This window comes from Tenrec ecaudatus, chromosome 10 (genome assembly GCF_050624435.1).
Source record: "Tenrec ecaudatus isolate mTenEca1 chromosome 10, mTenEca1.hap1, whole genome shotgun sequence".
Lineage (NCBI taxonomy): Eukaryota > Metazoa > Chordata > Mammalia > Afrosoricida > Tenrecidae > Tenrec > Tenrec ecaudatus.
The window spans coordinates 89,500,717-89,572,471 of record NC_134539.1 but is presented as its reverse complement, the minus strand read 5'-3'; the positions used below and the strand labels follow the sequence as shown (position 1 = coordinate 89,572,471).

The 71,755-nt window shown below is 46.6% G+C and overlaps 2 protein-coding genes across 3 annotated transcripts; both read right to left on the bottom strand.

Moving 5' to 3' along the window:
- Window positions 1-12,202: 12,202 nt before the first annotated feature.
- PRXL2A (peroxiredoxin like 2A) lies at window positions 12,203-38,458 on the bottom strand. Of its 2 annotated transcripts, none has more exons than XM_075560985.1 (6): window positions 38,308-38,458; window positions 25,259-25,438; window positions 23,413-23,504; window positions 18,243-18,383; window positions 17,448-17,612; window positions 12,203-15,224 (listed from the first exon to the last, which is right to left on the bottom strand). In XM_075560985.1, the coding sequence occupies exons 2-6, from the start codon at window positions 25,434-25,436 to the stop codon at window positions 15,111-15,113; spliced, it is 690 nt and encodes a 229-aa protein (XP_075417100.1). In that variant the 5' UTR covers window positions 25,437-25,438; window positions 38,308-38,458; the 3' UTR covers window positions 12,203-15,110. The 2 variants fall into 2 exon arrangements, with proteins under 2 accessions (XP_075417100.1, XP_075417101.1); XM_075560986.1 differs by having other exon boundaries at window positions 25,259-25,421.
- A 19,093-nt stretch (window positions 38,459-57,551) lies between these two features.
- On the bottom strand, window positions 57,552-58,523 carry LOC142458101 (glyceraldehyde-3-phosphate dehydrogenase-like). Its single transcript, XM_075559152.1, has one exon. The coding sequence runs from the start codon at window positions 58,521-58,523 to the stop codon at window positions 57,555-57,557; it is 969 nt and encodes a 322-aa protein (XP_075415267.1). The 3' UTR covers window positions 57,552-57,554.
- Window positions 58,524-71,755: the final 13,232 nt, after the last annotated feature.

The following is a 71,755-nucleotide window of genomic DNA, read 5'->3' as shown; positions in this document are numbered from 1 at the left end:
TCTTCAAGATGGACTCTCTCCCAGGTCGTTTTGGGGGTTTAGTTGGGTTATTGACCCTGGGGATGTGGTTGGTGGGGTGGTAGCCTTGAGCATGTGCAGGTTGTTGATTCAACTCAATTGCATGAAACTGTCCCATCAGGAGACTCAGCGTGCCACAGTGTAGATCACAAATGCCACCATTAGCATAGGTGGTGGCTGAATTCTTATTTGATGGGGCAAGGTCTTTGGCAGGGGGCCGGATCTTTCAAAAGCAGGTTCCAGCCCTGCTAACCTGTCTCACTTTAACCTGAAACCTACTATAACGAATTTTGAATGTCAGAAAATTTGTTCCCATCTGAGTCTTTTCTTTCCCCTGGAAAAGCTCGTTTGGTGTGGGGGGGGGGGGGGAGAGGGGGGTTGGCGAATTTTATTTCTCTCTGTTCTCTTTGTATATGCTTGGTCAGCTCTCTGCACATTTGCCCAGGTGTCCTGGTCTATTGCCAGGCTTATGGGAATGGTGGTGAGGTGTTTCAAGGAATCCCAGTCTTTACCAACTTTCTGAAGAAACTAAAATCACTTCATTGTTACTAAATCTAGTCACGTGTGTGTGTGTGTGTGTGTGTGTGTGTGTGTGTGTGTGTGAGGTGCTTCAAGGACTCTCAGTCTTTGGACCAAATTTTTGAAGAAACTAAAACCGCTGTTGCTAAGTCTTGTCATCTGACGTGCGTGCGTTTGTTTAATGGAATTGCCAAATCTTGAGAGAAACTCCAGGAATCAGCAGCGATTCCTAGCCTGTTTTGTAGAAACATTAAAACACATGTTGATTGGTAAAAGGGGGAATTCCACCTCTAAAGATCACACTGGGCCTCTATTTGTACAGATGCTGGCATGTAGTTGCCAAGAATTCTTTAGAAAGTCAGGGGGCACCTTTGAAGTACATGTTCTCAGGCTGGCTCTGAGGGAGAGCTCCAATAATTTTGAGAGAGGCTGAACCTGAAAGCAACAGTTGCAGTTATGTAGCTACTTATGTTAGTGAGTGTTGATTTGTTTCCTACTGTTTTAAGAATATGGGCTACAATTTAACATCATCAAATGGAAAACTGTAAGGGAAAACACAGGTAGTGACCTCATAAACCTGTTACTTAAAGGGCCCGGATAGTATATGAGCCTGCTGGGGTACTGGTTGAGCTGCTAATTGGAAGGTCGGCAGTTCAAAACCACCAGCCATCCCTTGGGAGAACTATGAGACATTTGAGTCCTCCGAATCTGACAGGGGCGGTTCTACTCTGTCCTAAAGGCTTGCTTTGAGTTTGGAGTGGCTTTCCAGAAATCCAGTGACTGTGATCCTCATCAAAGATGGTATCCACTTTGCCAGACAAACTCTCTGGCAGGTGACCAAGCAAAGTCAATGAAATTTTGGTCTCGAGGATTCTTCTTGAAAGAGCGTTCAATCTCAGTCCCTCCTCCATCCCCATCTTGTCCACACTCAGCAGCAAATAAACTATATCTTGTTGACTGCCTTTTTAAAGAGTTCTTTATTTTGTAGATAAAGTTGTTCATTTTGATTGGTGTCACAAGGCTGTCAAAAGGAAAAAGTCATAAAAATACAGTTTTTACCTCCAGATGGTATTATTGATACAAAATGTAATAACATTTCATCTAGGAACTCAGTCTGATTTGGTTTAATAACATGGAGGTGCTCATTAACTGAATAGGTTTTTTATTGTTTTATTAGGGCTCATTCAACTCTTATCACAATCCATACATACATCGATTGTGTAAAGCACATCTGTACATTCGTTGCCATCATCATTCTGAAAACATTTGCTCTCCACCTAAGCCCCTGGCATCAGATCTTCATTTTTCCCCTCCCTCCCCTAACTGAATAGTTTTGATGTTATAAAGAATTCATGAAATGATTTCATTACGACAGAAGCCTTTTGTTTTTATATCTGAATCTTTCAAAAAAAAATTTAAGAGGTTTTACAGAATATGTTTCACTTAAGGAAAAAAGTGGCATCCATTGTCTGTCACAATAATTTAGGCCATTTAATGGAGATCCCCTTGTAGAGGAGTCTAGAGGAAGAGATGAGTCAGTCAAGGTGTGATGTAGAACCGATGAAGAATACAGCTTTCCTCTAATTCCTAAATGCTTCCTCCCCTCCCCCCACTATCATGATCTGAATTCTACCTTGCAAATCTGGCGAGACCAGAGGATGTACAATGGTGCAGATAGGAACTGGAAACACAGGGAATCCAGGGAGGATGATACCTTTAGGACCAGGGGTGTGAGGGGCGATACTGGGAGGGTAGAGGGAGAGTGGGTTGGAAAGAGGGAACAGATTACAAGGATCTACATGTGGCCTCCTCCCTGGGGGATGGACAACAGAAAAGGGGGTGAAGGGAGACGTCGGACAGGGCAAGATATGACAAAATAATAACTTATAAATTATCAAGGGCTCATGAAGGAGGGGGCAGCAGGGAAGGAGTGGAAAAATTAGGACCTAAAAAAATTTTTTAAAGAAGAAAAGAAAAATGAAGACCTGATGCCAAGGGCTTAAATGGAGAGCAAATGCTTTGAAAATGATGAGGGCAATGAATGTACAGATGTGCTTTACACAATTGATGTATGTATGGATTGTGATAAGAGTTGTATGAGTCCCTCCTAATAAAATTAAACTTAATAATAATTTAGGCTATTTAAATCATATGCAAATGACAGAGTGACTAGTTCTTACCTTTGAATGTGAGAGAAAAATAAGGAGAGGAGGACTAACAATCCTGGCTTCTTGTGCCCTAGTTCATGCAGCCCAGGAAAACTTTTGAGGAACCCCCCCCTCCCCAATTAAAGATAAATAGTTTATGAAACCTTAAAAAGCCAAATGTAAATTTAGGAAAATAGATGAAAGTTTGAAAGAAAACAAATTATTAAAACAAACTATTTCAGTAGTAATTATATTTTGTGATAATTTCAAGGACCTTAGGTAATTTATGAGTCTTAAACTGGGCTAATTCATACTTATTATAATTTGAAGTTCATATGATTTTACTTTTTAGAAAAAAAGATATAGTTAGACCTGCTAATAAATGTGTTCAACTTGCCAGGTACAAAGTTATGAGATATACAACAGGAACAATGTTGAAAAGATTTATTTAAAAGAAATATATTTGATATGGCCAAAGTTTTTTCCATCTGTTTGTTAGTCATTTGAGTGTAATCTCTAGTAAATTGCTCATGTGCTCTGCCCATCTTGCATTGTATATTTTTGCTTATTGAGGTGTTACCAAATTGTATAAATTCTAGCAATTAGTCCCTTGTCCACTGTGTCATTGCTAAGATTTTTTCCCCAGTCTGTGGGCTCTCAATCTACTCTTCAGATGATGTCTTTTGATGTGTATACATGTTTTAGTAGGTCTCAGTAATCCATTTTCTTCCACGGTGTGTGCTTCCTTTGTTACACTAGGTGGCATAACCTTCGATATGGCCCTTAACTTTGTACCAATGTTCTCGTTGGTGATCCTTATAGCTCTGGGGTTTACATTGAGCTATCTTGTGTTAGCTTTTGGTGGGGGGGGGGGCGGGCAAGGTATGAGTTCTGTTTCATTTTTCTGCATATGGAGATCCAATTTTTCTACCACTATTTGTTGGAAAGGTTTTTGCATTTATTATTAATATTGCTATTTTGGCCCTTTGTCCAAAATCAGTTGTCTGTAGGTGGATGGTTTTATTTATTTATTTATAAACGTTTTATTAGGGGCTCATACAACTCTTACCACAGTCCATGCATATACATACATCAATTGTATAAAGCACATCTGTACATTCTTTGCCCTAATCACTCTCAAAGCATTTGCTCTCCACTTAAGCCCTCTGCATCAGGCCCTCTTTTTTTTTTCCCCTCCCTCCCCGCGCTCCCCTCCCTCATGAGCTCTTGATACTCCACAGATTGTTATTTTGTCATATCTTGCCCTATCCGGAGTCTCCCTTCCCCCCCTTCTCTGCTGTCCATCTCCCAGGGAGGAGGTCACATGTGGATCCTTGTAATCGGTTCCCCCTTTCCAACACACTCACCCTCCACACTCCCAGTCTCGCCCCTCACACCCCTGGTCCTGAAGGTATCGTCCACCCTGGATTCCCTGTGCCTCCAGCTCCCATATGCACCAGTGTACAATCTCTGCCCTATCCAGTCCTGCAAGGTAGAATTCGGATCATGGTAGTTGGGGGGAGGAAGCATCCAGGATCTGGGGGAAAGCTGTGTTTTTCGTCAGTACTACATCGCACCCTGACTGACCTGTTTCCTCTCCTAAACCCCTCTGTAAGGGGAGCTCCAGTGGTCAACACTTAGGCCTCGGGTCTCCACTCTGCACTTCCCCCTACATTCACTATGGTATATATATATATATATATATATATATATATATATATATATATATATATATATACACACACACACACAAACACACACACATATATTTCTTTCTTTTTTTGCTTTTAAACATTAATTTAATTTAATTTATTTATAAAACTAAATTATTCTTTTATACCCAAAACTTGCCAGCGCTTTTCTCCTACTAGTTTTTTTTTTTAATTTATTAGGGGCTCATACAACTCTTATCACAGTCCATACATATACATACATCAATTGTATAAAGCACATCTGTACAGTCTTTGCCCTAATCATTTTTTTTTCCTCTTTTCTTTTTTTACATTTTATTAGGGACTCATACAACTCTTATCACAATCCATACATATTCATACATCAATTGTATAAAGCACATCCATACATTCCCTGCCCCAATCATTCTCAAAGCATTTGCTCTCCACTTAAGCCCTTTGCATCAGGTCCTCTTTTTTTCTCCCCACTCCCTCCCCTCTTACCCCTCCCTCATGTGCCCTTGGTAATTTATACATTGTTATTTTGTCATATCTTGCCCTATCTGGAGTCTCCCCTCCCCCCCTTCTCTGCTGTCCCTCTCCCAGGGAAGAGGTCACATGTGGGTCCTTGTAATCAGTTCCCCCTTTCCAACCCACTCACCCTCCACTCTCCCAGCATCGTCCCTCACACCCTTGGTCCTGAAGGTATCATCCACCCTGGATTCCGTGTCTCCAGCCCTCATATGTACCAGTATACAGCCTCTGTCTGCCCTATCCAGCCCTGCAAGGTAGAATTTGGATCATGGTAGTTGGGGGGAGGAAGCATCCAGGATCTGGGGGAAAGCTGTGTTCTTCATCGGTACTACCTCGCACCCTAATTAACCCATCTCCTCTACTAAACCCCTCTATGAGGGGATCTCCATTGGCCGACACTTGGGCCTTGGGTCTCCACTCTGCATTTCCCCCTTCATTTAATATGGTATATATATATACATGTATATATACATATATAGATATACATATACACATACATACACACACACATATCTTTTTTTTTTGCATGATGCCTTATACCTGGTCCCTTGGCACCTCGTGATCGCACTGGCCAGTGTGCTTCTTCCATGTGGGCTTCTTTGCTTCTGAGCTAGATGGCCGCTTGTTCACCTTCAAGCCTTTAAGACCCCAGACACTATCTCTTTTGATAGCCGGGCACCATCAGCTTTCTTCACCACATTTGCTTATGCACCCATTTGTCTTCAGCGATCCTAGCATGGAGGTGTGCAGTCAATGATATGATTTTTTGTTCTTTGATGCCTGGTAACTGATCCCTTTGGGACCACTCGATCACACAGGCTGGTGTGTTCTTCCATGTGGACTTTGTTGCTTCTGAGCTAGATGGCCGCTTGTTTATCTTCAAGCCTTTAAGACCCCAGTCACTATCTCTTCTGATAGCCGGGCACCATCAGCTTTCTTCACCACATTTACTTGTTCTCCCACTTTGGCTCCAGCCGTTGTGTCGGGAGAGTGAGCATCATAGAGTTCCAATTTAATAAAAGAAAGTATTCATGCATTGAGGGAGTGTTTGAGTAGAGGCCCAAGGTCCTTCCGCCACCTTAATACTTGACCTATAAATATAGACACATAGATCTATTTCCCCATCCTCCTATATATATATTTGCATGTACATGTCTTTATCTAGACCTTCATAAATGCCCTTTGACTCCTAGCTCTTTCCTCCATCTCCCTTGACTTTCCTTCTGCCCTACTACCATGCTTCATCGCCATCTGGGCTAGAGTATACCTCTTCTCTACGCATCCTTACCCTTGATCATTCCCCACCAGGCCTGCCACTCCCCCCTCTCTACCATTTTGGGTCCCATGTTTTTCCCTTGTTCCTGTGTTTGTTAACACCACTTCCTTACCCCCCCTACCCCCCCACCCCAAGTCCCCCCGGAACTGTCGGTCCCGTTGTTTTTCCTCCAGATAGTTCATCCAGCCTGTCCTATTCAGACAGACCTGTGGAGACACTAACATGCACGAAAACAAGACAGAGGTAAACAAAGCAACAGTATACAACCAGACAATAAAACAACAAAAACAAACCACTGACAAAGAACAGAACAAAACAGTTCACAAGAGAAAAGCTTGTAGTTAGTTCAGGGATTGTTTGCTAGCCCTTAGGAGCGTTTTCCAGTCCAGTCTGTTGAGGCATCACGCCCTGGCCCCGAAGTCCACTTTCAGCATTCCCTGGGGACCTTGCCACTCCATTCCCTTGCTGTTCCGCTGCACTCCCCCAGTGATTTGCCTCGGTGTGGTGGGATCAGGTCAGGTGCAATTCCCACACTGTGTTTCCGGTGCAGTCCCCTGTATCGCCCTTAGTCACTGATTGGCATCATTTCTCATAGTGGGGCCAGCCATGTTGTTCTCTCTGTGGACTGGCTGCTCTACTCAGGAACATCATCCTCACGGCCTGGTGGGCCAGGCTGTGCTCCACTCTCTCCTCCTGCCCCTTCATCTGCTCCCGTGTGCTCTGATCAGATATGTTCATCTCCCAGAGCTGCAGAGTCAATGTCCTCCCTTTTTTTTCATGATGCCTTAATACCTGGTCCCTTTGGTACCTCATGATCGCACTGGCTGGTGTGCTCCTTCCATGTGGGCTTTATTGCTTCTGAGCTAGATGGCCGCTTGTTCACCTTCAAGCCTCTAAGACCCCAGACACTCTTTCGATAGCTGGGCACCATCAGCTTTCTTCGTCACATTTGCTTATGCACCCGTTTGTCTTCAGCGATCGTATCATGGAGGTGTGCAGCCAATGATATGATTTTTTGTTCTTTGATGCCTGATAACTGATCCTTTTGGGGTAATTTTGCCGCTTATAGGATTTTTGGTTGGCAGTTTTTTTTCTCTCTCCAAATTCTTGCCTGCATAGTTTCTGTTAAGAAATTCAAATTTATCCTTACTGGTTTTCCTCTATATATCACTGTTCTTTATAACCCTAGCTGCCCTTAGGATTCTTTTTCTTTGTAATTGGAGAGTTTGATGATGATATGACTGGGTGTTCCTCTTCTTGGATCTGTCTTGGTGTTCTTTCACCAAGTAATTATTTTCTCCATTGTAAGGTTAAAGAATGTTTCTCCCATGAATGCTCATATTATTTACTCTGCAGATAAGTTTTTTCTTGCTCTAGAATACTGATAGATGTAGGTTGTTTCTCTTAATAGTGTTCCACGTCATTCACATGCTTTCTTCAGATTCATTTGCTTTTCTTGTTTTGTTGATTGTTTCTCTTGTCAGTTGTAGTCAGTGGTTGCCTTTGAACTTATTGATACAACTTTCTTGTTCTCCCATTCTGCTCCTCAGGTCTTTTTCTGTGTTGCCTAATTCTATTATCTCATTATCTTCTGAAATTCCTTTTGTTGTACTTGTTTGCATTTTTCTTTAGTTTTAAAATTTCTTCCATTGTTCTCAAAAGTGTTCCCCATATCTCCTGAAGGGACCTAAACACCATTCTTCTGAATCCCATTTCTGGTATTTCCAAGGCTTCTTTTTCAGAGTACTCCATTGGGTTTGAGTGAAGATGTTTTTGTTTTCCTTCACTTTTTTGTTTGTACTGTGGTTGACTCCCATTTCCATAACTATTAGTAGTGTGCGTTCTGCTGGGTTGTGTAGGGGTAGTTGACTAGTTTGAGTTAAGGATATCTATCAGGAGCTGGAAAGCATATGATGGGAAATAAAGATAATGGGAAAGAGATGGACGGGTAAATGGGGAAGATGAGAGAATAAGAGAGATTAAAATAAAAGTAATAATACTATTTTGAATAAAGAAAAAGGTTTGTAAAAATAATGGAGAAATGTGTTTTAAGCGGAGTAATAAGACTTAATCGGCAGTATGGAGGTATATTTCACTAGGAGAGATACAGAGAACAGAAAGATATAGTGGGTGGGATAAGAGAAAAGTATAAACAAATAATCATACCAGAAGAAGAGGGTTTAATGTAAGCAAATAATCAGAAGAAAGGGAGAAAGACCAAAGACTAGGAGGAAGAAAAAATATCCAGGGGCTTGACTTGGGTGTGGATATGGAGTTCTGTTACTATGGGAGTGAGACTATGGGCAGATCTGTGCCCTCAGAGACCACGGAGAAAAGTTCTAGATTAAAAAACTGTCTGCCAGGAAGACGTGCATAATTTCAGGGGAGAGGGGCACTCTTACAGGACCTGAGAGTCAAATAAAAGATAGATTAAATAAAAATTTAAAAAATGAAAAATAACCAAAATCCAAACTCACTGCCATTGAGTTGATAGTGAATCTATAGGACAAGTTTGAATTGTTCCTGAAACTAACCCTTTAAAGGAATAAAAACCCATCTTTCTCCCTTGGAGGGACTGGTGGTTTCTTTCTTCTTTTTCCCCCTCAAATCATTTTATTAGGGCTCATTCAACTCTTATCACAATCCACACATACATCAATTGTATAAAGCACATCTGTACATTCATTGCCCTTGTCATTCTCAAAACATTTGCTCTCCACTAAAGCCCTTGACATCAGCTCCTTTTTCTCCTCCCTCCCTGCTCCCCCTCTCTCATGAGCCCTTAATAATGTATAAATTATCATTTTGTCTTATCTTGCCCTGTCTGATGTCTCCCTTCACCCACTTTTCTGTTGTCCATCCCCCAGGGAGAGGGTCACATGTGGATTTTTGTAATCGGTTCCCTCTGGGGACTGGTGGTTTCAATCGGCTAACCTTGGGGATCGCAGCTCGATTCGTAAACACTATGCCACCTGAGATCCTCTGAACGCATATAAAAGCCAAAGTTAAAAATGCAGGCGAGGAAGGTGCTCACGGGGAAGAGGAGCAGAGGGAAAGAAGAAAAACACAGAAAATTAAAAATTGGTGCAAAGCATTGCTTAGGTAGCAAGGATGTCTGCACTAAGTGGCCCACACGGTCTGTTCTCCACACAGAGCTCCCAGAGGCCAGTGAGGTGAGAGGTTGGGCTGAGTATATTGAAACAGGAGCTGGGAGTATTGGCTTTTGCGGGGGAACAGGGAATCAACGGAAGCAGCTGGTCAATGTTGAAGGGACATCAGAATCAGCAGGTGTTGCTGAGCTCCGACTTAAAAAAACTTGATTTTACTTAGCTTTTATGTTGATTTTCTGGCTTCCCGGGGACATGGGATTCACTCTTGGAGGGGGCTCTCTACTGAGTTCTTCACATGCTTGTTATCTGGTGGCTATCCTCCACCCTTCCTGCCCATGTGTTTTAAAGAATAGATTTCCTAGAGTCTTATGGATCTATTATGTTGGCTAGGTTAATGATACGATCATTATTGGAATTAGAAAATGTTGGGGGTTACTTATTGCTAATAGTTTTATGTCAACTAGGGTGTGCTAGGATTCTCCCATGATATGATGTAATATAGCGTGGTCAACTCCACGAAGAGTTGGCTATGAAGCAGCCAAGCAGTTGTGGGAAGAATAGACCTCGTGTGTTAGTTACATAATTTCATGTCAACTTGAAGATAAAAAGTATAGGGGTGGAATCTAGCCTGTCAATCAGGTCACAGCCTGATGGTGCCTCCTTGTAGACATGGGTTTCTTATAAGGAGGGTTCAGAACCTCCCCCTCTCCACCTTCATTGTCCTGCTGGGTGACCCTGATGATGGCCAAAATCCTGGAAATGTGTCCACCACCACTGGATCTACAAGACTTTGCACCCACCGGCCCACAGTCTGCATCATTGCTTGTGACTGCATGAGCCTGAAGAGGGACTTGTGGACTAGGATCAGACTTATGGACTTGAGTTGGACTGGGCTGTTTTCCTGATACACAAAAGCTTCTTGATATAAAGCTCTTACACAGAGGAGTATCACTGAATCTGTTTCTGTAGTCAACCTGGCGTAACACACCTCCTCAATCTGGTCACAGCCTGCACGTAATTGAAGTCTTCATTCAGGGGTAGTCTACTTTCAGAATCAATTGACAGCATGTGGAAGCTAGGTCAGTTGTTTTTTTAATTTTTAATCATTTTGTTGGGGGCTCGTACAACTCTTTATCACAATCCATACATACATAGTGTCAAGCACATTTGTACATTTGTTGCCATCACCATTCTCAAAACATTTGCTTTCTACTTGAGCCCTTGGTATCAGCGCCTCACTTTCCCCCTCCCCCATCCCGCATGAACCCTTGATAATTTATATATATATTTTTCAATATCTTACCCACTCTCTTCACCCACTTTCCTGTTGTCCATCCCCCAGGGAGGAGGTTATATGTAGATCCTTGTAATCGGTTCCCCCTCTCTACCCCCACCTTCTCTCCACCCTCCTGGTATCACTCACCACTGGTCCTGAAGTGATCATCTGCCCTGGATTTCCTGTTTCTAGTTCCTATCTGTAGCAGTGTAAATCCTCTGACCTAGCCAGATTTGTAAATTAGAAATGGGATCATGATAGTTGGGGGGCGGGGGGGAGGGAGTATGCATTTAGGAACTAGAGGAAAGTTGTATATTTCATCGTTGCTAGCTGGACTTGACTCACCCACTTCTACAACTGTGTGAACTATTTCTTGATATAAATCTCTAATTACACACACATACAAAGTGTCACTAGTTTTGATTTTTTAAGAGTCTAGCCTAACACATGTATAATGTAATTCCTCAGGAAGCTACTTGGCTGCCCATGAAATTCAACTATAAATGGAAGCGCTCCCTCATAAACAGCCGGCACGAATGGACTTGAGCTTCCAACTTAATGTATGTATGTAATGTATGGCCTAATCCAAGACCAAGTAGTTCTCATAACGTGGCCCTGCTAGAAACTTGCCCTCAGAAGGTACTCAGTGAAGATTGGATGCTGCAGTACATCATGTGAAGGACATAGACGTTGTCCTAAAACAGTCGTCGAAAGGAGCCAGCAACCAGTCGATGCAGAAGGCAGTGTACCAACCCAAGTTGGTCAAAGGACTTTTAATAAAATCCATGCTCGGAGAGGAAGCATACCAGTACTTAAAACTCCACAGCACTTGCTATGTGGAAGGTTATGGTTAGAGCAGGAGCCCTGGTGGTACAGTGGCTACTTGTTGGGCTGCAATCTGTATGGTAGGCCGTAGGAAACCAACAGCTCCACGGGGGACAGACAGGCTTTCTACTCTAGTAAAGTTACAGAATCGGAAACCCACAGGGGGCGCTAGGAGTCAGCATGGATTCAATGGCAGTGAGTGAGTTCTGGCTACATTTTGAGTCTTGGCATCAATTCCACCTCTATTGGCATTCTTTCTGACCATTAGCCAGCAATGTGGCAGCTGCTTTGCCCATAGGCAAAGTGTGTTTACTAGTGTTTAAAAGGGAACTTTGTCAGGGTATGGCCTTAGTAAGTCTTCCTCCTCTTCGCACTCTTCTCATTTGCAGTATTTGTTTAACAAATAAGAAGGGAGCCTTGTCAAAGGTCATTGAAACTTCGAAGTCCACAGATTACTTTTATTTTTGTTTGGGTTTAAAAAAATTTCTTTATAGTCTTTGTTATGGATAGAATTGTAACTCTCTAAAATACAAGGGGGCTTCAAAATACTCATGAGGAAATTTCTTCCTTGTTTCATTCCATTTTCCCATGAGCTTTAAGAAGCTTCCCACATGTTGGAATCCTGGCCCTTAAAGACATGCAAAAGGAGCCCCTGTATTGAAACAATTAAGCACAGGGTTGGTGATTCAGACACACCCACTGGCTCCACAAGAGGAATCCCTAGCAATCGAATTCTATAAAGACTATAGTAAATAGTAATAATAACCCCTGGGGGCCATCCACTCTGTTGCCATGAGCTGGAATTCACTTAACCGCACATGACAACATATCTACTCCGAAATATGGTCGGTCCTTGTACTTTTAATTCTCCCACTGCCATCTCATAGAGCCCCCTGTGGGTTTCTGACATTGTAACTGTTTACAGGAGTAGAAAGCCCAGTCTTTCGCCAATGAAGCTCTTGGTAGTTTTGAACTGCAGACATTGGGATCACAGGCCAACTCGTAACCGCTACACAACTAGAGCTCCTCTGCAAGGTTAACTAGGTCATATCCAAACAGAGTGAGCGCTTAGTGTAATCACTTCTTAGTTACTCATGAGAAACACATCAGGCACACACAGATGCCATAAGAGGCTTGCTACATGGTGAGGAATGCCAAGAAACCAAGGAATGCCTGGGGCACGGCCTTCAGGTGTTTGTTAGTGCTTGATAAAATTGACATATTGATCGTTGTAAGAGCTGTAAGAGCCCCCAGTACAATGTTTTATATGAAGGAGTACAAGTGGGTGACTTTAGCCATTTATTTTCTCAGTTTAGGTGACTAGAGGTTTGAATTCAGGCACCAGCTCTAGGAGGAGGCAGGCTCTGCTAGCTTGGGGAGTCCCCTTCTCAGTTTCCCTAGCATTCTGCTTGGCAATCTGGCATTTGCCTTCCCTCGTGGCTGTACCTACACTGTTTTCTCGATCCCTCAGAATCTACTGGATTTAGGGCGTGTCCTATAGTAATAAGCCTTCATTAATAAAGAAAACTCTAATTCCAAAAGGCATTATATTCACAGGGACAGGGGTCAGGACACATATTTTGGAGGGACTTAATTCAACCCATTACAGCTCCAGACAAAATAGCTGAGATCCCAGTTTGGACTGCGAGAAGATAAGGTGCTGTTCCTTAGCGCTACATCCGCCTATCTGTTACACACAGATGCCGAGGTAGCTAAGGATTTAGCGGGCACAGGCGTTCTGCTGAAACAAGCATCTAAAGTTGTGGAAGGATGTTGGAACTAGTTTTATTAGGGTGCCTTCAAACAAAAGCAATCAAAACAAGGGCGTCTAAGATCCACACACCAGTTAGATTCTAAGCAGAGGTCAGTTCAGAGGTTCTGATGACTGCTCTTTTGGTTTGGGATTCCCAAGAGGGAATCTTGGTAGGATTCCTCAGCGGGCACAGGAGGATCATGGGTGCTTACTATGAAGTTTTAAGGTAACTGAAGACTGGATTTGTGGGGAAAAGGGCAGGAACGTTGCATGAGGATTTTTTCCCATCAAGACAACGTCCCTGCTCATTCTTCAAGGGTGGCAAAGGCTGTCCTTGAGGATTTCCATGGGAAACCTTACCCACCCCACAGTCCTGGCCTGGCTCTTTTACACTTCTTGTTTCCCAACTCAACATTTTAAAGGAAAACTATCTGAGTGCCCCAAGAGTGGTACATGTTGATATGGTAAAAAAAAAAAAAAGAGCGGGAATTCTTTGGGGAGGTTAGAGAGGCGGGAGTGTAAAGACTCACTTGAGTGTACAGACCCAGATGGAAGCTACATTGCGAAGCGAAAGTTTCACATTTTGATTAATAAAGGTTTCTATGATTTTTGTAGCTATATTTGTTATTGACAATTACATTGCAAGAGATCAGTTTTAGAATCATCACATGTTTTCTCATTAAACTCTCCTGCCATTCTGACTCCCAGTTCCATTGGGTTTCCAAGACTTAATCTTTCCTGGGGGACCCATCTTTCTCCTGCAGAGCCGCTGGTGGGTTCAAATTGCTACCCAATACTTGATGCCACCAGGGTTCCTTCCGGAATCTTCTAGGCACCCAGGAAATCTTGTTCAAGTTATCCCTCAGCCTCTTAACGAGAGTGCCAGGAATCAGGACACTACTGATCCTCTTTGAATTTGTGAAAGCCTAGCAATTTCCAGACTAATCCCTCCCCCGCACAGTCAGAATCACTTATGGCCTTGGGCCTGGACCATTCAACCAACTCTACACACTTCTAACCTTCTCCCACTAGGAAAGGAAAACTGGTCTCTTGGACAGCTCCCTAGGTCAGAGTGCCCCTTACACTGTTTCTGATCTCAGTATGATTCATGTGACATTTCAAACATAACAAAGAAGTTACATTTTGTCCTCTAACGCATCTCCTTCTTTCCAATTTACCAAATATAGGCTAAAAGACCACCAGAGGAAAAGAGCCTCCAACTGTACCAGTCAATCCTCCTCCAGGAACGGCAGCAGCATCACTAGTTTGGAAGATGCAATGACTTATTCTGATCGTTTTCAAAGCTCTCAGATGCACGTAGAGGCACTTCTGACCCCTAAGCCAGCCCTTGCTCTCATACAAGCCCAGCTTTCACGCCGCGTGTGGAAGAGAGTGACTTCACTTTCAGTGGCGTTGACACCACTGTTTAATTCCAGCCAACATAATGGTAAACAGTTTTATTGTTTTATCAGAAAAACCCGTGATCTTAAAAGGCATGATTCTGGGGTGTCATTTCTTCTAGAACGATAACCTCTGAAGTTAAGAATGGAAACAGTGAAAAAATAAATTTTACTTTATAATCTGTCTTTATCAAATGATACTGAAGCACATTAATTTCATCATGCGCAATGATGTAATAAGTCAGTAATATAAAACACAAGCCCAAAACCATATTCTGATTTCGAATGGACAGCACTCAGACACAATGTGCATCTGTAAGGCTGTGCTGTAGTCAACTTTTTAAGCCTCCTATTTTTCAGGGTGTAGCTGAAGTAACCCTCACCAGTTTCTTAGATTTTTGTCAGTCTTATCTTGGGAACTATTTTGCCTTTTGGGGCCTAAAGAGATTACACCTGTAAATTACATTAAGAGGCCATGCTGGGAATAAGGTACGGATACTTTTCTAGCTCCCCAGGAACACGAGTTCCTACGAACACAAGCGAGTGCCCCAGTGATCCCTGAGCTGGGCTGTTTCAACAAGATCAGTTTTCCTGCGGGGCGAAGGTCTGTGGCTTGATTTTCCGAGCAGCTTCCAGAACAGACAGTGGGTTTACTTTGTCTCCAAACTCCTTCTCTCGGTGCTCAAGAAGAATGCCCTAAAAAGGAAACCAGATGGGATATCAGTCTTCATTCTGGGTCACTTATTCATTCATAAAGACGGATGGGGACACCTGGCCAGACCCTGCCCATGAGCAGTTCCGACTGAAGGGGACAGTAGACAGGACAACAGGCTGCACAGTACCTGCACCGTCCTAGCTGCACCTGAGAGGTGGGGAATCGCAAAGCCAATCAAGCAAGGCTGTGTACATAACAGCTCTCTGCCAGGTTGGTCCGTGGAAGGTAAGAGGGCAGAACAAGCTAACACAGACGAGGAGCCGGAGGCTGTGCAAGTGGAGCTCGGGTGATGCTTTGCGGGACCATCTGGGCCGTGAGGGCTGCTCTTTCCTTTAGGTTTGCTAAGAAGTTAGAGTCCACTCACTTCTGATGAAGCCCCATGCGCAGACAGAAGAGCAGAACTCAAACTTACCAGGAAGGGGGGAAAGGGGGGGAAGAATGTGCTTGAGAGCAGCACCAAACTGCAAAGGCGGGCCTATCAGGAAATGTTATGTCCTTGCTCAATCAAGCTTTATTTAACCACCGAAATGCTAAACGAGACCACTAATGGCGTGGGAAGATGTTCATGACAGACCGTTAAACAAAGACAGAAGAGCTAGTTTAAGAAGAGACCATTCTGTAAAATGACCAAACCAAAAGCCCGGCTGGGTTCTGGTCAGGTGGCTGGGTTTACTGCGCAGCTCCCACCTCCCACTCCCTGCTCTCGTTTGCAGTCCCCACCACACCCACACAGGACCTCCCCTCTGGGGCACCCAGGACACCCAGCAAGCTCTCTGCTGGGCAGCAGGACACATGCGGGCATCTCGCTGGGCCCTGCCCATGGGAAGTTCAGCCTTAAGGGGACAAAAGCCAGCCAGTTTACACCAAGGCAATCCCCTCTGAGCGACGTGACTGCAATTACTGATCTCAGGGAAACCTGCAGTGAGGCCTGGAAGAGAGCCAGCCGAGTCACCCTTCCACTGGGGCGGGCAAGGCCCGGGAGGGAGCTCCAGGGAGCACCAACACAGGCAAACAGCACACCTAGCAACGCCAGGAGTATGCCAGCCAGCTCAGGGTGCCCGGGAGCTCCCGCTGAGTCAGCACCGGGCAAGAGGGGGCTGGCCGGTCGGCTAAGCCCTGCCCTGAGGGCTTTCGGGAAGCAGAGACTCCGAGAGGGGCGGGCGCTGGAAAGCCCACACCTGCAGGTGGCAGAGCGGGAGTTGCTACATGGGCCTCAGGAAGAGGTCCTGGGCTGGGCTCCCCCCACCCCTCCCGCAGAGAGAGGAGACAAGTGGGAAAGGGCAATCAGCTCCTGCACAAGAGTACTGCTGGGCTGGGGGGGTCTATGAGTTATTTCCTGTCACTTGCTTACATGCAGAGGGGGATAAACTACTTCACATTCCAGATCGGATCAGTTGTGAGAAGCACAATCGTGTGTGTAAGGACCCGGAAGAGGGCAGGCCCTCGCGGCAGCCGTGATTAGAATGACATTGTGATATGGTGACGAAGTACCCAGATCCGGGATCCGGAGAAGGGCAGATGCACACCTGCGTTTACATGCTAATCAGATGCCACAGCAGGGCAAGATTGTGGTACAGACAAGCCGCAGAGTTGGCAAGGTTTAAAGAGATTTGAAATCCCCCCACTGTAAGCTCTATTTTATATACGCTCACTAAATTGGGAAAAGCCTATCATTATCAACCTCAGTAATGAGAGCCAACAACTCTGCCTCTTCCGAGATGAGGCCGAATGTCAAAGCCACGCCCCAGGTTGGCAGGGCCAGGCCTCGCGGTCAGACGAGGCTGCGTTCACTCGAGCCCATCCCTGCTCTGACTCCATGATGGAGACCCAACCAGAACTGCCAACCCCAACCTTGCTATGGTTTCAGCACAGCAAACAGAACCTCTGGGGACTCAGCACCCCACAGTGCCGCTGCGACCTGGACCCTTCCTTGTGCCGTTACTCACCACTCCCCCACCCCTCCCCCCCACCCCTCAGTCTCAAGGTCAATGTCTGGGAAATGCCAAAGCTATTAGCACCTCTCTAGGCAATGATGCCAATGCATGCGTGAGGCTGAATGTTTGAAAGGAAACAAGTCCCTCCTGCCCACAGTCAGATTCCTCGGGAAGAACAGCTGGGAGGCGTGAAGTCTGGGAAGCGAGTCCTGTCTGTATATCCCACTCACAGACACCCACAGACCCATCTGTGAACTCCTAGAAATTTACCTGCTTTCCCGATCCCACCACAAAAACTCCTCCGAGGATAAAGCCTTCGCCTTCCAGGTTTCCAGAGAAGCCTCCGTTCCGGGCCCGGAAGAAGTTGTACCAGACACCCAGACGGACAAATCCCATAAACATCATCTTCCGCCTTTCGGGACCGTAAAATTTCTTCTGCAGGAAGAGACAGAAAGGCTGTGTGAGGAGGCGCACACCTGTCTTTCCCAGGAGGAACGGTTCCCAGAGGAGATTCCTCCTCAGGCCAAGGCCCAGACTCCTGGTTCATGTACTCCTTCCACCCAAGACACACGGCCAACACTCAGGATCACCTTCAGCTTCCTCCAAACCCAGAAAACTCTGCTGGGTGCACCTTCCAACCACAGAGCAAGCCCAGCCTGGGGCAACAGATCCATAGCTTTGAACCCGACTTTAACCTCTCATCAGCCACGCACAGGGTTCTGTGCCGTTGACCTGCATTGTGGAAGGGTGCGGTAGAGGGGAAGAATGGGCTGCTCCGAGTTAGGGTTTGTACGAGATCCTTATAACACAGCGGCAGACCCAATGGAGCTTCCGCTAGTGCCTAGCTTAGGGGTCAAACCTTAGGAATGGTTTCAGCGGCCACTGTGGGGAAAGCCTTTAAGTGTCTAGTCATGCTTTCTCCACACAGAGGGTCAGGAAATCCCCCAAGGTCAGAGCAGCTAAAAGGGAAGCAGTCTCTAGCTCCAGGCCAGAGAAATCCTCTCTCTCCCAGCTAGCGCAGGCCCCTTCCCATCAGTCCTGGTCTGATGGGTTCAGCGCACACACCTTTTCATCCAGGAAGACTTCTCCTCTGAAATACGGCTGGAAGTCCTCCACTTCAGTCCTGACATGCTCCTTTACCACTGCGTAGAGGGGGACACCCAGCTCATCCAACTTGGGCTTCAGAGAGGACAGGTCTGCAGCCTCCTGTCAGAGGCAGAGGAGAGGAGCTCAGATCTGTGAGTGCCCGTGGCCCTGCAGGCCTCAAGCAGAGCTAGCCCTCAATATAGAGGAACAGCGGCAGCTCAACCACCAGGCACTCAGGGCCTGTACAGCCTAGCATGTGTCTGTCCGGGCTGGGCACCGGGCCTCAGTCCAGGGTTCAAGTTCCCTCCCTAGCCCAGGCGTCTTAACCTGACATGCGGGAAAAGACAGGGCAGGCCCTGGTTATGGGGGTCCTGGCAGTAGAGACTGCATGTAAAAGTGGTCCTACACGCTTTTCTCCATGATGCCTCTGCCTTCTGCCAGCCCCTCCCCTGCCCTTGAACTCACCCCAGGGGGGTCTATCAGAAACTCACATTGTACAAATGGCTGTCTCCATGCCCGTGTTCAGTGGGCCCCTCCCCTCCAGTATCCCTCCTCACTTTTCTAGTACAAACCCCACCTTTGGGAAGGTGCTTCTGTGTAAGAAAGTGCTCCCTGGCTAGCCTAGAGTAAACCCCCCATTCTCTGAGTAAACCCCATCTACCCTGCCTGGTGACTTGTTTCTGTCTTAAGCCTCCATGTGACCCCTCGTTTCATCACTGTCACCCACGTGGTCAAAGGTGTGTCATCGTTAGAAAGTGTGTCTTTCATTTCTTGCGCTGGTGCTGGGCACATGGCTGGGCACACAGAAACCATCAGACATTCCAGGGGAAATCAGAAGGAGGGCAACTGGGAGAATGCAGCCGAGCTGAACAGGGCAGGCCTCCCTGACTCTTCGGAAATGTGCGTTGGATGAATAAATTACAAGTGTCACAGTAAAACTTCAACCTTAACAAATTATTTTTTCATATATGGTATTAGGAACAAATGCTTGCCTCCAATACAAAATGCATGGCCTCCAATACAAAATATGTTGTGGCAACTACACTTGTCATTTATAATTTTTAGAACAAAAGCACAGCAAACAGTAAATGACGATGTACAAAGCACTTAAGAGCCTCAGTGCATGGCAACCCGTACCCCCCCCCCCCCCCCCCCCGGACGACAGAGGACAATGTGGAGGTCACGCGAGATTCGTGACTGCCTGTTTGTTCTCGGAAAGATGTTAATCACTTTTCCTGGGCTGTTTCCTCTGGGTGTGTTTCTTTAGAGTGCCAATAAGTAGAAACTGAGTCACACACCTCCTGCCCGGGCTACTCGAAATGACTCATCCCACCAAACCCAAACACATTCCAGAAATCTGCATTTTCACAAAATGCTCTGCCAGGCACAAACCAGAGGAGAAGAAAACAAATGACCATCAGGGACAGCAGGCTTTCCGACTGGCTTATCTGGAGCCAGGAGCCTGGGACTTGTTACACTCCCCAGAGAGGTGGAATCAGGTTGCAGACGGAATTAGGTGGTTATAAACGCACCTGTGCAGAGACATTTTACTGTGTGGATCATAGCGCATGATGGAGAGCAGGCGGTTGTTCTAACGGAACAAGGGGACATGGCATGGTGGAAGATCAGGACAGGTGCGCATCACCACGCTTATCCAACCCGTGTGCCGAGCAAATCATTCAAGAAGCTGGACTGCATCAACAAGACTTCAGCAACAGACTGGGAGAAGACTCATTAGCAACCTGTGATGTGAAGATGACACGACTCGGCTTGAAGAAAGCAGAGAACCTGAAGCCCGTACTGATGGAGATCAACGATTACCGCTTCCAGCATGGATTACATCTCAACAAACCACACCCCCAATCCCACGACTGGAGAGATATCAGGATGAACGAAGGTAGGACTGAAGCTATCAAGGGTGTTACCTTACTTGGATCCACACTCAGTGCCCACAAAAGTGACAGCAAAGAAAGCACATGGCATAGTGCAGTGGGCAAATCTGCTACAAAAGGGCGCCTCAAAGTGTCCAAAGCAGCAGCCATCGAAGGTGCAATCAGTGGTCTCTCCTTGTCCAGAGAAAAATGTTGAAAATCAAGACATGGAGAATTTAATCTAATGGACTAATGGACCATACAACCACCAGCCTCCATGACTCCGAGATGAACTAGATGGTGCCTGGCTACTGCTACCAATGGTCTGCAAAGGATCACATTAGAAGATCCTGGTTAGAGTAGGAAAAAAAACATGGAACAAAACTCAAAAAAATTTTAGAAGAGACCAGGCTTCCTGAATGGATGGGGCTCATTTAGGATGGGGACTCCCCAAGTCACTGGAGACTCCCAAGACCATAACCCTTAGCCACCCTTCAGGTCTGGAACTGATCACCTGTGCTGTAACAGTCAGCCATTCAAGATCAAAAGGACAGCAATACCCTCGGGCAATGTCCAGAAAGTATGGAGAAAGGCGGACTGGAAAGAGGAAGCATAGGGAGGAAGTGGGATAAGCAATGGGACCTGAGCTGAAGTAAAATGCATATGAACTGTTGAATGTAAAGCTAGTGATCTGTTCTGTAAACAATCATCTGAGCCACAAAAAGTCTTAACAAGTATTGAGACATTGTCCACATGAAAATATTCTACATCCTACGTGAGTCGGGTACTGACCAAGGTGAAAATAGTGAAAGCAGCCATCTAAGGTCTCACGGTCCAAGCAGAGAGAAGAAAATCAAAGACACAGAAATACTTCATCCAAGGACTCCTGGGCCACAGGAACTTCAGCCTCCATTCCCGAGACGAGACCTGGACAGTACCTGGCTTTCATCGCTAACCTCTGCACGGATCACATTTCCCCTCACTGTCCTCAAGTCCATCCCGGCTCACAGCGGCCCGACAGGACAGAGTAGAACTGTGTTTGTGGGATTCCCAGACAGGGAATCTTTGCGGAGGGACAACCGACAACCTCATCTTTCTCCCACGGAGTGGAACTGAGTGGCTGGTGGCTTCAAACTATTGACCGTGTGGCTTAGCAGTCCCACTTGTTTAACTCACTAGGCCACCAGGGCTCCAGGGATCACACCAGAACGTCCTAGAGTGGGAGCATCATGTGGAATGAACTCTAAATTCCCCCAAAAAGCAGGGCTTACCCCTGGAGCTCAATTTTCAGCCAAACAATAGGTCTATACAATTAATAGCACTAAGTAGGTACACACTACTTAGGAAAATCAACCCTTTGAGAGCAAAAGGGAAGCATGCGTCCGAGAACAAAGTTCAGAAAGCAGGAAGGACTAGGAAGGAAGGAAGATGGAAACAGGAAGCACAAGAAATTCAGATGCGTGGTAACACACGATGTGAAATGCAATCGACGACATCAAACAAAACGTGGGCACAGATTATTGAATGAAAAACTCGTTTGGTTCTTTAAACCTTCACTCAGTTCACAATAAAAAACTTTTAAAAGTAAAACATAAAAAGGTTAAGAAGCAACGATGCTACTTTGAAGACAAAACTGCAACTGACCCAAATGATGTATTTTTAATCCCCTCATTGCATGTGAGAGTTGGACAGTGAATAAGAATGGTCACAGAATAGATGTCTGTTGATCATGGTGCTGGTCAAGCATCGTAAATACATCATGGGCTGAGTTTTGTCTTGGAAGAGGTATAACCAGAATGCTCCTTAGAACTGAGGATGGCAAGCCTTCGTCTTTCATAGTTGGATATATTGTTAGGACGGATCAGTCCCTGGAAGAGGCCACGATGCTTGGTAAGGTAGAGGGACATGGGAAAAGAGGAAAACTCTTAACAAGGTAGACTGACACAGTGGCAGCAACAAAGGGCTCAAACACAGCAATGACTGTACTGATGGGACAGGACGGGTGGTGTTTCATTCTGTTAGATGTAAGTCCCAAGAGGGGGACAACTTGAGGGCACCCAACCAAAGCTGACTGCAAAGTGAGGCCATCAACCTGGAGTATCTCACTGGAGTGGGCCCAGGAGAATCACAAAGGTCCTACAATGTGGAAGAGGGAAGAAAAGGTCAATGTAAGAGCGATTCTATGTAAGAAACATTTGACTGGCCATTACTACCTTTGACGATGGAGGAAGGGGTCACAAGTCAAAGTATGCAGGAAGCCTCTTAACAGCAAGAAAGACACACACAGAAAAAAAGAGGTTCTTTCCCTAAAGCCCCCAGGAGGAATCGGCCCCGCACACCTTGAATTTGAGTGAGACCTACTGTAGACTTCTGACCTCCAAAGTCGGAAGATGATGTGTTTTTGTAAGCTACTGTATTTGTGGTAATTTTGGCAAAATGCCCACATCTCCCAACACTAGGGTAACTTGATTATAGAGTCTCTCTGCCTGTTTCTTGTTCTGTAAGATGTGGACAGCAAGCTCTTATTTCCAGGACCAATGAGACGACAGGCACTGACAGAGATCTGGAAGATACTGTTGTGCATCGTAAGGATCGAGCGGTGTCAGCCCCCTCTCCAGCATTCTGTGCGCCAAGACCAGCTCCTTCCCTTTCTCCAACATGCTGGATGGGCAGTTTGCAGGGCCGGGTCAGAGACCACCCAGTGGAGGAGCTCCGACAACCACCTGTTAAGGTCTCATGCACCCACACTACTGGCACAACTGACATCCCACTGAGCTTCAGATCCAATGCCAAGGGCACAGAGTGAGGTGGCAGAGCTGCAGGTCCGAGTGTGCAGTTCTTAGCTGTCCAGGAGAGACCCCAAGCAGGTCCCTAAAATGGGCAGACTGGCAGGGCATCCCCCAGGTGTGCTTTTCAGAGTTTCTCTGTGTGTTATAGCTGACCCCAGGTAAGGGTGGGCCATCCCATAAAAACCAAACCTTCTCAACTCAATAATCCTACCCCTGTGCTGAGCATCAGGAATGCGGCATTGTCCCTGGCTGAAGGGGAAAGGCAGTCCAGGACACAGGCAGGAGGGTCCAAGGGCGGGGAGTCCTGCCAAACGGTCAGCCAGCAGGAAGGGGTGAGTTGTTCAGTGAGTCGAAACAGGAGTGTAAGTTCAAGGAAAGACCTTGGGCGGACAACAGAGAGCAGCCAGTGCTGACGGAAGGCTAAGGTGGACTTTGGTCCTGGTGGGAAATGCGCCACCCAATTTGCTAGAGACCCTCAGACGCACTCACCTCTCGACAGAGGAAACAGCCCGGCCGGCGCACAGCCATGATCACAGCGCCATTCTTCGCCCAGAGCTCCTTTGCTTTGAAAGTCCTAGGTTCTGAGAGAAAGGCAAGGGGGTTCAGCGTCTCCGCCAGCCCACCGGATCCCCACGGCCACGGCCTCAACCCGACGGGCCCCTCGTGGGTCAGGAACCGGAACCAGAACCAGCAGAGAGCAAGGACGATTATTATTTCATGGGTGGGAGACGGTGAGTAGGAAATGCAGAGGTTGGCCTCCTGAGGAAACTACCGGCGTGTGAGGACACTACGGTACGCCCCAAAGCATCCTCCCGCCGTCTAGTGTTCAGCTTGGAAATCCTGAACTGGCCTGGAAAACAGCGACTTCTTTCTTTCACTCGTATCGTTGGATGCTTTAAAAAGGATCCTTCACGGAGGAGCAAGGCCCAGGTCTGGATGGAATACACACTCTTAGGGTGCATTCTAAAGCAGTTTAGTTCAAGGGGAATGAACTAAACTCCGTATGTTACTGCAACACCATCGAAAGGGGAGGGCGAGCAGGTGCCCAAACATGAGGACAACTGTGAGGATGGCACGGGACCGAGCCCTGTTTCCACCGACTCGGTGGTACCACCACCAACAGAAAATGCCCAGGAAGGACATTGTTCTTGGCAGGACAGGAGTTCCCGTGAGCCCAGCTCCCTGGGCAGGCTGCCTTGAGCTTGAATCTTCTCTCTCGAGCTCAGGTTCCTGATCTGTCTTACAATGGTAGCAATGGGAGCTACCACTATGGGCTGCCCTGTGCTGACAGTTGACCAGAAAAGTGCTCACCCAGAGTCTGGTGGTAGAGAGGGCCCATCTTGTCTATCCCACACAGATCCTCGTCTACTCACACTAGGTCAGCAAAAAGTTTGGCTGGGCGGTGGGGAATCTACTAATCCAGCAAGACTGGGAGTATTGAGTTAAACGAAGTTACACAGGCGTCTTTCTGTAAGGCTCTTTAGTCCCATACTGAGGTAGTCCACACTATGAATGTGTAGTCAGTGCTCCTGCTGGCCCTCAACACTGTGGACAGACAATGGTGGCTTCTGTTTGCAGGGCCAAGCTGACAACTGCCTAGTTGAAGAACGCTGACCACCTGCCAGGTGCCCACAACAACTGCCCCCGCACTACTGGCACACCTAAAAATCCCACTGAGCTCACGGCCAATGCCAAGGGCACCCAGTGAGGTGGCAGAGCTACCGGTTCAAATGTGCAGTCCGGAGCTGTCCGGGAGGGACTCCGGGCACATCCCGAGAACAGGCTGACTGGAGGGTCATCCAGGGAGGACTTGGCCGAGCTTCTCCAGAGATTGACCCATTGGTGACGGCTCACGGCAATCATCCTACCCCCGTGCTGAGAACCAGGATCACAGGAGGGGACAAGCAGCGTTTCTCAAACTGATGTGACTCGGGAACCCCCCTTTCAGGAGGATCTCTTGGGCCTGAAATTCCTCAGAACACATGGCAAGGCTTGGCTGACACGCCCTGGTTGATAATTCAATACTGCTAACTGAAGTATCTGGGAGACATTTGGGATGATGGTCACGGAGACGACAATAACAGAGAGTGAAACATTCTTTGTAAGGAAAAGCACTGACCCACCGAGATCGCCAGGACCTAACAACACGTGTACGGGGGAAGGGATGCGCCAAAATCAAAGTGGTTATCATGCCAGCCGACTCGAGCTACTGGTCATTTAAAAAGTGTTCTTAAATTTCACCTAACAATAAAAGAGTTGAAGACAGAAGAAAGCGAAAGGATCCCCGAGCCCCAGTGCCTTGGAAAAGTACTGAGCCGCGTGGGTCATCTCTTACCCTTCCCCAGCGTTTTCAGATCTATGCCTTCGAGGTACTCCAGCGAAGCCTCTTGCGACTTGGACAGAAAGAGGTCTGTGTTGGCCAGGAGCAGGGCCACGGCTGCAGCCCCCAGAGCCCCTGCACCGATGGACCACACTCCCATGGCGAAGAAACCCGGATCCTGGAGGAAAGACATTTCTGGAAGTGAGAGGAAGGAAGACGGCGTTACTGCGTCCACGGGACAGCTGGGATCTGGTCTCCCCTGCGAGGCTCCAGCTGGGCGGCCAGCCAGGAGGCAGTGACGGGAGAAGGCAGGGAGAGCTGCCAGCAGCGTCAGAGACGAGACTGGACAAGGCTGCTGAACACCTGCCGCTACACGAGCCCACGAGCTCACGGGCATGTGGCCGCCCCTGCCCAGAGCACCCAGAAGGTCGTCAAGGTGGTAAGAGAGGCATGACAACCTTGACCCCTCTCCCCACGCTCCCCAGGCTGAGCCGCTCCCTCCGTCTGTGGGCCTTCTTTCCAGTGTCCGGTCGTTCCCCTCCCCCCATCAGTGCCGACATCCCTTTCCCCACCCACCAGCCCAGCGATTGCCTCGCTGTCACCAGAGTCAGGACACCAATTCCACAGTGCTGCTACCCTACCTTTCTCCCCCAACAGCCTCAGAAACAAGGACCATGGCCTATCACCCAGCCTCAGTCGGCATCAACAGAACCCCCAGGCATGCGAGGTATACAACCTCAGTAAATTTCCACTGATGGGAAATCGCTTTATTGTTTACTCATTATAGAAATGGAAGCAGCTCATGGAAAAAAACAAAGCAAGAGAGACAATGCATAAAGCCAGATAGCTATCCAGACGAGACACCAAATATACCCAGGAAACCTCCCGCCCGAAGACAGTCACCGGTATACTCTGGGGGCACAGCTGCTGCAAAGGAGGTATAGGCAAGTCCTGCCTGAGTCCAGCCTCATCCCCAGCTCAAGCCTACCCGGTTCTCCCCAGCTGGGAGGCCTTGAGTGTCTGGGTGGGAGCTCCAAGGCAGGGCCCCCATCCAGCCTTCTCTCTCCTGATAACCACGACTGCAGTGTCTCCCGCTCCACATGCCCGTGTCATCTGAGGCTTGCTTGTATGGGGGCCTTCCTCCCCAAGGGCGGTCAATCAGACCGGCATTAGCCCGGGCATGTGAATGGGTGGCCTCACTCACACTCACCGCCGCCCCTGCAGAAGCTGGCTAAAAGAGAGGGTTTTCTAAAGGATTAAGCAGAGGCCTGGGAATCCACCTGGCAGGTGTCGTGGCTATGAAGCAGGGCTGGGAGAAGCTCAATGTGACGGTCGCTATGGGGCAGCAAAGGCAAGACAGCCGAATGTGTGCTGGCCTAAGCAGGCAAACAAAGGAGAGCAACCACAGGGAGGTCAAATGATGAAAATAGTTTCAAAGATCTGGCATCTCAGGGAGAGGACAAGGAGAGGAGAGGAGAGAGAGAAAGGGCTAGTATCTCTAGTATCTCAGTATGGAGATGGAGGGACCACACCCCTTTAGTCCTGGGCTGGCATCACTGGGGGGCTCCTTGGAAACCGCTCCATGGCCCCACCTCAGAACTGGGGAACCCCAAGGCAGTCCATATGCATGTTAAAGTTTGAGAATTCTTATCTCAGAGCAAAGTATGCTGTATTTCGGGCCATAAATCACAGAATAAAGTATAGCCTTTGGCCTTGGAAAGCTGGGCCCCAGGTCTTTGTGGGAGGGCCCTGGGGTCCTACTAACACAGAAGACATGGACCGATCTCCGGAGGTGCTTTTGCCAGAGGGCCCCACCTACTCCTATTCTCAGGACCAAAGCTAGGACACTGGTACAGCTCTGTCCACCCTCAAACGGTCACGCCAAGAGGTGTTTACTCACTGCCTCTTCTGTCTGTCTGGGCTCAGCCTCACCCACAACCCTTCCAACACGCCCAAAAATCTGCTGTGAACCTGTGTTTGTCCTTTTCCGCTCCTGAATCTCCAGGCCTATTTGGTACAGGGGCTCCATCAGTCTAGTACGTCTGTCATGAATTTACGAAATGACTGTAGGAAAGACCAAAGTTCTCCATCAAGCAGGAACGAACCTTCAGTAGCTGCCGATCCCAAACCTATAGATTGTCCAAGTTACACATAACTTGCTGGACGAGAGTGCAGAGAATGATTGGGAGGAAGCCACCGTTCTCATCTGTCTGTGGTCAACGGGGATCCCCCAGAGCCTAGCACAAGCTACACCTTTGCACACTTCCGAAGTCTCCCTGAGATCCGAAAATGTGCAGGATGCAAAACACACCGGCCACAGATCTGACAAACTCTGAGCCACTACACAAAGGTCAACGTACATCTAAGGAACAAAAGGCTCATGTCCATTCCTGGGACGCAACAGTGTGTTTGCAGAAGTCCAAGGACTCTCACCATCTTAGCACACCACCTAGTACTCAGAGGCAAACAGGCTCCACTGGCCCGCCCCGCCCCAGGAGGAGCCCGTGGACAGTCACCTTGCCCGTCTGTTCTGAGCACAATGGGGTGAGGGGATGTACACAACTCAACAGTTGTCCTGAAGATGCCTTTAGACCTCTTTTATAAACACACATTGATCGCTAAGCCCACGCCCACCGAGGAGGGCCTCTGAAACGGTCCAACTTTATGGGAGCACACAGCCTCCTCTTTCTCCCTTGGAGCGACTGGTGGGTGTGAACAGCTGACTTTGCCGTTAATAGGCCACCACCTAGCCCACCGCGTCACCAGGGCTCCTTACGTGGCAGAATGGAGGACATGATACTTCAAAGAGTTGCCCACCTGGTATATACATATCAGAAAGGAAGGTGGGAAGGTGAGGCGTCGGGTCAAGCACGAACACGGGCTATGGGAAGGTGGCCATGAAACAATACAGTAGCTGAAGGACCCAGAGCAGGTGTAGCACTCCGGGGCAGGAAGAAAGGGCTGGGGCAGGCCCAGGCAGAGCCTGGCACGGCAGCAGCTGGCTGACTTGGGAGTAGATGTCTGTATTGAAGGTGCCTTAAGAACCCAATTGTCCACGCCCCAGCTGTCCCCTCCCACCCTCACATTCTACGGCAAGTGATGAAGAGGCAGGCTTCCAAACCTCCTGCAGGCTGTTCTCCGCCCTGGTGGTGCTGCACAAAGGGTGAGTGGAGGGCTCTTTCTCCGGGAGCCCTCACCTCGCGGCCCGAGGCCGAGGATGGGAGAGTGCTCCTGGAAATAAGGGATGACGGTTGAGCCACCACATGGGGCCTCAGGGCTGGCCCTCATGCTGGTCAGGAGCAGTGAAGACTGATTCTGGAACCACACCCCCACAAACTACAAAATATCCCTCTCTCCCAACATGCCCTGGAGTATGTCCCCCCGTACGGCCTTTGTCCTTTTACATGGGTCCCAGTGCATCGCACAGTGGAGCCAGTCACAGCCTGGTCCTGGCTGGTTGCAGCCACTGTGCCAATGCTTCAAGCCAAGGGGCTTCTTCTTCTGTGCGGAGCCTCTGCATCACCAAGCATGATGCCCTTCTCCGGGGACTGGTCCCTCCTGATGACCCGTCCAGAGCATGTGAGACACGTCGTGCCATGCTCGCCTCCAAAGACATTCGGGCTGTCCTGTGGAGACAGCTTTCTTCCCGTGGTAGACTTATGTTCTCTGGCACCGCCATCGCGCAGATGCCTTAGCTAACTCACTGTGCCGCTCTCGGCGGGGGGGGGGGGGGGGGGGGAGCAGCTGGAAGCACGTCCGTGGACTTGAGTCCGGCTCACTCAGTCTTCAGAGTACCCGCTCTGCTTTCCAACACTTTCAGGGACACACTTGTGAACCCAAGGAAAATGAAATCCTTGGCGCTTCTCGGTTCCGTTGTGAGAATTTCCCTTTCCTCCACGACAAGAAAGGGGGTACAGAGCTTCAATGTGTCAATGAAACAAAGTCCTTTCCCATTGGCTCCAGGGCGCCGACTGGAGGAAGGAAGGTCAGAAGGCTAGCACTTGCTCTTAATGTAGAGGCCCCATCGGACCCCCACAGCAAACCTGGGAAGCAGCTAGCTAATCTGCTTTACGGCGGGGGTAACGCTGAGGCTCAGAGCAGTCCAATAGCTCCCCAACGAGGCCCAGATCGCCGCCTTTCCATCGCCACACCTTGATCCCTTCACATCCGGGAGAGGGCTCCTGGAGGCCATAGGACAGGGTTTTCCTGGTTTAAACGAAAATTAAAACACCAATTTCTTTTTTGAGTCATCAGCAGCGAAACCACTGGTCCACGAAAGCTCACCACCAGTGCACCGGAGCTTACTCCTATCAACCGTGCAGCACAGAGGAAAGCGGCTCCTTCAAGCGACAGCCCCCTCTCCCAGCCACCGCGCCCACACGGCCACGTGCGTTCCGGCTAGAGGAAAGTTACCGCGTAACACATGGCCCTGCTCGCCCCCCTTTCTGTCCTGTGGGAAGGGTCAGGGTCTCTGAAAGATCATAGTGGGGGGCCCCCACCTGATGGAACAGTGTTTGGTTCCCCGCTGTGACTTATCTGATGGCAGAAGGTGACGCAATACTGCCACAGACAACAGCTGGGACAGCTCAGCGTCCAGCTTGGCTCTGGGATGAGGATGGGGGTGTAGGAGAGCTCGGTTCCCGGGGAGGGGGGGAAAGAGGCTCCATCCTACTCGGGTCCCCAAATCCCCAGTGGGGTGGGCGAGGTGAGTGCTAAGGCTCCCATGGGCAACTCAGGATCCCTTCAACAGCAGCTGTCTCTGGGGTCTGTCTGCTCATTCCTGGTTCCTCTGCGCATCTGCCCCCCCTCATTCCCATACCCAGCTTAGAGCCCCTGCTGTACCGATTCAAGACACACATCCTCCCCTTGCACCCATCCCCGCCCTCAGGCCGTTCAAATCCAAGCACTCACCAAGAGCACCTACATTTCTGCTTCTGCTGACGACGAGGCTGGTGGTCAGCAAGGGTGAGTGAGTGGGCTGGAAGCAGGCACCAGGGAGGGCTAGAGGCCAGAGATGGGGAGGGCGTCCATCTTTGCCCTGCCCTCAGTGCTCAGGCGCTCTACAGATGGGATCAGGCCACTCGGAACCCAGGGGCGCCTCCAGCTGCCAACAGGCAATCTCCAGGAAGCATCGCAATGGAACGTTGCCAAGGCCCCGGAACCCTTCAGACCCTTGAGCGGTCTAAGTCATTGGCAGTCATGCAGATTATAACATTTACCACGCGCCAGCGGACTCCCGCTGACAGCCGGTGTGGACGAACGGTGACAGCGCGCCGCGCGCACACGGAACCGGAGCTAACCTTCAAACCAGCTGCAGCTGAGGCGGTCGGTCGGTCGTTGACCGTGGGGACCCTGACTCCAGTATAGTCTTGGCATGTATCTGATTCCACTGGAGTCCTTCCTGACCGTCAGCCGGCGACAGGCGATTTTGACATAGTGCGGAGTCTGTCTGCAAATGAAGGCACTCCTGACTGGCCTGCGGAGGGGCAGCTGTGCCCACGGGCTTGCGTGGAGAAGCAGGGAATTGGTCTGGGAGTGTCCTTACGGATACACTACATCAAAGGGCACAGGTTAGGAAAAGCTGGGGTCTTGGTGGCTGCCTCAGGGCCCCGTGGTCATGCCCGACCACCACACAGCCAACGGATCAAAGCAACAGGATCAATCCGCTAAGCCCGCAGTAGCTGCAACCGTGTGGGCAGCCCCATCACGACCCTCGGCCTGCCTGTCAGTGCCGGGTGGAACTGATCTGCCACGACGCTTCATCTGTAATTCGCCTCGTGGCTCGCATTCGGGGAGCTCCATTTGGGCCTCCTAAGGATGCTGTCCCTAAGCCGGATGACCGTCTTTGCCCTTTGTTAAGGCTCACCCAGGAGCCTCTGTGGGGCCATGGGTTATATGTTCAAGTCTTCTCGCAGCTTCAGGGGAGGCATGAGGTGTCTGCTCCCTTAAAGACACACCACCTTGGAAACCCTAAGGAGTGGCTAGCTCCCAGTCCCCTTGGGTCTCTAGAGTCGGCACAGACTCAAGAACAGAATGTTTCCATTTGTTTTGGTTTTTCCCTTCCTCTGAAATAGCATTCATGCGTAAACACAAGAACCTTTGTAGCTGGCAGAACCAATGATGAAGCTCCTTTCTCCTGCTCCTCCCCCACAGTCAGCGGTGGGACCCATGAGGCCCTTCGGTCTGTTGCTTGTCCTTTTCCTCCCAGGGCTTCCCTCCTGCCACTTCGCTCCACCCACACTTCCTTCCTGGGTGATCTCACCTGCTCCCACCATGTCCTGGCACTGACATCCAAGTCCTTACTGCTATGCCTAACCAGTCTCCACTGGGGGTTCTGTACAGAGCTCGGCGGGACGGTATCCACAACCGGCCTCCTCCAAATCAGTTTCTGTTTCAGTCTCCTAGTACTACTTATGTACAAATGGAATATGCCAGTCAGCCAGCCAGCATGGCCCGAAGCTCGAAGGTACCGGAAGCCATGTTTTCTCTTCTTTCTCCCCCATGGCCAAGTCCAGTCCATCTCAGAAAATGCCTGAGCTACATCATCTTTCTAACCTCACTGCTGCCGTTCATGTCAGCCCTTTATTGGCTTGTACTTGGCCTGTGTCAGTCACGGCGGAACTGGTCATGGTTGGATTCTAGTCTGGTTCTCTAAAACTCATGCTCCATGCTGTCGCCAGAATGACCCCAACACACGGCAACCCGATGGCATCCACCCAAGCTACCAGGCTCTCAGGACCACTAGGACCCACACCGGGAGTGCCTTTGACAGTTGACCTTCAATTCAACACTCTGGATCCATCCTTGCCACTTCACTGGCCCCAAGAGTCCACTCAGGGTACCAGCATCATAACACATGTTCGTTGAGAGGCCCCCACCGGACAAATACTGCACTACTTCCTTCACTCAGAATGTCCCCCAACCACACCAGCCACAGGAAAGCTGAAATGCTAACGCACTGCTTTGTGGCGCATTACAGCTTGAATTCTGAACCCTAGGCTTGAGTAAGGCTGTGGTTTACAGTGGGCGCCCTAAATCTACTCTGATGCCCCATTTACCTTCGGCCTCCACTGAGTTCTGCCCATGGGTTGGTCAGCGATGTGAAAAAGTGTCCCTTCATGCAATGTGTCTGTTGCAACACCCCAGGCCAGCCAGGGAGGGGCAGTTTCACCAAACACTCGCTGTCATTGAATTCATTCTAACTCACGGAGACCCTTCTGGTTTCTGAGGTTCTAAATCTGTATGAGAGCAGACAGGCGAATCTCTTTCCCACAGAGTAGCTGGTGGGATCGAACTGCGGACTTTGCGGTTAGCAGTCCAACTTGTGCCCCTGATGAAAACTGGTTTACCAGGGCCACATGGTGATGAGTCAGACCCAACCAAGGTGATCAGAGGACCACAAACCAAAATTGTGATTTTTGCCTAATCTGCACTAGTCTAAGTATTCCAGGGATGGTCCCTTTTCCACTTCCCTCGCCCATTTCTGTCCTGCTTAAGACTTAATAAATGGTTCTCGATGAAAAAAATTTAAACTGGAGTCTCTTTCTTTACCAGAGTGGAAGGCTGTGGGCGAAAGCCATTTGTCCTCAGGAAATATGTGGATTAGCTAAGCATGCAGAAAAGTGTTCACACAGTGAACCAAGGCACGTCTTTAATAATTTACCCAAAATAGGCAAAGCTATGATCTTTTTTAACCTGAAATGATGCATGTATGGATTGTAATCATAGTCCTTCCCCTGTCCCTGTAAGAAACTGGCCTGCCACCAATCGTGATCACGTGATGGCCCCTTTGTCCCCCGTCACATACCATGAGCACCAGGGCCGTGATACAGCAGATCTGACCGGCTTCTGACTGGGAGCGTGCTGATGGCTTCCCCTTCCCCAAATGATGGTCTTTGTCTGAACAGGGGTTACTGAAGAGGAAGCCCCGTAGCACAGTGGGTTATGGATTGGGCTGCTCACTGCAAGGCCAGCAGTTTGAAACTGCAGCTGCTCCACAGGAGAAAGACAAAGCGTTCTTCCCCTGTAAAGAGTTACAGTCTCAGACACCCACAGGGGCAGTTCCATCCTGCCCTGGAGGGTGACCAGGAATTGACGGCAGTGAGCTTGGTTTGGTGCTCGGTATCGAGCCGATTCAGACTCTATAGGGCAGGGCAGAGCGCTCCCCAGCATTTCCGAGACTATAAATCATTATAGAAGCAGCTAGTCTCACTTTCTCCTGTGCAGTGTCTGGTGGGCTTGAACCATAGATCTTCACATCCCAGGCCTTAACCCAGGTGCCCTCAGGGTTCTTTCCCACTGCCAGCTAGTGCAGTCCGGCTCACAGGACCCCCGGAGGAGGCTTCTGAGGCTGTAGAGGGCAGCCAGCCTCACTTTCCCCCCACGGAGTACCAGGTGGAGGCCGGAAGCTAACAGTTTAAGGTTCACCCAACTCTGACACACGGGTGCCTTATAAAGCCACACTCCCTGCCATCCAGGGGTTTCTGACTCGGAGAGGACTGGGTAGAACTGCCCCTGAGCCTGTGACTCCTTATGGGAGTAGAAAGCCTACTCCTTCTCTCACAGAGTGGCTCGTGGCTTTCCAACTACTGGCCTTGCTTTGTGATCAGTAGCCCAACTTGAACCCACTAGGACATCAGGGCTCCCGAGCAGACAGTCCCTGCCTCAAGAAGTGACCAGATTTCCACTCTTGGAATTAAAGGAGGTCATTTTGGAGAGCTGATTTGACTTGGAAACGCTCAAGCCTGGGGCTGAGGAAACCTTAGGCTGGGCCCTAGCTCGATTGTCCACTGGCAGGGTAATCACTACAAACACTGACCACTCACACGTCTCTGATACTGTACACAGTAAGGAGCTAGGAAGTCTAGGAGGTGCTCAACTGCACCTCCAGGGTCCGATGTCCAGAGAGCCTGGAGGGCGCCCCCCCCCCCCACTGCTGCCGTCTTGCTGAGGGGTGCACATTTGCAGTCCCTACCACCTCTGCCTAGCTCAGCTCATTTGGGAAGCTGCTTCTGGGCAGGAACTGATGAAATCTGCATCAAACAGAGCATCAGCACTGGGTGGGTTAATTCATGTTCGAAACATGTAGAGACAGTATCAAGTTCCAAACATTAAGGGTATACCTGGGCGGTCCAGCCCCACCCAGAGGATCCTCCCTACCACCTCTGCTGGCCTGAGGCAGACAGGGAGAAGCAGGGAGGAGTGCTGGAGGCAGAAAAAGGAAATCAGGAGGCCTGCAGTGAACAAGGGTGGAAAGAATGCTTTTATCTCTCTCCTCCCTGTGGCACACCCTGGCTCAGCCCCTCTGAGAGAGGTCCAAAGGAGCTGGGAGGCCACAGTCACACAGGCAGGGGGTCACTCCCTGCACACCAGTCGATGCTGACTGCTAGTGGGCCTCTAGGACAGGGTAGAAATATGCCTGTGGTTTTCTGAGACTCTGTTTAAGGGGAGAGAAAATAAAAAGCCCCCTCTTTCTCCACACTTGCTGCCACTCAGTGGATCCCAATACACAGTGATCCTACGGGACAGAACAGAACTGCCCCCTTGGGTTTCCAAGGCAGTCAATCTTTACAGGAGTAGAAAGTCTCATCTTCCAACCCTGGATTGGCTGGTGGGTTTGAACTGCCAACCTTGTGGTTAGCAACCTAAAGCATAACCACCATGCCACCAGGGCGCCCAGGAAGGGGGTAGATGGGTGCAAATGGCTACGCTGAGATTGACATCTAGGTCTCCCAACACCCAATCCGTGGCTGTTTTTCCTGTGCTGGCCACTCGTGGTCCCAGGTTCCTGGCCGGAAGACAGTTCTACTCCGCGCTACAGTCGGATTGGATTTGATGGCTCCAGGCAGTCAGTCACTAGGGAAAGGGCTCTGCATATAAAACTGAGTCTACAGCAGGTTGAGGGAAGGCTCAAAGTACAACAGCTCACGAACAGGACCCAGGAAACATGGCAACTGGCTAGCAGCCTGTCCCAAGCCCAGTCCTCTTCCAGGAGCTTAGAAGGCAAAGCCATATGTTGAACCCATTCGCAGACACCTGAGACACAAATACCTGTCCCTGTAATCAGCCAACTCTTCACAGGAGGACAAAGCCTCATTGTTCTCTCTTGGAGGGGCAGTGGTTTCAAACTGCTGACCTTGCCCTTAGCAGCCCCATGTGTAACCACTATGCCATGACAAAGAGGTAGGCTGAAACATGTAGTTTCGCCATGGATGGATGTATGGATTGTGATAAGAATTGTACGAGCCCCCAATACAATGATTTTTTTAAAATGTAGTTTTGCACCTGATCCGTGACACAGGCGCCCAAGAAATCACACACAGCAAGTAGTACATATCTTTAAGAGCTGCTCGGTAGCTACTAGTGAGTCAGCCTCGACTCGTGGCACCCCACGTACAAGGGTCCTGCCCCAGCCCCAAGATTGGACATGGCTCTGACTATAATCCACACGGCTTTTTCCCTGGCTGATTTTTGGAAATAGATCACCAGGCTTTTCTGGCAAGTTTATCTTAGTCTGGAAGCTCCACTGAACTTTTCAGTGTCTCAGTAACATGCAAACTCCCTGTGATAAGTGGCTAGGATATCACTCTGGTCTCTCGCATAGATGCTAAGAATTCTACCATTTAACCTTGAACTACCACCTCCTCCTCCATAAAACTGGCCAGCTGTGTGCAATATGGCTAACTTTCCTCTGTCGGAAACACCCTGCTTTGCTCTTTGGGGCGATGACGGGCCAGCCCTCCCCTCGGGTGCCAGATTCAGAAAATGAACAGATGCTGAAAGCAGAACCAACAAGTACCAGGAAGCTCTGAGACACCGCAGAGCGAGTGTGGGAAGGTATGGATTGGGAGAGGTCCTTGACCTTGAAGCTGCACAGTCGCCCAATCGATGTGCAAGCCACTGTGCAGCTCACTTGCAGCCTCCAGTATGGACTCCAAATGCTCATTCTGCTGCGTCACATGGGTGTGGACAAGAGGGAGAGAGTGACACCGTGAGCGCTGATACAGAAGCCACTTGTCCCTGGGAACGTCCATAGCTTCTCCTTAAAAACAAGGGCACTCTGAAGGCGTGCTATCAGGAATGCATGCTAAGCCATGTGCACGCAGTCAGCACTTCAGAATGGAAGGCAGCACTATCTCTCTTTGCAGAGCTCAAAAGTATTCTCCCTCCCTCAAGGGGGGCTGGGGGGCGGGGAGGGAGGGAAGCAGAACTGACACAAAACAAAGAACAAGTTCTTCTCCTTTGCCCCTGCAGTGGGGCCTCCGGCCTGAAATTCTAGGTCTGGTGGGAACTCTCTGGCCTGACTGCCCACTCCCGAGTGCACATTGATTTCGGCTCCTTCAGCCGCTGCCAAAGTAGCCTCGCCCGCGCCAGCAGCACCAGAGAAGGCAAAGGGCAAAGCCCAGCTGCAATCTTCCTGTGCTGGAGGTCACCGGCTCAGAGGTGAGGCTGCCCCCCCCCCCCCCAGCCTCTGCACAATTCTTGTCACACAAGCCTCAGCTGGGAGACTCGGAGTCTCTGCTCAACATTCCACAAAGCAGGCAAAGACCCAGGTGGTATGAAAACACACTCTTTCTGGGAGACTGACAATGTCCAAGGGCGAGAGTCCCAGAATTTCAGTCTTCACTCTTTTTGTCATTTCACTGACACAAGAAAATAAGACTACCCTGAGAAACCACTTGTCTCGCTTTAGTTGCCGAGGAAGATCGCAAGCAAAAGGCATGCCCTTACAATAAACGGAGATAAAGGGGTTCAGACCAAAATTAAATCAATTCAAATTCCTGATGCCTGAGTCTCTACACGGCACGGTTTCTGCACCTGAAAATGAGAATGATTCTTGTATTGCCTTCGACAGAGTGGTGAGAGTCAAAGCTTAACTGCATAGAATGTGCTTTGTAAGCTGTGAAATGTCACAAATGTGGGATACAGCTTTTTCTAATTCTTACTCATTTCTCCCTTAGCCAAGGAGCTCTAGTGGCACGGTCCGGTAAACACTGGGCCACTATGGTGGTTCAATCCCATCCGAAGCTTCAGAGGAGAAAGATGAGGCTGCCTCTATTTGTAAAAATTTACAAAGCCTCAGAAACACTGATTCCGGGCCGAATTGGCTGGATGGAGGTTGGATCGGGGCTCCACCTGGTGGTCTGTTCCTGTAACGACTTCTTTATCTTATAGGGTTATCAAGGATTGATGACAACAATTCTCAAATGATCTGGGGTTCTTTTGGGAGTACAAAACCAGGGAGTTTTCACACTGCTGATATACTTCAGGGAGTCAGAGTTCACATCCAGAATCTCAGTTCGCAGTCTGCAGGACTGCGCAGATGCATCCACGACTCTACAAGCTGGCTCCTGGACGGTGCTTTTCCAAATAAATCCCGAGTTAATGATTTTTCTCTTGTTATTCACCTGCTAGGTTCAAATCGAAAGAAACGCAGTGTTGTGGTGGCTCACTGATAGGCTCCTCCCGTGGGGCCTTCGTCTCAGAGGAAAGGGCATATTAACATTGAAAACAAACCCTTAAGAACTAGACTGAGGTCTGGGTAATGATACAAAACCAGCGTGGGAAGTTGATTGCTGCCCCCCAAACCTTTGTCAGGTCGCCTCGGGCCACTTTGTCCATCACCTGCCCTCCCCCGGCCCTGCAACAACCTGAGCTGGTGGTCATTTCATCCCCAACGTCGGTGCCCCGCTTTGAACTTCGCACCTGGGCTCTCCACAATGTGAAGGGAGACGTTTGCCACCTGTGCCACTTGTGTACCCGCTGAATCAAGGCCCTGAGACGCGGACATTCCAGGGGCAGACCCCATCTGCACCCCGCCTGCTCCCCCTTAGGCGGGACCCCTTCTTTCAGCCCCGTCCCCCGGCAGCCTGAGCGGTACGCACAGAAGCCTGAGCCAGCCACTGCGCAGTCGCGGCCGGGAGGGTGCGCTGCGGGGCGCAGGTGCGGCGCGCAGGTGCCTCGACCGCGCAGCCCCCGGCCCGCGAGCCGACTTCCCAAGCCACCACCACGCGAGCGCGCGCCCCGCGCCCGCCCCGGTGCCCGAACGTGCTCGCCCTGCTCACCTGTGTGCCGCAGCCCACCCCGCCGCAGCGCACGCCTCGTGCCTTGCAAGGGTCCCGGAGCCGCGGTCACCTCGGGCGCGACGGACCCGCCTTCTCGCGCCTGGACCTGGGCCGGGGACGAAAAAGTCCCACGCCAGGGGCGCAAGGGGCGGATCCCGCGCCTGTGCAGCGCCGCGCCTGCGCGGCCCGCACACCGCCCCCCACGTGACCCCGCTCCCGCGAGCCAGCTTAGCTTTGCGGCCCTCGCCGCGGGAGCCCCGCCCCTTGGGGGGGGCGGAGCTCGGACACCGCCGCCTGGCTATTGGCTGGGGCACCACGTTGGCTGGCCCGGGGGCGTGTCCTATCCATTCCCAGGTCTCCGGTCCAACTTCGCTGCTTGCTTCTCAAGACCCGGGCGGGGGAGGGGGTGCTGGGCTGCCGGAACAGAATCTGAACGCAGCTGTCCTTTTTGTACTGGGGGGCAGTCACAGTACCTGTTTGCTTGTTGTTGTTGTTTTTAATCATTTTATTAGGGGCTCGCACAACTCTTACCACAGTCCATCCATCCATCCATTGTCCCAAGGACATTTGTACATATGTTGCCATCGTTTGCTTTTTTTTAAGTGGTGCTAATAATGAGGAAACTGAGGCCTGCATATGCACATGATGCAGATGAAAATACCATAGGTTGGGCCAGGTGCACCTTAGTCCTCAAAATAACAATACTCTGAAGAGGTCTTGAGCCGAAGACGTACCAATGCAATGTGTCATTTGACCCATTGATTGCTGCTTCCATGACATCGATTGTGGATCCACACAAGAAGAAACCCTGACGATGTCAATCTTTTCTTGGTTGAGCATGATGCTAACCTGTAGTGTGGATTTGGGTCTTCTTTACATTGACTTAGAAACCGCAATGAAGATTACAATCCTTGACCTTCATCAACAACTGCTTCAAGTCCTCCTCACTTTCAGCATGTCAGGTTGTGTCATCTACACTCCACAGGTTATTAATAAGCCTCCCTTCAATCCAGACACCACATTCTTGTTCATATAATCCGGCTTCTCTGATGATTTGCTCAGCATACAGACTGAATAAGTATAGTGAGAGGATGCAACCCTGAATCACACCTTTCCTGATTTTAAACTATTCAGGATTCCCTCTGTTTGCATAATTGCCTCTTATGCATAAGTTACCCATTAGCATAAGGTAGTGTTCTGGAATTCCCATTCTTCTCGAGACTCTGCATAGTTTGCTTTGATGCACACAGTTGAATGTGTTTGCATAGCCAATAAAACACAAGTAAACATCTTTCTGGTATTCTCTGCATCAAGTCAAGATCCATCTGACATCAGCAACGATGTTCCTTGTTCCATGTCCTCTTCTGGATCCAGCCTGAACCTCTGGCAGCTCCCTGTCAATATACTGCTGCAATCGATGTTGGATGGAATTCAGTAAAATTTTATTTGTATATGATATCAATGATATTTTATAATTTTAACATTGAGTGGCCTTTTTTTGAAATAGCTACAAATATGGATCTCTTCCAGTCAGCTGACCAAATAACTGTCTTCCAAATTTCCTGGCATAAACGAATGAATTCTTTCATTCCTTCATTAGTTTTTTGAAACATTTCAGTTGGTATCCCATAAGTTCCTGGAGCCTTTTTTTTTCTGCTTAATTTTTCCAGTACTGCTTGAACTTCTTACCCCAGCACCTTTAGTTCTTGCTCATATGCTACCTCCTGATATGGTGGAATGTTGACTCTTTTTGGTACAGTGACTCTTTGTATATTCTTTCCATCTTCTTTTTTTCTGAAATAATAATTATATTGGCATAGCTTTCTTTCTCATTCCAATATATTCCTTCCCTTCTGTTATGTTGTTCAATCCCATCAGGTGGGCTATGCAATGATCAATGCTATCAAATTACCAAATATACACGAGTATAAGCTGCCCCGAATATCATCCGAGGCGCCTAATTTTACCACAAAAATTGCTTTAAAAAGGTGCTGAAAAACTCGGCTTATACACGAGTATATATGATATATGTGTGTGTGTGTGTGTGTGTGTGTATCTATCTATCTATCTCCTGTGAGGATGGAGACAGGGCATTGGAGGAAACAGCCCACTGTTCTCCTTTTCCATGTATGTGAAAATCAAGTTTAGCACTTTTTGTTTTGTTTTGACTCAAACAGTTTCCTGTAATCTGACAACGGGACCAGAACAATGCAGGGCCCCTTTGTTCCCAGCCAGCAACAGTATATGGTTGAGGAAGATTTTGTTTGCTTGCTTTGGGTTGTGTTTAATCCCTCTGTCTGCTTTCCTACAGTTTTCTCAATTTCCATTTTGTATGCCTAGGCTTTAGTGACTTAGAGATCTGGAAAATTGTGCACTGTTTCGACAGTTTGTGAGGGTAATTCTGTTGTCAGGGAGCAATAGGCCACGGGGTTTATGTACACATTAGCAAGGGCTGCTTCAGGAAATATGAATCGTTTGACCAAATTTCGGTGAAATTGAAAGCACTGAATTCACTATTGCTGAGTTGTACTGTTTTTTTTTCCTGTGCATTTTGGGTGGAATCACCAGATTTTGCAAGAAATTGGCAGGGACAACAAGTAGTAGTTTCTGGCCAGTTTTGAAACGGGGTTGTTCATTGGTAATAGAAGAATGCCTGCCACCAAGCTGATGGTGCCTGGCTATCAAAAGAGATAGTGACTGGGGTCTTAAAGGCTTGAAGATAAACAAGCGGCCATCTAGCTCAGAAGCAAAAAAGCCCACATGGAAGAAGCACACCGGCCAGTGCGATCACGAGGTGCCAAGGGACCAGGTATAAGGCATCATGCAAAAAAAAACAAACGATATAAGTGTGTGTATGTATGTGTATATATATATATATATATATACCATATTAAATGAAGGGGGAAGTGCAGAGTGGAGACCCAAGGCCCAACTGTTGGCTAATGGAGATCCCCTCATAGAGGGGTTTAGGAGAGGAGATGGGTTAATTAGGGTGCGAGGTAGTACCGATGAAGAACACAGCTTTCCCCCAGATCCTGGACGCTTCCTCCCCCCAACTACCATGATCCGAAATCTCCCTTGCAGGCCTGGATAGGACAGAGGCTGTACACTGGTACATATGAGGGCTGGAGGTACAGGGAATCCAGGGGGGATGATACCTTCAGGACCAAGGGTGTGAGGGACAATGCTGGGAGAGTGGAGGGTGAGTGGGTTGGAAAGGGGGAACTGATTTCAAGGATCCACATGTGACCTCTTCCCTGGGAGAGGGACAGCAGAGAAGGGGGGAAGGGAGACTCCAGATAGGGCAAGATATGACAAAATAACGATGTATAAATTACCAAGGGCACATGAGGGAGGGGAGAAAGGGGAGGGAGGGGGAAAAAAAAGAGGACCTGATGCAAGGGGCTTAAGTGGAGAGCAAATGCCTTGAGAATGATTGGGGCAGGGAATGTATGGATGTGCTTTATACAATTGATGTATGTATATGTATGGATGGTGATAAGAGTTGTATGAGTCCCTAATAAAATGTAAAAAAGAAAAGAGGAGAAAAAAATGATTAGGGCAAAGACTGTACAGATGTGCTTTATACAATTGATGTATGTATATGTATGAACTGTGATAAGAATTGTATGAGTCCCAATAAATTGTTAAAATTTAAAAAAACTAAAAAATAAATAAAAGTGCATGAATAATTAAAAAAAAAAAAAAAGAATGCCTGCCACCTGTAAAGACTAGGCTAGGTGTCTACTCATGCAATAGACGCTGGCCCGCGTTTGACACGAATTCTTTAGAAAATGTGTGGACACCCTTGATTGAAATTTCTAATGATTTTAAGACAGCTTAACCTGACTGAAGCATCTTGTAATTATGTAGCTACGTCGTGTGTTTTGCTTTGTTTTCTGTTGTGCTGTTTTGAGAATGCGCTGCGATTGTGAATCATCTTAACATTGACCATGATGAAGGAAACCACAGACCTCTCGACCTGCTGGCTGACTTCAGAGATCCAGGGAGTGTGCGACCCTCACTCACCAAGGTGTCCATTTGGGTAGAGAGTGCATGAGACGCCTGCAGGAAACAGATTCTGGTGACTCTTAATTAGGCAGTCTGTTGGAAGAGTGCACTATAGAAAATTTAAAAAATTTTAATTAGTATAAAAAAGCCTTCTAAAGCAAAAATAAATAAAATTGTGAAAATAAAATTTTCACCCCCAGAAGGCATGTTCAATCAGGTAATATTATTTTTTCAAGGAGATCTCTTCAGATGTTATGAAGCATCTGTGCTTATGAGTGCAATTGCTTTAGTAAAGAATTAATGGAATCAATCATTATGATAGGTGTGGCAGTTAGGTTTTATGTCACCATGCATCTGTATGGAGGAAAGGGTGGTGTCCAACTTATGGATCAGGTCACAGCGTGATGATGCCTCCTCAGAGTGTAATCTTGAGAGAGAGAGAGAGAGAGAACTCTTCTCTCTCTTGTTCTTTGCCTTCCTAATCATTGGGACTCTGTGTCTGCTTCCGGGGTCGGCCCCATGTTGGACACAGACATGGAGAGCCCTCAGCCCCCTGCCACATTTCCACCAACCTTGGATCCACATGACTCTGCACCCTGGCCTGTGATCTACCTGCGTCCCACTTCACCTTTCTTTGTCATTAGTCTGCCTGCTGCTACATGAATCCGAAGAGGGCCCTGGCCAGCATCAGACCCATGGACTTGAGTTGGACTGGGCCGGGATGCTTTCTTGATGTAAAAATAGTAAAAGTTTTAGAGAAAACTTAGCATATTTAACCAAACTTTATTTCGGCAGTCATTATGGTTTGTTGCTTATGTTTGGACAATTTAAAAATCTTTGGGTAATTTAGTGTTATTGAGTTATGTTAACAAATATTTTTTGTAATTTGAAGTTAGTATGCTTTTCCTTTTTAGAGAAAAGATGCACAATCTCCTAAACAGAGTGCGGTAGTTTATTGTGCCAGCCTGGCTGATAAACACAAGTAGGATTAACTGAAGGGCAGAGGGATAAATGGCTCAGTGAGCCTCACCTTGCTTGTTCTGTGCCTCAGTTTAAAGGGGTACACTACCTGTGGGATGCCTAGCCTGTGGACTGCATCGCTGTAAGTTGAGGTCCCTTTAAGCCCACATGATTGAAATGTTCATCTCTGGAGCTGGGGACCAACAGTTGACGACAGTTGGGGACCTGCCTTGCTGTTTTGCTGGCTGGGTATATATAGCCCAGCTCTCTCTACAGAAGGGGACTGGCAACTGGCGGCTCTCAAGCCTTAAAGGACTACTAGTGTCTCACTGCTTTATAATTTAACTGTTAATTTCTTGTATTACCTATCTGTAGATAATTTAACGATTCATTTCTTGTATTATTTACATCTATCTTTATAAATATATTTATATATAATTACTAGCATTCTGGTTTTTCTCCCTAGAGAACCCCGTCCAACACACAGAGTTATGATTTTTTACATTTAAAAGGTTGTAATGAGATGCTGGCTTTGAGCATATACAGCCTCTATCATTTGTCCGTCAGTTTGTCGTGCTGTGGTGGCATGTGTGTTGCTGTGATGCTGGAAGCGATGTCACTGATATTTCAAGTGCCAGCAGGGTCACCCAAAGTGATCAGGTTTCAGGGGAGCTTCTAGGAGAAAAACAGATAATCAAGAAGGACTTGACTCCCCACTTCTGAAGAAGGGGCCACTGAAAACCTGATGCATATCATTGAAGCATGTCAGACACTGAAGATCTAACGAACGGAAGTAGAACATTGCCAGAGATAGTGCCAGAGGATGGGTTCCACAGGTCAGAGGGCACTCAAAATGTGGCTGAGGAGGAGTTGATTTCCGGAAGTGGAGTTGACTGCGGTAACCTGGGTTGGTTAAAACCTGTGGTAATAGAGTCTTCAGAATCGTCCTTTGCTGATGGGGCATGACTCAAGGCCGAGGAGAAAAACAGCACAAATCTGCTAGTGAGTGGAACCGAATGAACGTGTGAAGTATGAATCTAGGAAAAATGGCAGTCATCAACATCACTTGTATCTCATGCTATAAAATTTTACTGAAGATCCTCCCATGATGGATGCCGCAGTTCACCGACAGGGAACTGCTAGAGGGTCAGGCTGGCTTCAGAAGAGGATGTGGAACAAGGGATATCATAGCTGATGTCAGCTGATTCTTGGCTCAAAGTGGAGAATATCAGAAAGATGTGTGCTTGTGTTTTATTGACTATGCCAAATCATACGACTGTGTGGATCATAATAAACTGTAGGTAAGAATGGGAATCCCAGAACACTTCATTGTGCTCATGTGGAACATATTTGGAGAAATGACAAAACTGACCAATCCTTGAGTTAGAGTCCTGTAGACCTTTTCTGCATTGTCCCACCCAATCATTTGGTGGAAATTATAAAGACGTAGATAGAAGAGCTATAACGATAGTATGTTTCACATCACATTAGAAGGCAGACCTCTGAGAACTCCCAAGATTGGCAGGCAGTATGGCAGGCCATTGGCTCAAATCCAAAGATCCAGACCTGGCAGAAATCAAAGCAAGCTTTTCCACAATTATCTTATTTTGGAAGGAGGCCACGCCTCCAGGAAACTTCCTTTTAATTGTATTAGGACTGTGACCTGAGTGAGGGCTTTGCATCTCACCTTAATTTCAACCCGTTATAGAGCCTTAAAGTCGATTGCTTTGGGTTGCATTGTATTAGGCCAGGCCACAGGGGGATTGTTGCTTTGTTGTTAGGTGCCATCCGGTTGATTCTGACACAGAGTGACACGAGCACTGAATGCAGACAGAAATACTGCCTGGACCTGTACCATCCTCACATTCGCTCTTATGTTTGAGCCCATCAGGGCAGCTACGGTGTCAATCCGTCTTGTCAGAGGTCTTCCTCTTTTTCACTGCCCTTCTACATTAGCAAGCATGGTGTACTTCTCCAGGGACTGGTCTATCCTGAGAAAACTTCCAAAGTACATGAGACAAAATCTCGCCATCCTTGCCTCTAAGGAGCGTTCTGGCTATATACAGGGAATTACTAGGCACTAATTGCAAAACTACCAAGAATCCTGGAACAAAACCTTAACTACCACTTTGTCTAATGGTTATAACCAAATTATCATCTCCATGGATCTTGAAGCTAGGTCCCTACAGGCAACGAACCTCATTTTGAGTCAGGTTTTCTGGAAACCAGATGGTTTTTCTTAGATGGCATTGCCTTACAATTAATCTAATTTGAAATCACAGCAGCAGAGTGTAAGAAAACAACCTTGGGATGGTGATAAAAGAATTTCTATGGAAATTCATGATCAGGGGGTAGGAAATATGTAATGACATCCAAAAAGACTCTGAATACTTAGTCTTATTATAAGGGCGGACGTACAGTTTGGCTTGGTGGAGCTCTGGTGGTATAGTGGTTACATGTTGGGTTGTGATCTGCATGGCTGGCAGTTTGAAACCACCGCTCCTTGGGAGGAAGACTGGGCTTTCTACTTCCATAAACAGTTACAGTTTAGGAAACCCAGAGGGGGTTCACTATAAATCAGCCTTGGCTCAATGTCAGCGAAGGTTTGACTGGATTCTGTTTTTGAGTAGGTTCTTATTTCTGAGAAAATGACTCATGACCATAGCTGTGAATAACGGAAGGGCCATTTGTCCTTCAGAAGAACACTTAAGACATTTTAAAGAGACTTCCAACAAGAGGAGTTCAACCTGCATTATCTTGTTAATCATGTGTCTTTGAATGCTTTTTCTTCTGCTTTTGGTGATCCAGGAGAGCTCATGCCTTAATTATTAATTTGTAGAATGACATAGCATTTTTCATCGGTGAGAGATTTCAATCCAAAATATTATGTATTGGAGGAGATATTCATAAAAGCGTTTATTTGGAACCTCACTGGTATAGACTGAACTTTGCTCTCCTCACTACTAAACTAGTATATACAGTCAAACCGGAAGATGTTAAACCTTAGATACATGTGTCACAGATTAAAGGAGCTGAAGTATTTGTTTCGACATGAAGCTTAAATGCATTTAGTGGGAAGAAATAGAGGACCGCTTTCTCAAGGTTGTGGACTTAGAGGTCATTGGACTTTCTTCAAATCTTTATTGCTTTTTAATGAGTTCAGCTGGGTGTAAGACAGCACCTGGCCATTACAAGCATCTCCTTCCCCTGCTTCCTGCTCAAAGACCTCCCTTTCAGGTCAGACAGGCTGTGTTAGGTAGACAGACATGGGGTGTCCTCTCCATGCCTAGGGGCCTGCTACAGGAAGTTGGAAGTCTATAAAGGCTGAAGGGCTTGTGCCAATTCAGGCCCAGAGCCAGGGAGACAATACATCGAGGTGGGCGGTACACCTAGGCGGGAGGTATTCCAATCTAGGCCAGGTGAGCTTAATTCAGCCAATGGGGTCAACCAGTACTGTTGACCACGCCTCCCAGTGGAAGGCCCTGAAATCTCTGTCTCTCTCTCTCTCTCCCTCTCTCCCTCTCTCCCTCTCTCCCTCTCTCCCTCTCTCCCTCTCTCCCTCTCTCCCTCTCTCCCTCTCTCCCTCCCTCTCTCCCTCTCCCTCCCACCCTCTCTCCCTCTCTCCCCTCAGGCTCCACGTGGGTGTGCAGTTCCCTGAGGATGCCTGTGGTCAATGTACTGTAACGCCTATATAAAAGCTCACTTGGATCACAAACTACCGGTAGGCTTCCGTGTGAATTCTTTCTTGTGCAAGCCAAGGACCGAGGTATTTCTCACCAGGGAATATAGCAGTGATGTCACCCCCACCTCATTCAAACTTGCCAATCAGGACAATACACGATGCTCTCCCAACCCAAGTCACAGTCCCTACCCCTGAGGATTTATCTACTCCTGCCACCCTCACGTCCAGGCTTCTCCACTCTCCCTCCATTTGGAGAAGCTAGGTCCCGTGCTAGGTCACTATCTCTTTTTCCATCACTTTTAAAGTTGCCTTCCATTGGTAACTTGGGTTTATTGACTGGGAAAAAATTTCCATAGAGATGTTCTATATATTTTCTATTTGTTTTCATATTCATTGTATTTGTCCTACATGCTTTAATTTAGGTTCTATGTTATTGAAATTATTGCATCTAATTCTCAAACTACTTTTTAAAGTATTTTGTTCTATCACTTAAGTGTTGTTAATTATAGGTTATTGTCCTTCAGAGTTTTCTCATTAATTAAGTCTGTACTGTTAGTTTGAATCTGTACTGTTGATTTGATTAATGGCTATCATGATAAGTAGTTATTTCTGCAGTTATCAAGTGTTGCAAGGAGACTAAATACAATCTTTCAGGAAGTTAATATGAAGTAAACTATACACACATAGATATGATGTAGTCTATGAACAAACTTGAGCTTCCACTTTCAAGCTCATTAACTAACCAAAGGGAAAGTAGTTCTTAAAATGTGGCCACACTCCATCCTTCCCCTCGCTAAAGTAGAATGTAAATATTGCCCTTGTGGACTATGTTATTCCAGTTTAACTTAATGCTACCCAAGACTATGGTCCTGAGACGCTAGGTCCAGGTACTAATTCACTTAAAATATTGGTTATATCTAATACATTTGCATAACTTTGTTCTTGTATGGTCCACCATTCATAGATATATTTGCAGCAAAGGTAAACACCATGTACAAATATTCTTTGTCAAGCTTATATACGTGTGTGGATATAATTCCAGTCCCTTTCCCATATTCAGTCAGATGCATGTCTATCCATGCATTTACTGATATATAGCCATTATTGCAGGATTCTGTACATAACAATATTTACCTGGTAAGCTTAATACTTGTTCCCATAATATTTTGCTAACCTCCCTCTTATTGAACATTGCCTTCCCCCTTACCCAAGTTAACATGTGTCTACTCTCTGTTCAGTGACTTATTCTCCCTTCCCCTTGCACTCTTGGTAACTTTCAAAAAAAGTTTCTTTTAGTGTGATCACAGGATTTAAACAAACAAACAAACAAACAAACAAACCAGCCCATGATCAGAGGAAGGACCTAGTATATGGGAAAAGGTACGGCTTACAGTGAGAACGCTAACTTTATTTTGAATCTTTACATAAATTCAAACTCTAGTGAAATTCTTTCCGAATGTGACAGCTTTGTCTTCGGGCATAATGTGTTTGAATATAGATGGCAACTTCTGGGCCATCTCTGAGGGGGGCAATTTTGTCCTCAGGCATTGCAAGGAGAATCTGGGAAGTTAATGATTTACGGGAAACAACTTCATGTTATCTAGTTTACGTTAAGGATTGTGGTTGAGTTGTGTAAGATTCGGAACTGAATGATCAAGAATCGTGTCCTAACCACCATGTAGCCAGGTAAGGGGAAACCCCAGAACGAATCACGCAAGCCTTTTAAACCTCAGCAGTTCTGGATACATTCCACGCATGGTCCTTTCTGCCACTTCTACAGTGCTGCCTAGGGCAGTGGGGAATTGATTTGCCCCTTCTAATAAAAATTTTAAAAATATCCTTAAAATTCCATTGTTCAAATAAATAGCCCCATGGTGGTGAATTCATTTGGACTCCATCTTTGCCTCATGTTAATGGTCTTCCTCATTCCATGATGCTCTTCATCTTGCCTTTGTCCTGTATAAGGTTTATTAAGGGGTCTCTATCGAGCAGTGGTTCTCAACCTTCCTAATGCCACGCATGACCCTTTAAAACAGTTCCTCATGTGTGGTGACCCCAACCATAATATGATTTTTGTTGCTACTTCATAAATAATCTTGCTACTGTTATGAATTGTAATGTAAATATCTGATCTTCAGGATGTATATTCATTGTTACAAGTTGAACACAACTAAAGCATAGTGATTGAGAGGTCGACACTGAGACACTGAAGGGAGATGGGATGGAGACAAAGAACGTGAGGTTCAGAGCAGCTTTATTAGGGTAGGGAAAGAGCTCCCCGGGAGGGAAGACAGAGCAGAGAGGGACAGGAGCATCTTGAACTCCAGGGAGGTTCTGAGACCCAATGAGTTGGGTCAGGGAAATCGCAGCTTGTCAGTGAGGCGGTGGGAGATATGTAGGGCTGGAGCTAGGGAGGTAGACATTGACAACAAGAAGGGAGACGTTTTGCTTGCAGTTGCAGGACCTTGGGTCAGGATGCGATCTGTGGGAAGTGCCTTTGTTGTTTATCAACCTACTCCCTGGAGCTCTGGGACAGGGGCTGCACAACCTTGGTCTGGAGAGAGAAGCTCCTTGGAATGTTGGGGCAGAAGATGCATACTCCATTAGGTCATTCATCGTCCTGAGAGGTTGGAAATGGGGCCTCGAAGTTCTATCCTCCTGAGGGACAGGAGAAGAGATGGGGGCTGCCTAGTCCGGACCAGCCCAAACAGTGATTAATCACAAAACAACATGAAATTATATATTGTGAGATATTTATTTCTAATTACAAATAAATGAAATTTTGTCTTGAAGCACGGTGTAGCATGGGTAGCAGTCTTAATACAACAACAGTAAACCACATTGCTACATTTTGCGACAGTGTGAGTAAAAAGCCAACGTCAGTGTGAAGGTTGAGCTAGCTTCTTTCTCACCAGATCAGAAATTCTCGGAGCAGTCTTTGCAAGAGCACAACGAAGATCATCTTCCACAACAAGTCTACTTCTGCATTTAGACTTATAACCAACAAGCAGGAAAACCCTGTTTCACACAGACATGTTGTTGGAAATGGAAGAAGAGGGCACAACACAATCTCAGACAGAACAGGATATGCCTGCAAACACTTGATCCAGAATTTTGTAACTGGCATTGGAGAGAAATCAGTTCTCGCTGCATCGCTGTTAATAAGTTCAATGAACTCCTTTTGTGCTGTCTCCGGAACAAGTTCAACTTTGACTGAATGGGCTCTGGCAAGTGCAAATGGGGTGTCAGATTTGGAAAGTATGATGAAATTTCATCTGTAAGCATGTGCTAGTCTTCTTTCTCAGAAATTATCATCATAATCCTTTTGTTTGGTTCAAAGCAGATAAGGTAGGCAACATGTAAATTTTATTTTCATCCAATATTTTTCGCCAAAGCTAAAGTTTCATTTGGAATGATCGGATCTTTCCAGACTAATCAAGGCATGTTGCATTTGGTCCTTGCAGTGATAAATTGAACTCATTTAAGATGGCAAAGACATCAAAGCTATTTTCTGAAGTTCACTTTTATCGCTGAAAAGTGCTTCAAACTGCAGTCTTACTTTCTGATTAAAAAATATTTTGAGTTCATCACGAAGCTCAATAACACATTTTAAAACTTTTCCTCTCAACAACCATCTCACTTCAGTGTGAAATAGCAGAGTATTGTTTGGCACATCCAACTCCTTGCACAATTGTGAAAACAGTCAACTGTTTAAAGTGCTCACCTTTACAAAATTGACAGAACTTATGATGTTTTTCGTTACTTCTTGTAACTCTTGTGGTAGTGTCTTCATTGCTAATATTTGCCAATGAATCATACAGTGAGTTCTGAGGACATTTAATGTTTCATTCAGTACCAAACGTTTGACCAGATCAACATCCTAACATAGCTGGAGCACCATCTGTGAAACACCAGAAACCTTTTCCAAGAGTTCTTATGCTCAGAAATGAACCAACTGCATCAAATACATGACGTGCAGTACTTGTCGTTTCAAGAGGTTTGCAAAAAAAAAAAAAAAGAAAGAAACTCATCTTTAAAGTCGCCATCATTAATATACCTCATGTAAACCAGTAACTGTGAACAGTTTGCAACATCTGTAGATTTGTCAAGATGCTAGATACTGGAAGTGGAGCAGATTTAATTTCCTAGATTACCTGATCAAGAATATCAGCAGACATGTCATCTATTCTTCTGCAGACAGTGTCATTAGATAAGGAAATTGTATTCAATTTTGTAACAAATTCATCTCCACTCACAACTCAAACAATGTCTTTGGCTGCTGGCAACACTAAATCCTCAGCAATGGTGTGAGGTTTCATAGCTCTCGCGATTCTGAGTGCCACCAAATATGAAGCTTCAACGGTTGCTATGTTTTGTTTGTGGTACTTGCCACCAGGGTCAAGTCTGGTTTTCTTGAGTCCATCAGTTTTGCTTCTAAAATAGTTGGTATCCTTTCCAGCCAAGCTCAGATGTTTGCTATCAAGATGGCGTCTTAGTTTGTTCGGCTTCATAGATTCGGCTGATAGAACTTCACAACAAATAACACATTGCGGTTTCTCAATTCCTGCTGCAATTATTGAGGCAAAGCCATGGTGTAAAAAAATCCTCACTATATTTTCTTTTCTTAATGTTCTTCTCTACACGATTCATTGTCATGGAATGGTTTGCTAATGAAAATAATATATAACAATAGCTTTAAAAATGCAAAAGATGATACATGACATAGTTCAGTCAATACAGTCCATTAAAGTTTCTTATGATTTACCATTCTGTTTTTTTTTACATACCTGTAACTATCACAAGGGGGGCAGTATTCAATCAACCACAGCTGAATATAAAAAGATCGATCAGCATCCAGATTAAGTTCCCATGGTACAGATTTTTTTTGCAGTAGTTGATGATTTTATAGTACATGATTTTACATTTATCCAGTAATTCATGAAGTGTCATTTTACCTCTAATACTGCTGCTTTCAACACAGCAACTACTCTCTACACGTGTGACTGGTCTGCATAAGTACATTAGGGTGCCAACCCTGTTACATATACCTGTGTTTGTAAGGGGTGTATCTGATGGGGTTGACGCGAGGATGTCATCACATCTGGTACTTGTGTGTGAGCCTATCTGCATGTAGGCGGACCTGCCTGGAGATGGACAGAGGCGTTGTGTCTCGATTCCTAAGATCAGCGGAAATATGTGTTTTCCAATGGTCTTAGGTGACTCCTGTGAAAGGGTCACTGGACCCTCAAAGGGACCATGACCCACAGGTTGAGAAACGCTGCTCTAGAAGATGTTTGGATTTGGAGTCTTTTTCCTCAGTGCAGGGACAACATGAAGATCAGTCTCAGGATAGTGTGCCACAAGGGAACAGAGCCAGTAGACTTGTCCCCTGGTCAGAGTCCTCCGTCTGTCTACAGTGTCTTTCTCACCCCTCCAGCAGATACCTGCCCTGAACGTTAAAGTGCAGAAGCTTTCTGTAGTCACTACCTGAACTCCCAGCCTGACTTCAAAAGTCCATGGAAACTTACAGCAGCACTTCAACTCACAGAGTCTCTTACTAGGCCTCTACTTGACAAGCCTGGGTCCCAGAGGCTGGCCCAGGGCTGACAGAATATGCATTTGGGAAATGTGTGTAAGAAAGTGCGGCTCTAGAATGAAGGATGAGACAAGTTGGTTTTAGAGGTATTGCAGGCTGCCTGCAGGAGTAAGCATCTGATTTGACTATTTGGTAGAAAGTAGCAACTATTCGGTATAAAGTAGGGTAGCCAAACATTAACAATTGACCCCAGAGGACCTTTCTCCTTCCTATCCCTCATGAAAGGGAGAGGGAGAAAACCCATTCTCCATGTTGGAATAGGAGGTCTGGTCAAAGGTGAGGGAAGGCGATTTTCACAGAAGAAGACCACTTAGAACAAAGCAGGAAGCTGAACCCTTGGGACAAGGGCCCCTAGAGATGACCTGTTAATGTCAGGCTAGAAGTCTAATGTCATTTACTAGAAGTCTGGAAGCCTGGGTGGAAGTCACCTGGAGGCTTCTACTGTGATATAAATATATACTGTGATATATATATATATATATATATTTGCTCTTGAAATGCAAAAACTCAAGCCTGTATTTACCCTGCTGTAACATTCCAAAGCTACAGACATCAAAAGCAGGCTAGATCTGATAGCTAATTAACATGCTCCTCACACTTCCAATTTTCTTTTTGCCCAACAGGCACAAGCTGAACTCATTAAAAGACAGCCATCAGACCAGAGAAATAAGCTCTGAGCAAGCAGGCACAGGGAAACCTATTCACAACCCCCCCCCCCAAAACAAAAGCATCTGCCAGTTTTACATTTTTCAGAGAAAAATGATAAAGCCCATAGAGGAGCTGGGAGTTGAAGGGATTAGAATTTAAGCTTGCCTAGCAGCTTAGCTATTTCTCACAATCCCTGCAGCGTCGGCAGAAAACATCGCTGGTACAAAGTGGATGTGGGTGAAGAGGCATGGTCCCCCCAACAATCACGGACGCGCCCAGCTTGGCTAGCTGCCGTTGCACACTTGGCCGTGATCCGTGGCCCTATAGCATGATGGTTGAGCGGGAGGCTCTATTGTGGTCTGAGCACCGTGGAACTGGGTCAGCAAAGCAGCTAGGTTGGAGGCAATGAGGAAATGATGGTAAAAATCCACTGGGAAATGCGAGGCGAGAGTTTTGTTGAAAGGTAGACAGACAGATCTGCAAACTGGGAGACATCAGCACAAGCATTATTCTTCCAGGTTACAGGACAGCGAGGTTTTTGCACTCTCGATAAACATCTTTTAACAAACAGTTCCTCACACAGGTCACTGTCTCCACCTCTGGGTTACAAGCAGTTAAAGCCACTGTCAAAGAGCATCCTGGAGTGTCTGTGAAAATAAAAAAAGTGTATTGAGGGAACAAAGTTATCCAGACTCGGGCAGAACGTCATGAGTTGTCGCCAAAGAATTGCAGCAAAATACCTTTTTCACACAGCTTACATACAAACGACAGACATTTATGACAGGGGGGAAATCGAATTGGCTATTACAAATTATGCTTTGGCAGACATAAACAATAGTAAGACCCCTTATAAACATTATTTTGCGAAGTTTGAGTCATATAACTACAAAACAAAACACAATGCACTGTCACTGAATCGATGGCAGGGCAGAGCTGCCCCAGTGGGTCTTCCAGACTGTCACTCTTCACGTGCGTGCGTGGAAAGCACTTTTTCTCCCCTGCAGCTGCAGGTGATTTTGAACTTGTGGCTCACCTCTCACGCATAACCAAATACGCCACCAGCGCTTACGCCACCAGGAGTTACGGACTCCTCCTTAACAACGTAATCTATGGATACTTCAAGCGTCAGTCAGAGGGTCTTGGTGGTTATGCGTTGGCTGCGACTGCGCAGCTCATTCATTCGAAACCACCAACTTCCAGGGCGTTCCTACACCCATAAAAAGTTGCAGTCTCTAAAGAGTTATGAAACACACAGGGGCAAATCTCCCCTGTCCTAGAAGGTCACCATGAGGCAGAATGGACTTGAGGTTTGTGTTCAAAGTCAGAGTGCGTGCTCTCCCTGGGAGAATGCTGAGAGAGGAAGGGGAGTCTGCAGACATCCAAATGTGCTGGGTATTTGACTTTCGAAGACTAATTGAGAAGTTTTGCAGTAAACAGCAAAATGGAATCTAGCCTGCATCTTTGGCAGGACCCGTTCTGTACGTCCAGCGCCTAGTTCTTCTGAGTTCATTCACATTTTATTTATTATTTATTTTTCTCATTCACATTTTCTAAGAAGCCGAGCTGCTTTTTCAAGTCAGCAGGAGGAGTGGCTTAGGCAAATTGCAATTTGTCAAAGAGCAAACTGGAGCTTCTGTTAAAAATTAACGAGGTCACTGAGGGAACAACGCTGTAATTGGACACCAAAGTACTACACTAAAAGGAACAATTTCACAGATTAAAAATAGAGGCTCCAAGAATTTACAAGAAAATTCTAGTTGGTTGACATTTATAAAATCTGGCTTTGACTGATGCCACACAATGGTGAGAGTCCCCCACAGTATTTTGCTGATCTGTGACTGGAATTCGGTTCTTGTCTTACCAAGAGAAAGATTTACTTTTGGAAGACATAGGGCATCACATGAGAATTTTACTTAAAGGATCCCAGAAGGGAGAAAACTTTACTCAGCCAGCATAGCTGAAGCCCTGGTGGTGTGGTGGGTTATGAGTTAGGCTGTTATCTATATGGGTGGCAGTTCAAAACCACCAGCTGTTCAGTGGGAGAGTGGGAGAACTTTTTACTTCTGTAAAGAGTTACAGCCTTAGAGCTCAATGGGGCAATTCTACCCTGCCCATTGGTGGGATTCAAATAATTGAACAACCAGTTTGCTGCCCTAATGGCTGTTCAAAGTGTAAACAAAGATACATCGAAAGGTAGTTTTTTATTTCATAGTTAATGCTTAAATAAAAACAGTGAAAGGGGTACACAACACTAGATTATGAGTTTTAAAATATTAATGAAAAATATAGACAATAAACTGTTAAGATATTTCCATATTGCTTCTTGATTGGCATCCTTACTTGCAATGTTCTTCGTTTTTATCAGAGCACCATGGACTGTGGGATTTATCCTTAACCATCCTTTTCACTGTAGGAGTAGGACCCCATCCCTTTAGACAATAGTCATTGTGTTTGCTTTGTTTGAAACAGTTGGGCGACTTCTTGACTCTGAACATCTCTGCTGAATTACGGCAATGGTTGTGACTATATTCTTAGCCCTTTGAACACTTTCAGGAACTGCATACCCCAAACTCATGGCCATTAAATCAATTCTGACTCATAGAGATTCTATAGGACTGGGTAGAATGGCCCCATGAGTTTAGAGACTGTTATTCTTTCTGGGAGTAGAAATCCCTTTCTCCCACAAGGGGATGGTGTTTTTGAACTGCTGACCTTGTGGTGGGCAGCCTAGTGCGCTACCACGGCTCACTCAATAGTTCACAGGAATCTGGGGCGCAACACAAAGCTGAACCGAATGACAGCATGTCACCTTCTGGTTCTTTGGCACTTTTTCTCTTTAGGTTATATATACATTTTTACTGACGTACCAAACACAAGGGAATAAAAATGTTTTATTTTATCACAAGTATATGTCAGAGGAGTTAGGTCCGGTGACCCCCTTGAAATTGTATTGTATGCCTTTTCGTTTGTCAGTATATGAAACCCAGGATTGATGAACCTATAGAGATAGCAAGTAGAACAAGGGAATGGGAGGAGGGGGAACCGTGAGGATGGGGGTGGAGGGGAAACGATTTCAGAGTCCATGTAGGAAAGAAATGTTTGGAAACCGATTGTGGCAGTAAATGTACGATTCTACTGGCTGTTATTTAACTATGGAATGATATGATATATGTATTAATTCCTAGTTAATCATAATTTTAAAAGAAAGAAAAATACAAGTTGAAAATTAAATTATAAAATACAAACCTAAACTATAATACTATTTATAATAAAAAATGTAAGTTTTATAAAATAAATAAATACAAGCATAGTTCCGTCTAATTTTTAATACTGTGAACAGAATGAACACTGCTCCGGGCACTTAAAATACGCTGTTGCTCCCATAGATGCTAACAAAGAGTAAGGAATGTAAATTTGTGATTTCCACATTGGGCGGCTAGCCCTGATTACAAGTGCATTTTAACAACCGGTTCTCCGCATTCAACAAAAAATCAGATATTGGTTTTTTGCTTTGTTTTGCATGCACATTGAGTGTTTTTAAATGTTCAAGCGCTCAGGAGATTCTCAGAAACTTCCATCAGGTAGCAATGGATCCTGGGAAATGTAGTCCGGAGAGTGTCTCATGGGCTTCGCGCATGCTCCGTGCAATCTCCACCTTCAGTCCCTCCTTGTGTCTCACTTTCCGCCTGAGAGAATTCTTTATGGGGTCAAGGGTGGAGGTCTCTTCTTCTGCAGCTGTTTCCTGCTCATGTGGAGCGCAGCGCTCCATCACCCCGTCTGGATGAGTAGAAGTCTCTTGGTCTACAGGTACTTCACATTAGAAGGAGCAAGCTCTTTCAGGTGTGGTTGCTTGGCTTGCCTTGAGCCTGTGAGGAGTCATTGGTAAGCAGAGCCTTGTTCATGGTCTGCAGTCTAGGCTTCCTCAGGACCACTTGGGTCCGTTATCTCAGAAAATCGTGTGACAGGCACACCAAAGGTTACCCTAGGGGACATTCTCAGTCATAATGAGGTAAAAGAAAAGAGAGGTAAGGTGTGGATTGACTACCCATCAGTGTTATATTTGCCCAAGAACAATACAAGACCAACAGCACGTATTATTACTGAACGTTTTCGCTCCCCAACTTCACTCCACTCGCTTCTTTGTCTTTTTTTTTTTTTTTTAGGTACAGTGTACTTTATTGATGGTGCATAACAAGGTCGGGCTCTCTAAGCCACTCCCCTTTCTTCAGGGGGTTCCGATGTTATATTCTCAGTATGTTAAGGGATTGAATTGGGGCCAAAGACTCCCCAGCAGCTGAGGGCCTCTCTTCCTCAAGTGCTGTTGCTGGGGCTGCTGGTCCAGGGGGGCTCTTACTCCTTGGAGGCCATGTGGACCATGAGGTCCACCACCCTGTTGCTGTAGCCAAATTCATTGTCATACCAGGAAATGAGCTTGACAAAGCGGTCATTGAGGGCAATGCCAGCCCCAGCATCAAAGGTGGAAGAGTGGGTGTCACTGTTGAAGTCACTGGAGACAACCTGGTCCTCGGTGTAGCTCAGGATGCCCTTTAGGGGACCATCGGATGCCTGCTTCACCACCTTCTTGATGTCATCGTACTTGGCAGCTTTCTCCAGACAGCAGGTGAGATCCATGACGGACACATTGGGGGTGGGGACACGGAAGGCCATGCCAGTCAGTTTCCCATTCAGCTCCGGGATAACCTTGCCCACAGCCTTGGCAGCTCCACGGCCATCGTGCCAGAGTTTCCCAGAGGGGCCATCCATGGTCTTTTGGGTGGCAGTGATGGCGTGGACTGTGGTCATGAGTCCTTCCACGATGCCAAAATTGTCATGGATGACCTTGGCCAGGGGGGCTAAGCAGTTGGTGGTGCAGGAGGCATTGCTGACCATCTTGAGGGAGTTTTCGTACTTCTCGTGGTTCACGCCCATCACAAACATGGGGGCATCGGCAGAAGGGGCAGAGATGATCACCCTTTTGGCACTGCCCTTCAATTGAGCCCCAGTCTTCTCCATGGTGGTGAAGACACCAGTGGACTCCACGACATACTGGGCACCGGCTTCCCCCCACTTGATGTTGGCGGGATCTCGCTCCTGGAAGATGGAGATGGCATTCCCATTGACGACAAGCTTCCCATTCTCAGCCTTGACGGTGCCATTGAACTTGCCGTGGGTGGAATCAGACTGGAACATGTAGACCATGTAGTTCAGATCAATGAAGGGGTCATTGATGGCAAAAATATCCACTTTACTAGAATTGAAAGCAGCCCTGGTGACCAGGAGCCCAATGCAGCCAAATCTGTTCACTCCGACCTTCACCATCATGTCTCGGGGATGCGGCTGGGACTGCATGGAACAGGAGAGGCGGCTGTCTGTCGCTCAAGGAGGAGCAGAGAGCCGCTTCTTTGTCTTTTAACAATTTTATTGGCACTCCATCCCTATATCATATAGCTCAATAGTTCAATCATATCAAGAAGAATTCCACAATCCATTTTAGAATTGTTTACTTGTGTAATTATTTTTTAATAGTGGCAAAGATGTACACAACAAAACATTCTTCAATTTAACAAGTTCTGCATGTATAATGCCGTGCCGTTGATCATATTTGGTGTTGTACACCATTATTGATATCCTTACTCTTGTCGCTTCTTAAGGTAAATTTTATTGTAATAACAGTCCATAAAGGGTTGGTTGGTCTAACCGGCTGAAATGAAAGGCCAAGGAAAGATAACTCCTCTGTTTTACATGTTCTATTTCTGAGGACACTTGTAGGGCAAACTTTCTAATTGTTGTGTGTATGCGCGCGTGCGCGTGTATATGCATCTCTCTTTCTGTCCTGGTCACTTTTGTAGATTAGTGGTTAGAAATATTTGTGTAGAGTACTGAAGATGGCTTTTGGGTTGATTCAAGGTTGGAGATAGGACTCTATTTACAGGCTGCACCTTTCTGCAGAACAAGTGCATATTGGTTTCTGGCAATGATGATTTTCCTCCTCTTGACTAGTGGTTGAAGGTCTCAAAACCCAAACTCACTGCCCTCGAGTCTATGCTGACTCATAGTGACCGCCTGTGTGTTCCTGGGACTCTCACTGTTTACTGGAATAGAAAGCCCCATTTTTTTTCCCCTCAGTGATTTCTATCTGCTGAGCATGCTGATGGCAGCTGAACACATGGCCACTCCACCATCAAGGTTCCATAGAGGTTGAAGGAAGCTCACTGATAATTAACCTAAGCTTTAATTGGACTTAATAGCAGTCCCTTTAAACTCATAGTGCTGGTTGTCACTGGCTACTGTCTCACCTTCTCCAGAAGCTAAGAGACTTCTACTCATATAGGATCTCTACTCATCCAGATGGGGTGATGGACTTCTACTCATAGAAACAGGGTGATGGACTTCTACTCATATAGATGGGGTGATGACTTCTACTCATATAGATGGGATGATGGACTTGTACTCATGCAGACGGGGTCATGGACTTCTACTCATATAGACAGGGAGATGACTTCTACTCATCCAGACGGGGTCATGGAGCACTAGGGCCCACATAAGCAAGAAACAGCTACAGAAGAATTATGTGTATGAAATTTCAGCGGGGGAAGTGAGACACAGGGAGGGACTGAAGGTGGAGATTGGACGGAGCATGGGCAAAGCCTGTGAAACTGTCCCGGGACTACATTTCCCAGAACCCCTTGCTATATCGATGGAGGTTTCTGAGACTTTCCTGAGCGCTTGAACATTAAAGAACACTGAATGTGCATGCAAAGCAAGCAAGCAAACAAACCGAGTTTATTTCCATAGAGTCTTTTCCGATTCTTAGTGACCCTATATGACCCAGTAAGGGGTGGTGTGGTATTCAGCCGGTTTGCAACAGTTCAAGGTGATACAGCAGAATGCTTAAACTATAGAACAGCATCACTGACAGCACAGACACAAGTCAATTTGCTGAAGATCATCGCACAGTGGCTGCAGCAGTACATTGACAGGGAGCTGCCAGACATCCAGGTCGGATTCTGAAGAAGACATGGAACAAGGGATATCATTGTTGACATCAGATGGGCCTTGGCTTAAAGGGGAGAGTACTAGAAAGATGTTTATTTGTATTTTATCGATGATGCCATGGCAATTTTACTGTGTGAATCAGAACAAACCATGGGTAACCTTGAGAAGAATGGGAAACACATGATTGTGCTCATGTGGAACCTATACATGGGTCAAGAGGCGGTTGTGTAAACAGAACAAGGGGATGCAGCATGATTTGAAATCAGGAAAGGTATATGACAGGGCTGCATCTTCTCACTGTCCTTGCTCAAGCTGTGTGCTGAGCAAATCATCAGAGAAGCTGGATTTTATGAAGGAGAATGTGGCATCAGGATTGGAGGAAGTCTTATTAACAACCTGTGATAGGCAGATGGCACAACCTTATTTACTGAAAGTGAGGAGGACTTGAAGCATTTGCTGATGAAGATCAAGGATTGCAGCCTTCAGTGTAGATTACAACTCCATGGAAAGAAGATCAAAATTCTCACAACTGGACCAATAGGTAACATCATGATCAATAAAGAAAATAGTGACGTTGTCAAGGATTTCCCCTTTCTTGTTGCGACAGTCAGTGCTCACGGAAGCAATGATCAAGATATCAAAAGGCATGTTGCACTGGGTAAATCTGCTGCCCAAGACGTCTTCAGAGTACTGAAAAGTTGGACATTACTTTTAGGACTAAGGTATGTCCGGCCCATACCGTGTTATTTTCAAGTTCCCTATATGCACGTGACAGCTGGCCATTGAATAAGGAAGATGAAAGAGGAATTGATGGATTTGAAATGTGGTACTGAAGAAGAAAATTGAATGTCCCATGGATCAGTTGTTAAAAGGACAAACTGATCTGTATTGGAAGAAGTATGGCAAGATTGTTCTTTAATGGTAAGGATGATGAGATGCCATCTTATGTACTTGGACATGTTGTTAGAGAGACCAGTCCCCACAGAAGGGCATCATGTTTTGCAAAGTAGAGGGACAGCAAAAGAGAGGAATTTCCTCAGTGAGATGGACTGACACAGGGGCAGCCACGATGGGCTCAAGCATGGGAGCAATTGTAAAGACGGTGCCAGACAGGGCAGTGTCATTCTGTTGCGTCAAGGTAGCCATGGGTCGGAACCACCTGGGTGACACCCAACAACAACAACAACAACGATGTGAGGTAGCAGTGAAAGAAAATGCTCTGAGAGGAAGTCAGATTACAGTCATCACTATCCCTTGCAAAGTTGACCTAGTTTATATGCCTATTCCTGATCGTAGCCACGCAAAAAAAGTCTGGTGCCTGTAGAGGTGTTACAGTGTGACCCGCACAAGGTGGCCTGTTGTCTAATTCCGTGTGCATCTGTTCTACCTGTCCTGTATCACTTATCCATGTGCCACACAAAGTGCTGACTACAGAGTCTGGTTTGCTGGGCTAGTAAACTAAAATCAAAGCTGCTATCGTTTGGGCAGACTTTGGTCAACGAGTTTAAGGATCACCACTGTGCTGCCGTCCCTCAGTAGCTTTAGCCGCTACTTGTCCCATAGTGACTGATACATTTCTCAAAGACTGTTACAAATCAACAATAAAATAACTGTGGATTAAAGCTCTGAGAAATAACCAACCTCTTCATGAAGGTTGAACTAAGGGGCTTCTTTCCTGCTCCTGTTTATCATGTGCGATGCTGCCCTCTCAACTAGCTTGTCATAACTGTGTCAGTACACTCAACAAATCCCCGGGAAAGCCTTGGAACATCGCTACAAAACATCTATTTTTCCTGAAAGGCAGGCGAGGATACTATTTTATTAACTGGGTGTCCCATAAGTAATCATTTAACTAGATTTTAAAATTATTTTATTAGGGGCTCATACAACTCTTATCACAATCCATATATATACATACATCAATTGTATAAAGCACATCCGTACATTCTTTGCCCTAATCATTTTCAAAGCATTTGCTCTCCACTTAAGCCCTTTGCATCAGGTCCTCTTTTTTCCCCCCTCCCTCCCCGCTCCCCCCTCCCTCATGAGCCCTTGATAATTTATAGATTGTTATTTTGTCATATCTTGCCCTATTTGGAGTCTCCCTTCCCCAACTTCTCTGCCGTCCACCTCCCAGGGAGGAGGTCACATGTGGATCCTTGTAATCAGTTCCCCCTTTCCGACCCACTCACCCTCCAGTCTCCCAGCATCGCCTTCCACACCCCTGGTCCTGAAGGTATCGTCCACCCTGGATTCCCTGTGCCTCCAGCTCCCATATGCACCAGTGTACAACCTCTGCCCTATCCAGTCCTGCAAGGTAGAATTTGGATCATGGTAGTTGGGGGAGGAAGCATCCAGGATCTGGGGGAAAGCTGTGTCCTTCATCGGTACCACATCGCACCCTGACTGACCCATCTCCTCTCCTAAACCCCTCTATGAGGGGATCTCCAGTGGCCGATAAATGGGCCTTGGGTCTCCACTCTGCACTTCCCCCTTCATTCACTGTGGTATATATATATATATATATATATATATATATATATATATATATATATATATATATATATATATATATATTCTTTTTTTTGCATGATGCCTTATACCTGGTCCCTTTGGCACAGGCTGGTGTGCTTCTTCCATGTGGGTTTTATTGCTTCTGAGCTAGATGGCCGCTTGTTCACCTTCAAGCCTTTAAGACCCCAGACACTATCTCTTTTGATAGCCGGGCACCATCAGCTTTCTTCGCTATATTTGCTATGCACCCGTTTGTCTTCGGCGATCCTATCATGGAGGTGTGCAGCCAATGCTTTGATTTTTTTGTTCTTTGATGCCTGATAACTGATCCCTTCAGGACCACGTGATCACACAGGCTGGTGTGTTCTTCCATGTGGGCTTTGTTGCTTCTCAGCTAGATGGCCGCTTGTTTATCTTCAAGCCTTTAAGACCCCAGACACTATCTCTTTTGATAGCCGGGCACCATCAGCTTTCTTCACCACATTTACTTGTTCACCCACTTTGGCTTCAGCAGTTGTGTCGGGGGAGTGAGCATCATAGAGTTCCAATTTAATAAAAGAAAGTATTCATGCATTGAGGGAGTGCTTGAGTAGAGGCCCAAGGTCCTTCCACCACCTTAATACTAAACCTATAAATATAGACACATAGATCTATTTCCCCATCCTCCTATATATATTTGCATGTACATGTCTTTGTCTAGACCTCCTTAAATGCCCCTTGACTCCTAGCTCTTTCCTCCATCTCCCTTGACTTTCCTCCTGCCCCACTACCATGCTCCGTCCCCACCTGGGCTACAGCTATACCTCTTCTCTACGCAACCTTACCCTTGATCATTCCCCACCAGGCCTGCCACTCCCCCCTCACTACCATTTTGGGTCCCATGTTGTTCCCTTGTCCCTGTGTTTGTTAACACCACTTCCTTACCCCCCTACCGCCCCCCACCCCAAGTCCCCCCAGAACTGTCGGTCCCATTGTTTTTACTCGAGATAGTTCACCCAGCCTGTCCTATTCAGACAGACCTGTGGAGACACTAACATGCACGAAAACAAGACAGAGGAAAACAAAGCAACAGTATACAACCAAACAACAATAACAAATCACTGACAAAGAACAAAACAAAACACTTCATGAAAGAAAAGCTTGTAGTTAGTTCAAGGATCGTTTGTTGGCCCTTAGGAGTGTTTTCCAGTCCAGTCTGTTGGGGCACCACACCCTGGCCCCAAAGTCCACTTTCAGCATTCCCTGGGGACCTTGCCACTCCATTCCCTTGCTGTTCCGCTGCACTCCCCCAGTGCTTTGCCTCGGTGTGGTGGGATCAGGTCAGGTGCAATTCCCACACTGTGTCTCCGGTGCTGTCCCCTGTATCGCCCTTAGTCCCTGAGGGGCATCATGTCTCATAGTGGGGCCAGCCATGTTGTTCTCTCTGTGGACTCGCTGCTCTACTCAGGAACATCATCCTCACGGCCTGGTGGGCCAGGCTGTGCTCCACTCTCTCCTCCTCCCCCTTCATCTGCTCCCGTGTGTTCTGATCAGATATGTCCATCTCCCGGACATTTAACTAGATTTTAAGTGAGATTAAAGTATGGTACTGGGGCCTGGGGTCTTAAAGGCTTGAAGGTAAACAAGCGGCCATTTAGCTCAGAAGCAACAAAGCCCACATGGAAGAAGCACACCAGCTGATGTGATCACGAGGTGTCGAAGGGATCAGGTATCAGGCATCTTCAGAATAAAAAATCTTACCATAGTGAATGAGGGTGAGGAGTGCAGAGTGGAGACCCAAAGTCCATTTGTAGGCCACTGGATAACCCCTTGTAGAAGGGTCTTGGGAGATGAGCCAGCCAGGGTATGATGTAGCAAGGATGAAAAATACAACTTTCCTCTAGTTCCTAAATGCTTGCTCCTCCCCCACTATCATGATCCCAATTCTACCTTGCAAGTCTGGCTAGACCAGAGGATGTACACTGGTACATATAGGAACTGGAAACACAGGGAATACAGGACAGATGATCCCTTCAGGACCAGTGATGTGAGTGGTGATACTGGGAGGGTAGAGGGAGGGTGGGTTGGAAAGGGGAAATTGATTACAAGGATCTACATGTGACCCCTCCCTGGGGGGCGGACAACAGAAAAGTGGGTGAAGGCAGACAGGACAAGATATGACAAAATAATAATTTATAAATTATCAAGGGTTCATGAGGGAGGGGGGAGCAGGGAGGGAAGGGAAAATGAGCTGATGCCAGGGGCTTAAGTGGAGAGTAAATGTTTTGAGAATGATGAGGGCAATGAATGTACAAACATGCTTTACACAATTGATGTATGTATGGGTTGTGATAAGAGTTGTATGAGCCCAGGTCTAATAAAACAAATAAAACAATTAAAAAAAACACCAAAGTATGGGACCTGAGTAGTCATGTTACTGAAGGTGAATCCCCTTAATTGCATGAGGTAAAAGCTTGCAAAAGTAAAGTGGGATGCAGAATTAAATGATAGTTTTAAATAGACGGTCTTGTGCAAATCCAACACTGCATTAGATCACCAGCATGTCCATGATCATGACAGTCCAACACAAACTTTCCTAATCCACATGTCTATCCCCTTAGAGGACAAAAGGTGACTAGACTAGTAGTTAACATCATTTTGCGTTCAAAGAGATAACAAGTAGCCTATGTGGGGATAATCTAATTGTACTCGTGATTGATCCATCAGAGGGGAGGCTGATTAGTAGTTGATTCAGAAGGCATCTGAATTCCATGTTCATTCCTCTAGCTTGTTTGGCCTTCTTTTGCTGAGAGAGATGTACCAAGAGTTTTATACCTGCTATTTTTTCAGCATTTTAGACTCTTTTGTACTTATTCACTAAAGCTGACTTGGGCAGAAGACAACGAGGAAGGATTATAGCAATAGGTGGCAAGTGTATGACAGGCCCGCATAGCCAGTTATTAGGCAACCACGGGGGTATAGAAATTCTGAGTCCAATGACTTTGAAGGATTTTTGGAATGTCTTTGTTTCTGCCTTCAGGAGGCTTTTCAGCTTTAAATTTAAAGAAGTGTTTCAGCTCCCATAATGTACAAAGAGCAGGTTTAATGATACACAGGTAACACTCTATTAAACTTTTTTTCCTTTTTTGGTAGGCAGCTCACTTTCCCGTTTTCTCAAACTTTCATATATTAGAGAGAGAATCATAGGTTGCTGTACCTATCCCCAGCTCAGTTCTTTGTGGTATCTGAGGCAGCGGTATAAACTTATCTGTCAGCACTATTCTTCCGGTGGGATTCTTAGGATCCAGATCAGTAGGTTTTATTTCAGTCTCTTGTAACTCTTTTAAAGAAAAGGCCAGAAACTTTTCTTGGGAGTCTTGCTTAATGGCAGCAAGTTTATTATCAACCTGGTGCCATCATAGTTGTGTCTTGGGTGGCTAACCTCCAGGTCAGGATTTCAAGACCACCAGCAGCTTTAGAGCCTATAGTTATAATGTAGGCTACTATTTTCAGGTCCAGTTTTCCCACTGCTTAATTTATTACACAGGATATCAGTTTGTTTGTTTGTTTTTTTGGGGGGGGGGTTGTGAATAGATCTTTCCCCAGTCCTTCAGGATGCATTCCAGAGGTATGTCTGGGGATATCAGATATCATCTTCTCATCTGAAAGCAACCAGTGGAGGTCATGGCTGAGTCCTTGAATATCCTCTTTCCTCTACCAAATTATAAACCAGCTTGGAGAGGGAGTCCCCTCCCCAAACCTGAATTCAGATTTAACTGGTGCCTTGCTGGGTAAGCGCCCCCTGAATCCACTGCTGCCGAGTCCTAACCATTCCTGCTTCCAGGGAGCTTTGTCCAATATGCTGCTCCCTCTGAGTGGCTTCTCCATTCTGCCGTAGAGGTGCTAAAGCTGTTAGCTCTGGGAGACTGCTAAATTCCCTCCCTGAAGGTCAGAGAATCAGAGCATTCTATTTAGCAGACTTGAATATCGGCCCATCTTTTTCTTTTTAAAACAAGCTAGGGAACTTCTAATTACCACAAACGTTTGTGAAGCAGGTATCATGCTGCCCGCAAAGGAATAACTCACTCCTGCCAGGGCTTTTTCATGGTTATTAGATGGTCACTCTTTCCAAGGAGGCCTTTAAGACCGTAGGTGCTCTGTGAAAGGAAACCGAGCCACATCTACTTCTGCTTCTTAGAGCTTTCTTTTTCTGCTCTCACCTTTATTAGTTGAGACAAGATGGGTGAGAACCTGGTCAGATCGGAAGGAAATGCTTGGCAAAGAGGGGCACTGGCCCAAGTGAAGAACTGCGTTCCTCTTCTCATTAGGTATTTTCATTTCTTCAAAATGCTTCATCTTTTGCATAGTGAGCAGGACTATATTGTGAGCACAAACACCTGAGCATGAGAATGCGTTTGGTTAGTTCATATAACCGTTGCCGTAGTGGTGACGAGAATGCAACCTGTTTGTCCAAGTGAGTGTCGTCAGGAGGCAGCTGCAATCCCAGCTCCAAACTCACTGCCCCAGGGAGTCGACTCTTACAGTGACTCCATAGATCAGGCTCACCCTGCCCCTGTAGGTTTCCAAGACTGGGACTCTTTAGAAATACACAGTCTCATCTTCCTGCCCGGGACCAGGTACCACACTGACCTTGCAATTAGCAGCCCAAAGTGCAACCAGCACACCAGCCGGGCGCCCACTGGGCCGTAGGTAACCTGTAAACATAACAAGAAGAAGAGAATTCATACCGGGGATAATGATTGCCTGTAAATCAGATCAATTTCAGATTACAATTGTTTGAAACATAAAGATTTGTCATTTAGCCAGGAAGGAATACATCAGAGCCTAAGTAGAGACCCCGCCCCCCGCCCTCCCCAAATAGTTTGGTTCATTATATACATTCTTTTTCAGGACAAACTATCATAATTTTAGGTGAGGCACCAAATGATTCTAAAACACAGTATCTCATAAATAAAATACATTGAATTAAAGGAAAACAGCACTTTACAATTACAGCAATAGAAACAATGTGTCATAAAATATTCCATACCAGAGTAGTAATCCCCCTCACCCTCACCATCGACCTCAAGAGGAATCAATGATTCATAATTTCATTTAAGGAGGGAGAAGGTTGTTAAGCCAAGAGACTACATCTTCATATGCTTAATAAAGAGTGCAATATTCACTTGATTGTCAGGATATAGACACAGAGTTAGATTTTTCGTGGCACAAGTACCCCTTTGGACTTCAGTGAAGAGCCATTTTTCAGAGCACTACAGTTTCAAGTTCAGAAGATTGCCCCAGTTCTTTTGATCTGTGACAAGTGTGTTTAAAGTTAGCACAGGTAAAGTTCTCTTTATTCAAGTGGGGACCCAATAGCATCCTTTTGATGTCTCCTCCATTATATTTTTGGGTGAAATCAGATATACCTGAAGGTCAAGCCTCTTTCACTCATGAAAGAAATGCGACAACACTTTGCAATGATCCGTAAGAGCCAGGTCGCCTAACTCATGAGAATCATCAAAGCCAGAAGAAAAACCAATTGAGTTAAAAATTCATGATCAACAAAATAATACAAGGAGAAATCTTGTTGGAAGTCTACATAAAATATGTTAAATATTTTCCCCGTGGGGAAACCCCTTATCCCTAGCTCATCCACAAAAGTGTGAGGTCATCTTAGAGAACACAGAATTGGGGGTGGGGGGTTTGTCCTCACATATCTTTCCACTCTCCCATAAACTTCCAAGGAAATTCTTTGATCACCAGGAGCCAAGTGTTTTTTCTAACACTGCTTCTGTAATAGCAAATTAAATAACCCCAAATTAACATGAACTTGGAGGAACTATTTGACTGCCTCTATCACCCTCCCCCAACCCCACCTATCGCCGCCCCAGAAAAAAATTGACTCAAGCTGAGGGTGGGACGTTCTCTAAAGAACTAGTTTTAAGATGTGTAGTGAGGAGGTGACTGATTACAACACAACCTTCTATAACGGTGTATGTAATACTATCCTGGGAGAACAAATAAAATGATTACTGAGTGGACTTAAACCCTGAACACCCAGTCTGCTTTTTATTTTTTTGTTTTTTTTCCAAACAGATGGAATTTTTCAAAAGAACGCGACGCTCAGAACAAAGTGGTCTCGCTGGTTTCTCTGGACCATTGTTCATTTAAATAAAAACCCCCCAAAACTCTTACCACAGTCCATCCATCCGTCCATCCATCATGGCAAGCACATTTGTACCTCTGTTGCCATCATCATTTCCAAAACATTTTCCTTCTGCTTGAGTCCTTGGTATCAGCTCATTTTCCCCCTCCCCCTGCCCATCCTCCTTCCCTCATGAACCCTTGATAGTTTATAAATTATTATTATTATTTCATGTCTTGCACTGACCGATGACTCCCTTTACTCACTTTTCTGTTGTCCATCCCCCTGGGAGAGGGTTATAGTAGATCATTGTGATCAGTTCCCCCTCCACCCCCTTCCCCTTCCCCTCCTGGTATGGTTACTCCCAATATTGGTTCCGAGGAGTTTATCTGTCCTGTGTTACCAACTCTCATCTGCACCCATGTACATGCTCTGGTCTAACCAGATTTGGAAGATAGAATTAGGGTCATGATAGTGGGGGGAAGGAAGCATTAAAGAACTAGAGGAAAGCTTTTTGTTTCATCGGTATTATACTGCACCCTCACTGGCCTGTCTCCTCCCTGTGACCCTTCTGTATGGGGATGTCCAGTTGCCTATGGATTGGCTTTAGGTTTCCACTCCACACGCCCCATTCACACTGATATGATTTTTTGTTCTGGATCTTTCATGCCTGATGCCTCATCCCATTGACACTTCACGATCTCACAGGCTGGTGTGCTTATTCCATGAGGGCTTGGTTGCTTCTTAGTTACATGGCTGCCTGTTTATCTTTAAGCCTTTATGACCCCAGACACTATATCTTTTGATAGCTGGGCACCATCAGCTTTCTTCACCACATTTGCTTATGCACCCATTTGTCTTCAGCGATCGTGTCAGGGAAGATGAGCATCTCAGAATGCTGGATTATTAGAACAAAATGTTCTTGTGCTGAGGGAGTACTTGAGCAGAGGCCCAATGTCTATCTGCTTCCTTAATACTAAACCAAAAAATATATGTACATCGATCTATTTCCCCATCATATATAAATATATTTACATATGTACATGCCTGTATTTAGATCTCTATAAATGCTTCTTTGCTTCCTAGCTCTTTCCTCTATTTCTTTTTACTTTCCTCTTGTCCCACTATCATGTTCAGCCTTCATTTGAGTTTCAGTAATTCTTCTCGGTTACATTTCCCATTGATCAAGCCCTACCAGGCCTCCTACACCCTCTTCACCACTGGTCACTTGTTGTTCCCTTGTAACTTCCTTTCCCCCGCCTCCCGCTCTCCCATATCCTGCCCCCCATCCCACCCTGGAACCATTGTCCTGTTTTTTCTCCGCCGGTGCCTATCTTATCTAGATCAGGGGTTTTCAACCTGTGGGTCTCAACCCCTTTGGGGGTCAAATGACCCTTTCACAGGTGTCACCCAATTCATAACAGTAGCAAAATGACAGATATGAAGTAGCAATGAAAATAATTTTATGGTTGGGGGGGTCACCAAAACATGAGGAACTGTATTAAAGGGTGTGGCATTAGGAAGGTTGAGAACCACTGATCTAGATAGACATGCAGATATAATATGCACAAACACAAGACAGAGCAAAACAAAGCAACACAAGAAAATAAAACAATAACAAAAAAGCCAATGACAAAAAAAATAAGAGAAAAGCCTATAAATAGTTCAAGATCTGTTTGTTGACTTTTATGAATGTTTTCTAGTTGAGTCTGATGGGGTGCCACACTCTGGCCCCACAGTCTATTTTTGGTGTTCCCTGGGAACTTGATTGCTCTGCTCCTCTTGCTGTTCTGTTGCACGCCCTTAGTGTTTCACCTCAGTGTGGCTGGGTCAGATCGGGCACAATTCCCGCACTGTGTCTCCAGTGTTGTCCCTCGTGGGGCTATGGGTCAGTGAGTGACATCGTGTCTTGTGGTGGAGCTGGCCCTCTGGTCCTCTCTATGCATTGGCTGCTCTGAGCAGAAATATTGTTCTCAGGGCTTGGTGGGCCAGGATGTGCTCCACTCTCTTTTCCTCCCTTTTTGTTTGTTCCTGTGTGCTCTGATCAGATATGTCCCGCTCGCTGAGCTGTAGCTTCAGTGGTGTCCTCTGAAGTGAATTCTTCTGGGGGGAGGGGAGATGTCCACTTAATTGGTAATGGGGCCGGCCCCTCAGACCTCTCTATTGGTTCCCTGCTTCATGCCAGTGTGTTATGTTCTCATCTTGGAACACCGAGTTGAAGTCTGGTCCCTCTTTCCCTGTGGATGTAGAAACAAAACCCTCCCCTTTGGTGGGTTAGTGTCCTGTTCCCCAGCCACCCATGCCTTCCCCTCTCCCCTCCTTTTTATTTGGCCATTACATGTATCCCTGGGTTTAGTCTGGCCCTTGCCATATTACCTGGGCCTCATCGCAGAAATACACGTATATAGTAGCTTTTCCCCTATGTCCCTTTTGCATTTTTAAGCTTACCTCAGCGGACTCATGCTGTACTTGTCTTTTTGTGCTTGGCTTACTTTGCTCAGCATGATTGCCTCCAGTTCATCCCCTGTGGCGATGTGCTTCATGAGTTCATCACTGCTTTTAGGAACACGTAATACTCCACCGTATGTATGTACCACAATTGTTCAATTCATTCATCTGTTGATTGAAATTTGGGTTGTTTCCAACTCCTTGCAATTGTGAACTGTGCCGTGATGAATTTGGCCATGGTTTGTTTCTTGCCTCTTCTGGGTATATGCCTAGTAGGGGGATTGCTGGGTCGTATGGTAGCTCAATTTCCATCTGCTTTAGATATTGCCAGATCGATTTCCATAGTGGTTGTACATACCTACAGGTCCACCAGCAGGGGATGAGGGTTCTTATCTCTCCATAGCCCCTCTAACACTTGTTACTTTCTGATTTTTTTAATTGGGCCATCTTTGAGGATGTTAGGTGG

What these genes read in the sequence shown, in the direction of transcription:
- PRXL2A (XM_075560985.1), bottom strand. Translation starts at nt 25,436, where the DNA reads ATGTCTTTCCTCCAGGATCCGGGTTTCTTCGCCATGGGAGTGTGGTCC. An exon ending in GCTGTTTCCTCTGTCGAGAG is followed by an intron (nt 18,384 to 23,412) that starts GTGAGTGCGTCT and finishes TGCCTCTGACAG; the next exon opens with GAGGCTGCAGACCTGTCCTC. An exon ending in AAGTCTTCCTGGATGAAAAG is followed by an intron (nt 17,613 to 18,242) that starts GTGTGTGCGCTG and finishes CTCTTCCTGCAG; the next exon opens with AAGAAATTTTACGGTCCCGA.
- LOC142458101 (XM_075559152.1), bottom strand. Translation starts at nt 58,523, where the DNA reads ATGGTGAAGGTCGGAGTGAACAGATTTGGCTGCATTGGGCTCCTGGTC.